Source organism: Phoenix dactylifera, unplaced genomic scaffold (assembly GCF_009389715.1).
Source record: "Phoenix dactylifera cultivar Barhee BC4 unplaced genomic scaffold, palm_55x_up_171113_PBpolish2nd_filt_p 000776F, whole genome shotgun sequence".
NCBI lineage: Eukaryota > Viridiplantae > Streptophyta > Magnoliopsida > Arecales > Arecaceae > Phoenix > Phoenix dactylifera.
In genome coordinates, this window is record NW_024068147.1 from 28,104 (window position 1) to 100,192 (window position 72,089).

At 39.3% G+C, this 72,089-nt stretch overlaps 4 protein-coding genes and 1 long non-coding RNA gene across 9 annotated transcripts; 2 read left to right on the plus strand and 3 right to left on the minus strand.

Annotated features, from left to right (window-relative positions):
* The first annotated feature begins 4,328 nt into the window (after window positions 1-4,328).
* LOC120107153 lies at window positions 4,329-38,511 on the plus strand. Of its 4 annotated transcripts, none has more exons than XM_039120327.1 (7): window positions 4,329-4,620; window positions 15,283-15,381; window positions 15,860-16,226; window positions 23,463-23,597; window positions 33,710-33,792; window positions 37,782-37,839; window positions 37,956-38,511. In XM_039120327.1, exons 1-7 carry the CDS (start codon window positions 4,478-4,480, stop codon window positions 38,061-38,063), a joined length of 993 nt encoding a protein of 330 aa, XP_038976255.1. In that variant the 5' UTR covers window positions 4,329-4,477; the 3' UTR covers window positions 38,064-38,511. The 4 variants fall into 4 exon arrangements, with proteins under 4 accessions (XP_038976255.1, XP_038976256.1, XP_038976257.1 ...); XM_039120326.1 differs by having other exon boundaries at window positions 4,333-4,620; window positions 37,782-37,887; XM_039120328.1 differs by lacking the exon at window positions 23,463-23,597 and having other exon boundaries at window positions 37,782-37,887.
* On the minus strand, window positions 26,089-27,048 carry LOC120107154. Its single transcript, XR_005509081.1, has 2 exons — window positions 26,271-27,048; window positions 26,089-26,186 (listed from the first exon to the last, which is right to left on the minus strand). It is a non-coding gene; the product is annotated as an uncharacterized LOC120107154 (long non-coding RNA).
* A 3,539-nt stretch (window positions 38,512-42,050) lies between the features above and the next one.
* Window positions 42,051-42,894, plus strand: LOC103710563 (probable glutathione S-transferase). The gene is made up of 2 exons (XM_008796339.2): window positions 42,051-42,401; window positions 42,550-42,894. The coding sequence occupies exons 1-2, from the start codon at window positions 42,081-42,083 to the stop codon at window positions 42,892-42,894; spliced, it is 666 nt and encodes a 221-aa protein (XP_008794561.2). The 5' UTR covers window positions 42,051-42,080.
* A 4,514-nt stretch (window positions 42,895-47,408) lies between these two features.
* LOC103710562 (40S ribosomal protein S20-1) lies at window positions 47,409-51,290 on the minus strand. 2 transcript variants are annotated; one of them, XM_008796336.4, is made up of 4 exons: window positions 51,106-51,290; window positions 50,857-51,023; window positions 50,636-50,749; window positions 47,409-47,830 (listed from the first exon to the last, which is right to left on the minus strand). In XM_008796336.4, exons 2-4 carry the CDS (start codon window positions 50,981-50,983, stop codon window positions 47,688-47,690), a joined length of 384 nt encoding a protein of 127 aa, XP_008794558.1. In that variant the 5' UTR covers window positions 50,984-51,023; window positions 51,106-51,290; the 3' UTR covers window positions 47,409-47,687. The 2 variants fall into 2 exon arrangements, with proteins under 2 accessions (XP_008794558.1, XP_008794559.1); XM_008796337.4 differs by having other exon boundaries at window positions 50,857-51,026; window positions 51,106-51,206.
* Window positions 51,291-66,775: 15,485 nt separating this feature from the next.
* Window positions 66,776-69,067, minus strand: LOC103710561 (UDP-glucuronate 4-epimerase 3-like). The gene has a single exon (XM_008796335.4). It carries the CDS (start codon window positions 68,741-68,743, stop codon window positions 67,355-67,357), a length of 1,389 nt encoding a protein of 462 aa, XP_008794557.1. The 5' UTR covers window positions 68,744-69,067; the 3' UTR covers window positions 66,776-67,354.
* Window positions 69,068-72,089: the final 3,022 nt, after the last annotated feature.

Here is a 72,089-nt window from a genome sequence, read left to right on the forward strand (position 1 = left end):
CCATATCTCGCTCTCATGACCTGACACCAGAAACCATGTGGCTCCAAAACAGTCTGCACTGCACGTCGCGCCAGGAGCGCCTCCCGCCTCGCCAATAGAGACTGCACCCCCAAACCACCCTCCCTCAGAGGAAGGCATACTCTCTCCCAGGCCACCAAGTGTACCCCATGGCCCCCCCCAGAGGAGCCCCACAGGAAACTACGCATAAGCCGCTCTATACCCACCAGCACCGTCTTCGGCACACTAGTATGGGCCATAGCACCGTCTTCGGGATATCTTTGTCGGGGTACCTTTTAAACTGTAACAACCTAGGACCTCACCCAAAATGGCTAGCCGGAAGGTATTATTTGGGTTCCTTAATCCTGTATAAGTACCTAAGATCTATCCAGCGAATAACCAATATGGGACTAAACATACGCCCGCACGGGTCCTCACATACTCTCTCCGTTCAAGCCCTGACGTCTTCGTCAGGCTAAGGATTCAAATCCATTCAAATCTAATCACAAACACCACGATCGGCTCATAGTTAGCCTCAATAGATCCGTGCTGCAGTATCCTCTAGTCCACATAAATTATGGGCCGGGTCCGCTTTGATACCATTTATAACAACTCAGGACCTCACCCAAAATGGCTAGCCGGAAGGTATTATTTGGGTTTCTTGATCCTGTATAAGTACCCAAGATCTATCCAACAAATAACCAATGTGGGACTAAACACACGCCCGCATGGGTCCTCACATAGACATATATAACAGCTGATAATAACAATCATTATGCAAGAGTTGTTCCTGTTATGTGGGTGTGGAGTCATTTGAAGTCATAAGAGCGTAAACTAGTGACAACCTAGAAGAGTATGGATAAGAAATCAGATTTCTATACCATTTCTGAGCTCGAATTGCAGAAGTTAAAAAAAAGAGAAGTAATGATTCAAATACTGTTCTTATTCTCGGGGCCATCCATGCTTTTTAAGTTGATGGTCCAGATGTATTCTTTTCAAGCAATGGTTCACCTTAAGTACTGGTTAGATGTACATGCAACTTGTTATTGTTTCAAAATCAAAGCCTTTTGTTAACATGACCTAGACCAATTACTAAACTAGTCTGGTGATGTGGTAACCGAAGTGCTGGCTAGATGCTAAGGGAAATTTGACACACAGGTGGACGGTGGATGGGTCAACTAGATGAGAGTCTGTTTTGTCTACTTTATCCATCCCCCTCTATAAAATTTATCAAAAAGGAAGGTGAGCTTGCTTCTTATTCCAGGTCCTTCTTCTCGTCCCCACTGAAGGAAAGGCTTCTTTCGCTAGTTGACCACTAAACCTGAGATCATCCAAGTCTGACTGAAAAGCCACCTGACTCCTCTTCAACCCGAAGCGAGAAAGAGAATTTGCCTAAGCAGGCTGTCTTAGGAACTTCCTTCTATCACAGTTGGGAGAAAGAAATAAAGGTGAAAAGATTATACTTCTAAGAAGAGAGAATTTGTTGGGATTGTGGACTCGGGCATGAAAAGAAGCGAAATATGGACTCACTCAGGAAGCACTTCATGGGAGGGGGTTCGGGGGAGGGGAAACCTTCCCTTCCCCAGATCTCGACGGTGAATTCATAAATCAAAACTTTAGAAAGCTTCCATATAGCCAGAGGGGACTATAGGATCGGTTAGATATCCTAAATATGCCTTTTTTTACTAGGTTGTAGTGACGAGCACGTGACTGATGTTTATTCCACTTATCGATGGCATGCTAGGATGGATTATATTGAGCAGCCCAATGCATTTGGGGGCCTAAGACGAACTCACTAAAAGGGACCTTTTTTCTTTCTGTTTTATCTTTGAGGCCTTCCCTGCACCAAGCCAGCCTAAGGCAAACTCACTAAGGTGGATCTTTTTTCTTTCTGTTTTGTCTTTGACACATTTTCTGCAGAGGATTTTCTTTGGGCTGGAGCCTTAGGCCTAAGGATTGGGCTGGTCTTGCCTTGATATAATCCAAAGGTGAGCCAAGAATGAAAACTTGAACTTTTTAAATAATCAATCCCGGCCAATATGTAATGGTAAGATGACTGAACTTCTCTATCCTAATAAGAGAGAGCATGCCAACGAACTAGTGAAGTTGGCTCGCTCCAATGTGCATGGTCCACTAAGGGTGGCAGCTAGAGCCTAGAGGTGGATTTGAGATTTCATCTCCTTTGTAGATGATTACTCAAGGTATGGTATAATTCTTTCTACGTTATCTTTCTCTACGAGCCGCGTGACGTGACCCTGCCTTCTCTCTTTCGGACTTCTTTCTATGCAGCTCAATAAGCGAATCTGTCCCGGATTCAATAAGTGCATCGCTTGATGAAAGTCGGATGAAATGGCAGTGATTTGAGAAGAAACTTTCAGACAACAGGGAACCCGATGTCGATGGCATCTGGTCTTGGCCGGATTGGATTTCTTTATGACTGACATGGTCGGATCTTGTCTCCCCACAATCTCTTTCTGGTTGAGGAACCGACCTGACTTCTGTTGCCACAAGTAAAATTACGATAAAAGATGCGATATGCGGATAGGTATATCGGCAAGGAACATTTAAATAAGTTTGATTCTTTACCGGATCGTAAAAACCTACTTTTCTAAGATCTCTTCCTTCTCTTCGGGATCGAACATCAATTGCAACGATTCGGTAGATGGCTCATTGGAATAGATGTCTATTCCAATTTTGAATTCTTTGTAAAGTTCAAGAAATATGGAACCATAGTGGAAAAGAGCCTTGGTAAGTTAATTAAAACTCTGCATTCAGATCAAGGAGGGGAGTATATATCTGTTGAGTTTCTGAGCTATTTAGCAGATAATGGGAGCCCACCATCTGGGCCAATCCAGTGAACTGCTTGGTAGACACCATGTAATCGAATCCTCTTTCAGTTGCTACAGTTATCCCACTTATGGATTCTAAGTGCAGACTAATGACTTATAGGGCTCTTTTTCTCACTTTATGATATCATTATGGTGGGAGACAATGTAGGCTATTGAAATTATTATGTGGCTGCTTTTTGGAAGTTTGGTCAACATTTGAAGTTCCTAACCAAAGGAACCACAGATTTTCTACTTTATCCCTGCAAACAAGTATGCTGATGTTTGTAACTTTTTCTTTGCCTGTCTGCTCATAAGTCATATATTTCCAGTGTGATTGATTTAAGAGGGATGTTACGACGAGTTCGGGTTGTATCTTTCGCACCAAAGAATGATTGATTTGCTTTCGTAGCATCAACTATTGGATCGTATCTTACACATATCTCAAAATATTCCAACCCTTTCTTCCATCTGTTCAAGGGTGAATCATTCTTTCCAGCAAAAACAACCCAAACCTTGTTAAGACATACATGCTCATCCAAGCATCATGCAGATAGTTTTAACTAATTTAGGATAGGGCTCATGCGCAACAATCCACAATATTAAAGGCTACAAATGGGTCGGGTTGACCCGTGATACGACCCATTTTGGAGGACCCGTAGAGCAGATCAGGTTCTAAAATTAGACCCGTTCTATTTTCCGGAGCAGGGCTGAGTTTACTGATTCAAACCCGAACCGATCCGGCCCAACGTATTTGAAATTTGTGTAATTTTGGATTTTCAAGCCTATGACTCGATCCGATCCGAATTTGTAAAATTATTTGGGTCTGCAGGCTGCAGCCCGCGAAAGTGCAAATAAGTTTTGAAGTCATTGATGGGTTGACTCGAATCAGACCAAAATTTTTTGGGCTGGGTCAGGGTTGTACATGGATTCGACCTGATCCGACTCGAATGATCCGTTGGATCAAAAATAGCAGTGGACCCGACCCGACCTAATTCTCTTTTTTATTTGGTTGGGTCTGGGTCCAAAATTAGTACCCGATCAAGGAGCCAGATTGAGTGCCTCCAATCCGACCCGACCTATTTGCACCCTTACATAAATACGAGAGTTTTGCTCAAATGGTTCTTGTAATCTTATTATGATTTTTGGAGGTCTCCTGCAGTGTACCTAATAAGCACCTGCAAAAAAAACTATGTAAATTGTTATTCTAGCATTTCCAATAATAGCTAATAATTCTCGTTATAGTAGTACTTATTTCAACAAGAATTTGACTATGATAAAAAATATTGCATAGTCGTAGGGCATTAGTCAAAAATTAAGTTCTGATCAAATTAAGTTTTTTATGTGCTGCGCGTACTAAATAACTAATAAATTAGTAATAAGATGAATACAAGTTACTTTTTTTGTTTAAAAAAAAAGTTTCAACTTTGGAGCTTCCAACTTTTCGTGCATACTATTTCTCACGAGCCTTTCACGTGCCAGACTCTGGTACCGTTCGGTTTTCCGCGTCCGCCGAGCTCGTTCCGCCCGTAACGCCCCTCGCCTTCAAAACTCTGCTCCCAATAAAGCTCGGAATTCCTCGGGCGACCGGTGGGGAAGCCACAGTCTGCATCATATATTCTGCAGGACCTTCCGTTCTTCGCCGCCGCTCTGCCATGAAATCTCTGAAGAAATCAGCGGTTCTCTACCACTACCCATGCCCGGACGGGGCGTTCGCAGCCCTCGCGGCTCACCTCTACTTTTCCGCCACCTCGCAACCCGTTTTATTCTTCCCCAATACCGTCTACGATCCTATCAGGTACTTCGATACTGTCAAGTCCAGGTTTCATCTAATTAGGAGTTAAGAAATTCTTGTTTTGGTTCCGATCTTACTGTACAGATTAACTTGTAAGTGAAAATCGAGGCCTGGAATGTAAAATTCTAAACCCTAGCTCTTAATATTTCCTCTAATTTGAATTACTTGTCTTTAAGTTGTAACTGTTTATTTGGAAGACAACCCCATCGCTAAATTTGGTTGATGGAAGGAATTAGCACTGTAACATTAAAGAAAAGGTGGTCCAATTGTTCTTACACTTGCTATCCATGCTCCTCTTTTTAATATTCTCTTATTTTTATATAGGGAAACTGGCAAGCAAAATTCATTCCTTCGGTTAGGGAAATTTGAGATCCAAAATGCAATATTAAAAACTAATTCAAACCCTAGAAGAAAAGATATTGCAACCAAGAACTATAAGGATTAAAAATCAGAATGATTAGCAGCGTAGTCATTGTTATCCACTGGGAATGCTCTATCCATGCTAGTTAAATGAACTAAAGGGAAAGAATTTCACTTCAAGTGTTTTTCGTTCTTGTTTTTTTCCTAGCCGGGAGTCTTACCAAAAGCAGGTCAGGTTGGGATAATAACCAGGTTATCTGGTATATACATACATACATTATATGATGGAAGCTCAAATGCAGAGTTCTCCATTCATCACGTTGGGATAAAACCAAGGTAATCTAGTACATATAGACACACACACACACACATATGTAATGGAAGCTTAGATGCAGAGTTCTCCATTCATCATGTGGACACTTGTATTAATGTATGCAGCATTTGCTCGATGGTCATTTAAGCTTATTGCTGTTTAGTCGAACTCCAAGTGGTTGGGAAACTATTAATTGTTAATGATTGGCTGGCTTGGAATTTGAGGAGTAATGCCCTTTTAGTGTCTGAGTTGTGGTTCATTGCATTAAATTCAATACTTCTTGCATTGAATTCATTTCAAGATGAATTCTGTCCTTTTTTCCCTTGTGTCTCTTCGTTTGCTGGTAGATATTCTATTTGGTCTATATCGAAAATATATTTTATTCCAGGTATTTATTGTGATGTGCACAGTTTGTGTTTGATTTAATGGTTGTTCAGAATTTTGCTTATCTTCCTTCTTGTTGGTGTTGAATAATATTTATATCCATAACATGTTGAATAATTAGAAATATAATATAATAGATATCATTAATTTATAGAGAAGAATTATAACAATAATGAATATAAGTTTTCAACTTGCCATGGAAAATTTCGTTAACTCTGTAGATGCTTTGTCAAATCAAATCCGTTAGTTTGTAGATTAAAATTTCAAAAAGCTTTCATAGTAGAATGCTATATTTACTAATTGAGATGCTGCTATATCGTATTTCAAGAATAGTTGGAAAAAAAATTATACCTCTTGTATCGTATGGGTTATATACTAGTTGGTATCTAAATGACTTTTCCAACTCAACTAGTTAGCACTGTCAAGATATGAAATCTCTATAAAATTGCGGGACAGCGCCATCTGGGGCATGGTGGTGGGATGACAAGGAGGAGGGAGTCGAATAGGGTAGAGGGAGATGAGGGCCAATGTCGTGGCGGTTGAGGTATTGCCAATAAAGGGTGCACTAAGGACCATTAGAAGAAGGAATTGAAAAAAGTGAAGTGATAGAAACTTGGCTGGAGTTCTATTTGAGGGCCTAGTTGGATATTCCTATAAGATTGGGCTGAAAATTCTGTAGGATTTGTAGATTGGGCTATCTATTTAAGCATGGCCCTGTATCAACCAAACACCACTCAGCCCAAATCTTATGGGAAGAAGGAAAAAACCTCCATAGGTCTTTCTTTCCTTCCTGCAACTCAAAGGCTAAGATTTAGGCTGGGTTTGGACAAGCTCTTAGAAAATGCTAGCTAAATGGGCAACAGGCTTGATTCCTACAGGTTTTTCAGTCCGATCCTGTAGGAATATTCAAATAGGCTCCAAATTTCCAAAAAAAACCGAATTATTTTACCTTGTATGATTGGTAATCTGGTAATCTAATCTTAACCTTCAATGTGACAAGAGATGGCTGAGATTGTGCATTTGTACGAGCTCATTGGAGTACTGTAGCAAAGCCCTATTTTGTGTAGTGTACTTTTTATGGAACCACAATTCGAGAGCCAATCATTATTCTTTGCTTGAGTTGTTGCTCGGGTTCGTATTATTCTTAGATGGGTATTCTTGGTTGAATGATGATGGCATGAGGCAAAGCACACGTGAATACTATGCCCCCATTCAATAACCTTTGCTTTCTTCTATCCCTTTAGAAAAGAAATGGGGGGAGGAGGAAGGGGATAGGGATTGATGCTTGATCGCTTTGTGGGTAATTGGCCTTTCAATGTCTTCAAGGATTTCTGCATCATATAGTCTATATTATATTTTCTTTTAATAATCTTTGGCTACTAATTATATTTTTTGTCAAAAGAGTAAAATACTATATAGACTTCTTTCTTCGTTAGGGTTTGCTGAACCGGCCCGAACTGCTTGGTTCAGGCCGTACTGAGCCGAACGGATGTGGGACCAGGTTGATTCGACTATGGTTTCGGAACTCATCTCAAATCGTTTTGAACCGATTTGAGCGTGGCGATTCAAAGCGGGAATAGTGCTTGGTTTGCACCAGTTTGAATCGATCAGTTTGCATTGGTTTGAATTGGTTCTCCCCTCCCCCACCCTTTTTAGCATTGGTTTTTTCAGAGCTGTCCTGGAGAAGCCTTCTCAGGCCCTCATGGTTTTTTCAACCTCCTTCCCCCAGACCAAAAAACGTGCTAATTTCGATGGTTCCAGTAGGATCCAACCCAAATAAAGGTATGTTTCCCCTTACCTATCTTATTTCCTCTTTTTTTCTCAATGTCGAACAATTGAAATTTCTAAAATAAGGGGAGGCAAGGTTTGTCGAACCGGTACCAGTACCTGTACCGGTCGGCGGCTAGTTTGGTTAGGTACTAGTTTAGTACGGTACCAGCACACAACACGCAATGGCGTGCCAGTTCTGAACTGGCACACCATTTTTTTAAAATATTTTTTAAGTTTGAGCTAATGGTAATCAAGTTTTTTCAATTTTTTCAATGATTTCAAGTATAATTTTATGTTACTTGATTTTTTTTGATGTTTCTATCCTCCTTCCCCTCCAAGGTACGCCGTACCGGTCCGGATCGGTGTACCGGTGGCCGGCCAGACCGGTACGGTACCGGTCCGGACCGGTACGTACCGGTCCGAACCGGTACCGTACTGGCCGGTACCGCGAGCCAGACATTTTTTTTTTTAAATGTTGTCTCTGTTGGATCTTAAATTAAGTGAAAATTGATGTTTTTTTTGCTTTTTTCATGATTTTTGATGTTTTTATATTTAAATTAAGGGTTGAAATTTGAAACATATATGATGCATGATTGCATGTTATGTTTTCCTCCCGTTCCAAATGATAAAATCATGCACATAAAATATCTTCAAATTAAGATACAATTATTTACATACATTTAAAATACTCTAGGATATCTAAAATCGGGACGAGTGCCGATGGCTCTCGTAGATATCTGGATCATAAGTATAATCAGGAGGAGGCAAATCAACCCAATCAGAAGGAACGCGCGCCAGGTTATAAGAACTGTCGGATCTCTCGCTCACGCTCTGGCTCTGAGAGGTGTCCTCTGATTGTGTAGGGGCCCATCCAAATATGGCGGAAGCAAAATCCAATGCACCATATCCATATTCGCCAGACTGAGGCTGTGGATAATAGAATCCGTATCCGTATGTTGTCGGATCTGCAGTCGTATCCTGTCTTCCTGAACGACCTCGAGGAGCCCGTCTTCTATATCCAATAATATCCTCACGAAATCTATCAGGTAGTCGACCGTGGTCCGTATCCTGTGTAGCACCCATAAATTGGGACTCATCGGTGAAATAAAGACCACTCTCCGGCTGTGTCTCATGAGTATCATACTGTCCTCCGCTCCCTCCATGGCTAGAAGATCCATCACCACCAGAACCTTCATCGCTGCTAGTCCAAGTCTCTTCCTCGACACTCTCCATTGGGATTCTTTGTTTTCCTTTCCTGGCCCTCTCTGTCTGGCTCCCCTGTGCCTTCGGCTGATCAGCTCTGGGAGTGCGTAGAATATTGCGCTCAGCCCATTGCTCTGGATCGACCCCAGCTTCGGTGGCTATGAAGGTAGCTGGTCGTGGAGGCGATCCTGGCTCGTCAAGCTCGGGCTCCTGCTGCTGGCCTACAAGCCAGCCGAGTAGTGGATCATCGTCATCAGCGGTGAAGGACCCGTAAATCGGATCTGTATACTTGAGCTCCACTTCCTTCTGAATGCACTTTAGCCTCAACCGCAAATTGTAATGCACATAAACAAGGTCGTTGAGGCGCTTTTGCGTCAAACGGTTTCTTTGTTTGCTGTGGATAAGGGCAAAGGTGGACCAATTGCGCTCACATCCACTAGAGGAGACTGTTTGGGAGAGGATCCGGATAGCTATCCGCTTTAGATTTCTCGCGGATCCGCCAAAATGCACCCACCATTCAGCTGCAAAAATATTTATGAAAATTACATATATGATAGTTCCATAATAGTAACTAAGTAACACCAGGTGAATGTTTTCCTGATGTGTCACGTACCTGGATTCATATTGTATTTGCTGATGACAGCCGCTCGTTGGCCAAAACTGTAGCTGCCCTCTCTAAATAATTTGCTCTATGAAAAATAAGCATAAGAAAACCATGTTAATAATTGAAGATGCCGATATACTTACGCATGCTGGTAATTACTAAATCATAATTACCTCTTCAAGACATAGGGCCGCTTTTTCTGGATCTGCCTCCATCTTGTAAATCACATTACGCAAAGCATCCAGAAGTGTTTTATCCATACCAATTCCATCTATGCTGTACTCAAACCGGAGGTTTAGGTAGTATGCTGCACATATACGAGACTATCTTAGGCTAATTATATAATTATATCCATCACTATAATTGTCACTATAATTATATCTTAGCTTACCTACTAGATGTAATTCTGTACCCATTTGCGCTCCCCACCGTTGCTCAATGATGTTGATGTATGACCGGCCATGTGCTGGATCTGCCTCCATAATCTGATCCTTTGCCTTGACCATCATGTGATACAAAAATTCCATCTGGGGATAGATCTCGCTATCTACAGCCCGTAGCACTTCATATAATGGTTTGATAGCTTTGACTATTGTAGTAGCCCGCTGCCAGAATGGCTGTCTCGTCACCAAGTCTTCTATCTTGCTCCCTTCAGTGCCGGCATAAGAATATTTACTATCATACCACTCGGAACTGGCAAACATCTGACGTAGGGCTCCTCTCTTCTCGAGTATGCTATCAAGTGCGATGAAGTTGGTAGCAAACCGTGTGACTCCTGGTCTCAGAATCTCTCCCCCTGCATACTTTCTCATCAATGAAAGGACCCAGTTATGGTTATAAATATACCTGGTAATGCGTTGGGCTGTCTCCACCGTTTGTTGCACCCTACGGATCTTTCCAATGTCCATCAACATAAGATCGATACAATGTGCAGCACATGGGGTCCAGAAAATATGTGGCCGCCGGTCCATCAAGACCTGCCCGGCAGCCTTATATTGCGGCCCATTATCAGTGACGACCTGCACGACATTCTCCTCTCCTACCAGATCAATCACATCCTCCATAAGTTTCAGCATGTACGAGGTGTTGTGCACATAAGCCGAAGCATCAATCGACTTGTGGAAGAAGGTCTTAGCATCACAGTATGTCAGGAAGTTGATGATGCTCCGCTTGGTCGGACCGGTCCAACCATCGCACATGATGGTTAGTCCATATATGGGCCACTTGCTCTTGTAGGAGTCAATCCAATTCTCCAGCTCCTCCTTATTGTTGTCAAGAAGCTCACCGTATATGTCCTTCGGGCCTGGAGGAGCTACACCGGGACCGGCAGCTTGTATGGCGGCAATGGCAGACCTGTAGTATGTATTGTCTGCCACATTCGCTGGGATGTGGCTGAAGTGAAACCAGGATCCAATAGCTCGCCACATAGTTTTCTTCTTATCCTTCATCCACATTGTGTCTACCCTCTGCTGCCTTGAATCTCTACTGGGGAGAGCATGCGGATCTACATCATGAATTGTCGCTCCTCGTGGAATTCCTCTAGATGATTTCTTTCGGCTACCAAAACTATCCAGCATAGATGCAATCCGGCCACGTTCTTTGCCGACGCCCTCCCTGACTGAAGTTGTCCTTAAAAACTCTGGATCTTGTCTAGTGCTCCTAGAACCGCCGCCCGACTCGTATGAAGAGGGCCCAAATCGAGCCCTATGCCTAGCCACCTCCTCCTGCTGCCATTGATCATCCAGGCTTGCATGCATTGCCGCCTGAATATCTGCCTCCTCCTCATCTAGATTCTCGACCTCCTCTGGCTCCCTAGAGTGATAAGAAGGTGGCTCTGCCGCTTGGCGATCGACCTCCGCCCTCTTCTTGGAAGCCATCTCCTTCGCTTCTTTAGCCTCAACGAGATTCTGCCTCATCAGCACACGAATCTCGCTAGGACAATTTGAGCACGTAGCAACCTTACCGGAATTTCCGGCTAAGTGTTGCTTCAACCTGGTTACCCCTCCTCCCTTGAAAACCTTGTCGCAAAATTTGCATTGAAACTGGTGTCTTTGCCCCTCACTTCCAAGTCTTCGCCCATAAGACCAGCCAATATCACGCTTTGCAGGGTTCATTTTTCTTGATAGCTCCATTTCTATCATAAAAGGACAACTTATAAAAAAATTAAGCTAATAAAGTAAATTTTTTCATTATCTTATTATTTAAGTAATTTATAAATTATTTTTTAAAATAAATTATTAACAAAATTAATGAAATAACATAGGACAAAAAAACCGCACCTTAAATAGTCTCCGCTGGATTTTTTGGGCAGGACCTCCTCCTCAATTTGTGGGCTATCTCTCAAATCTTCCCGTCTCTGATTATTCTTCAGAGGCTCATTCCTGAATTTTTTATTAACAACGCCTCTCGTTCGGCTTTTATAACCGAACGAGCGAGGGTGCTGTCATCAGAAAAGAAGTGGCCTCTCGGCCACTTCTTGTTTTTTTTTGATGGGAAGGAGTGGCCGGAGGCCACTTCCTTTCCCATCAAAAAAAAAAGCTATGGCCTCGGCCACAGCTTTTTTTTTTATTTCAAAGAAGTGGCCCGTGGGCCACTTCTTCCTTAAAACCACGCGCGGGCGCGTGGTTTTAAAAGCCACGCGCCACGCGGTGGTTTAAAAACCACAGCGCGTGGCGCTGTGGTTCCCCAAAAAAAAAAAACCCTGTTTTTTTTTTATTTGAAAGAAGTGGCCCGTGGGCCACTTCTTCCTTAAAACCACGCGCGGGCGCGTGGTTTTAAAAACCACAGCGCGTGGTGCTGTGGTTCCCCCAAAAAAAAAAACCCTGATTTTTTTTTTATTTGAAAGAAGTGGCCCGTGGGCCACTTCTTCCTTAAACCACCGCGTGGCGCTGTAGTTCCCACAAAAAAAAAAGGCTTTTTTTTTTTTTTGAAAGAAGTGGCCCGTGGGCCACTTCTTCCTTGAAACCACGCGTGGCGCGTGGTTTTTGAAACCACGCGCCACGCGGTGGTTTTAAAAACCACAGCGCGAGGCGCTGTGGTTCCCCCCCCCCAAAAAAAACACCGTACCGGTGCGAACCGGCCACCGACCCGAGGCCGGTACGGGCTTCGTACCGGCCGGTTCACAGAAGAAAACCGAAAAATACCGGTTTTCATCTGTTTCCGGTACCGGTCAAGGACCGGACCGGTACGTACCGGCCGGTACGGGCCGGTACGGCATTCCTTGCTCCCCTCCTTCTTCTCCTCCTCCTCCTTCTCTTCCTTCTCCTTCTTCTTCTTTTGTTGCTGCTGCTTCTGTTTCTTTTCCTTCTCCTCCTTCTTCTTCTCCTTCTCCTTCTTCTTCTTCTCCTTCTTCTCCTTCTTCTTCTTCTTCTTCTTCTCCTCCTTCCTTTTCTTCTTCTTCTCTTCCTCTCCTCCTCCCCCTTCTTGTTCTTTTTCTCCTCCTCCTCCTCCTCCTCCTGCTCCTCCTCCTCCTCCTCTTTCTTCTTCTTCTTCTTCTTCTTCTTCTTCTTCTTCTTTTTCTTCTCCTTCTGTTATAAATCAGTCTTCACAGCCAAACCGACCTAGTTCCATACCGGCTTAGCTTGGCACAGCCCGAACCGGACAGTTCAGGCCGGTTCAGTGGACCATGAGGGGAGGCCATGCCAATTTTTTTTATTTTGGCATGATTTCATGATATATTGTAGATTGTTAGATGATCCATAGATATACACAATTCCACAAAAATATTTATTTTTTAGATTATATATTATTTTTTAAATTAAAAAATATAATTTTCAATTAAAACTTAAAAAATTTCAAAAATAATTGTAAAACTAGAAGCTTATTTAGAGACATGTAAGCTAATCTCTGGCTAAATTTGGTGTCTGGTTATTCAGATTTTGATGCGATCATGTGCAAGCTACTCTGCAGATGACCTTACATGTAGAGTAGGATCCATAGATGTATGAGATTTCGAGTTGTGCTGGAATTTATTATCCATAGCCATAGACAACCCATGGCCTATATGGATATGGATATGGTGCATCTGAGGCATCTTCCGGTGGCTACTATCCTACGTATCTCGGAGCATCTTGCAGATCGAATTTTGCTGCTGGCATATTTGGATGGATCCTTTTACAGCCTTATTATCAGCCAGAGGACACCTCTCAGAGTCAAAGCTTTAGTAAGAGATCCAAGGCTGGTTATAAGCTAGAGTGTGTTCCTTATTGAATGAGCGTACAGGACTACAATACCGTTTGGTTAGAGGGGTGGGCTGATTTGCCTCTTGATTATGCTAATAATTTGGATATCTATGAGAGACAATGCCACTCAATGAGATTTTAGATATCGGTATGTATGTTGTATTTTAAATATATGTAATTGATTGTATCATTTTATATTTTATATCTCATTAATTGATTTTAGAAAATTTCATGTTTCTTCTTTTTGCATGCAACATCTCACTAATCATTTTATATTTTGCATTACTCTAAAATATCAAGAGGCATTATTTAGGATGTATTGAGATCACAGAAACATCAAAAAATTCAAGAAACATCAAGTTATATTTAAAATTTTTGAAAAAAATTGATTCTCATTAATTCAAACTTAAAAAAATATTGAAAAAAATGGCATGCCTGGCACACCATTGCGTACCATGTGTTGGTACAGGACCGAACTAGTACCGTACCAAGCCGGCTGCTGATCGGTACGGGTCCCAATACCAGTTTGGCAGACCTTAGTTAGGAGAATAGGAACCTATGCCCAAGTTGTTGCTTGAGTTCCTACATTCCTTAGATGAGAATTCTTGGTAGAATGACGAATGAGTGAGGCAAAGCACAAGTGAAGACCATTCCACATTCGACAGCCTTTGCTTCCTTCAAATCATCCATTTAGAAAAGAAAGGGGGTAAAAAGGTGGGAGGTGATTGGGATTGATCACTTAGTGGGTAATTGGCCTTTTAATCTCTTCAAGGATTTCTACAGCATATATGTTGGATTATATTTCCTTTTAATAATCTTTAGCAAGCTGTTACATTTTCTGTCAAAAGAGTAACCAATTACTTTATAGAGTTCTTTCTACATAGAAAAATATGAAGCCATAACACTAAGTAAGCCCAAAATCAAGGTTCACCATGCCGGTACTGGAGCCCATACCGTTCGGCCAGTGGCATGGTTCGGTACGCCCCCATGTCATTTCATGTCGGGCCCGTACTGACACAGTAGAGAGGGCGAGGGAGAGGGAGAACATGAGAGAGAAAAAGAGGAGGGAGGGGGAGGGGGAAGGGAAGAGGGAAGAGGGGCTCCGAAGGCTACTGGAGGGCACCAAAGGGCCCCAGAGAGCCGGAGGGGCTTCACCCTCCGGAATCCTGTTTCATTTGAAATAGAGGTCTATCGGGGCTTCTTTTTTTATTTTGAAAATTTTAAGTCAAGTCGGTAAGGGGGTTACCGACTTTACTTAAAATTTGGGCTCTTTTTTATTTTGAAAATTTTAAGTGAATCCGACAAGGGGGTTACCAATTTCACTTAAAATTTCTAAAATAAAAAAGAGGCTCCGACGGACCCTTATTTTGAAAGAAATAGGGGTTTGGAGGTGGAGCCCCTACTCCGGCCTTCTGCAGCCCTTCGGCAGCCTCTAGCAGCCCTCCCTTCCTCTCTCTCTTTTCCTCTTTTTCCTTCTCCCTCTCCCCCTCCTGCTGGTTTCTCATGAATGGCGGAACCATCCTAGTTCGCCGCTAGCATGGCTCAGTATGCCCCGAACCGGATGGTTCGGGACGGTTCACATTCCTTGTCTAAAGGTGACCCACGTGAGACCCAAAATAGTCACTAGAATTGCTAACGTATCAAACAAATGTCAACAAAATGTGGAGGAAAAAAAATGATGTAAGTGCTTTTCATTTTGTGGTGGAGGTCAAAAATTCATTTAAGTATGCTTCATGCAATTGTAAATTTCCCTTGCAAATATTTATATAATTTGGGCTCAGACATAAAACTGAGAGAATCAAAACTAGGGCCATGCATAACTAATACTATGTGAGTGTTTTTGTTTCCAGGGTGGACACTCTTCCTTTAGAAAAGCTCGGCAATGTTTACCTCCTGGATTTTGTGGGACCCTCTGGATTTGTAGCTGAAATATCTTCAAAAGTTGAGAGGTCAGTCTCTTTGTTTTTATGTCAGTCTCCCCTTATTTGTTGATATTGTTTCTTGCCTATTCTAATATATGTTATGATTTAAATCACAAGTTTAGATGCATTACTTACAGTTGTTAGCATGAATCAAATTTAAAAAAGATCATAAGAGTCACTATTGCGTCATGATGTTTGGTAGATATACCCTACTTAAGACTAAAAATGGGTTTATTTGTTGCTTATAATTGCTAAAATAGATCTTATTAAAATATTGTAAAGGTGACTAGCATGTAGGTGTTTGATACAAAACCCTACACAAAAGAAAAAAAATCAGGTTAGTTGGTTTTACATTTTATGATGGTAGGGTTTTCTGCCTGCATCATTTTGGTTGTACTTTTTGACCATGATGTAGTCACTTTACATCACCTTTTGGTAGTTAGTAGTGCTGACTTCCAAATTTAATAATTCTTATTGTCTATTATTTTGTCTTCTTGTTTTCCAGCGTGACAATCTTGGATCATCATAAGACTGCATTTGAAACTTTGTGTGGAAATGCTTCCATTGGAAATAATGTGGCCAAGGTCATAGATATGAAACGAAGTGGTGCTACAATTGCATTTGACTTCTTTAGGGAAAAGCTTTTAGCAAGAAGTAACAATTCAGAAAATCATGCGGTGGGCAATAATGCTGTGGCTGGGGCAAAATTTTTGCCTGACAGCAAGTTTGAAAGGGTTGGTAGGCTTTTCAGATATATTGAAGATGCAGATCTGTGGAGGTGGGCTCTTCCATATAGCAAAGCTTTCAGCAGTGGCTTAAAAGATATGGATATAGAGTACAATATCAATGTGAACTCAGCTTTATTTGATCAGGTAATGACTTACTTTGAACATTTGCATGTCATTGTTGTGTGATTAATGACTATAGACATGAGGTGGACTTCTATGATTGTCTTACCATTGTTATCAGCTGATTAACACTAATTGTTAAAAATGCTTCACTTGTTTGCTTATTTATTTATGTATTTTGGTTTTGATTTGGCTAGAAGCCTAGAACCCATCCTGTTATTTATAAAGGAAATAACGTTTGATCTGGTTTGCTTGATAACTATTATCTAATTGCTACACAGATGTAACATCTATAAATTATGCATAGGAAAATTTAGAAACATAAAAACGGAAATGGAACCTCTATTATTAGCCCAAGAAGTGAAATGGGTCACAACTCACAACAAATAATTCTGGGATCCATCTGGTTGAGTATAAGAGAGAACAATTGCAAAGGGTGGCATCATATTATGTTGTCTTTTTATGGAGTGGGATATGAGATAGCTAATTCAATTATATCAGAAGTTTTGTTTTTTGTAATTGGTATTTTGTAGGAATTGGCAAGAAATCAGTAATAAGATTCAAAGTCTATAGTGGACCCCTAGCAGTAGTGGAGCCAGGATTTTGGTGTTAGGGGCAATTTATTGGTGGATTGAATGAAAATCATTTCCGTCCATTGTACGATCCGCTGTTTTCTATCTCATCGTTCCTCATTATGTCCAGAAACCCATTAACTTATTAAATAACCTATCGAACAAATTTGGTTAGAGAAAAAGATTTAACATCAAAATCTCATTGAAACAGATATTAGTACTTGAATAAAAGATTGTGTCTACACTCTACACTGAGCAAAAGCAGATCTTCTTCTACCATATATCTGTCAGAGGACAATGATACAACCACATCCATGATCAGGATCAAATACAAAATCAAGAACATAACATAAATAAACTAGCAAAAAAACATGGAGAGTTATCTTAAAAAGAAAAGTAAGGAAATGGTTTTGGGGAAACAAGGTTGATACTTGATATCTTGTTAGGTTTGATTATCATTTTTAAGCATAAACTATATTATGGCTGTTGACTTTGTTTTTTCCCCCTCATTGTGAAGCTAACAACAAAATACTGACTATCCTTTTGTTATTTCTTTCGTCCTTGCCTTTTGTAACCTCTTCTTTCATCTCTTTTTCTTCTTTAATCTCTTGAACACAAACCAAGAACAACCCCCTACATGATCTCTCTTAAATCCAATCAGATAGGAATTGCAGATGCGACAAGATCAGGGCAGTTTTAATGGGGTCATGATCACTAACTACATGCCTGTATAGGGGGTCCTGCAAGCTATATATAATTCAGATATTAAATGATTTCCATCAAAATTCATTCCTAGATCTGATATTATGTCTCTGATGAACATAACATTTTATGCATCTGTGCATCCAACCCAAGGTCCACCGAATCGGTACCGGGATCCGTACCGATCGGCTGGCGGGTCGATATGGTACTAGTTCGGTATCATACCGACATACGGTGCGGAACCGATATGCTTAATTTTTTTTAAGTTTTTCAATTTTAATTAGTTAGTAATCAATTTTTTCAACTTTTTCAATGATTTTAAATATAATTTGATATTTTTGATATTTCTATGATCCTAGTATAACCTAAATGATGCATCTTGTTGTTTTAAAGTGATACAAAATATAGAATGATTAGTGAGATATTGCATGTTACAAGAAACAACATGAAATATTCTAAAATCAACTAGTGAGTGGAAAATATAAAATAATACATATATATATTTTAATTACAATATATATATTGATATCTAAAATTTTGTCGAGTGGCGATGTCTCTCGTAAATATTCAGATCATTAGCATAGTCAGAAGGCACATCAGCCCACTCCTTTAATCAAGAGTTGTTGTAGTCTTGTGTCTTCATCCCATAAGGAACACATTCTAGGTTATAAACACATTTAGGTCTCTCGCTGAAGCTGACTCTAAGAGGTATCCTCTAGCTGATAATACAACTGTGAAAGGACCATCCGAATATGCCGGTAGCAAAATCTAACCCATAAGATGCTTCCGGCTGCGTAGCATAATAGCTACAGAAAGACGATGCCTCAGACTCGCCATATCCATATCCATATTCGTATGGATCATAAGTTGCCTATAGCTGCGGGTGATAAGATCCCGTATACGACTTGGAACCTGAGACATCTATGGATCCTACCACGCGCGAGGTCATCTACAGTTGCATTGTATTCTTTTAAATGATCTCGAATAGCCCATATTCTATATGCAATCTTATCATCGCAGGCTCTACCAGATTATGCATTGTGGACTGGTCCCTATCTTGTATAGCATGCGTAAACTGAGGCTCACCGGAGAATCAAAGACCACTTTGCAGCTATCTTATAAACGGTAGTCTCATGTCCTCCACTCTCTTCATGGCCAGGAGATCCATGACTGCCATAACTGTCATTGTTGCTGCTCCTGGTCTCTAAATGTAATGAACTGGCTCCTTCACATCTCCATGGGGACTAAACCTGCCTTTTCTTATCCTTTTTTGGTGCGCCGAGCAACTGTCTACTTATCCCTTGTGCCTCTCTTTGCCTAGCTATGCTAGAAGGATGGATGTCATCTTTTTGACTAAGTCGATTGGGTACTGTGGTGGCCTTGTCTAAGCATCTCTCGATCATATTTCTGAAAGAATGTCTCGGACAAGGAGTCGTGATAATTGGCTCCTTAGTGACCCTTGTGGCTATGACTAATCAATTGGAAGGATGCGTGGAATGTTGCGATCTGCCCATTGCCCTGCATCGATCCTAGCCTCGCTAGCTATGAAACTGGCCGGTTGTGGAGGCGATCTTCGCTTATCAAGCTTTGGCTCTTACTGCTGGCCCACAAGCCATCCGATCGTAGGATCATCCTTATCGTCAACGAAAGTATTATGGATTGAATCTGTTACTTTAGCTCAACTTCTTTTTGAATGCACTTCAGCCTTAATCTCTGATTGTAGTGAACATATACAAGGTCGTTGAGGCGCTTCTGTGTTAGGATTTCTCTGCTTGCTGTGGATGAGGGCGAAGGTGAATCAGTTGCTCTTACAATTACTCGAGGAGACCATCTGGAAGAGTATGTAGATATCTAGCCGCTTAAGATTTCTCGCGGACAAACCAAAATGAATCCACCATTCAACCGCAGAAAAATTTACATATAAGATAGTATCATATTAGTAACCATTTAACGCCCAATAATAGTTATCGTTGATGTGTAATATACTTGGATTTATATTTTTTTTACTTACGACAACTCTCGAGACTCCAAAGCTGTCAATGCCCTCCCTAAATATTTTGATCTATAAAAAAGAATCGTGTTGTAATATGCTAATAATTGAAGATACCAGTTAACTTATACATATTACATAAGTTAACTTACACATATTACTTAAGTTAACTTACCTCTTCTAGACATAAAGCCGCGACTTCTTGATCATGCTCCATCTTGTAAATCATATTACGCAGAGCAGCCAGAAGTTCGTCATCCATATCGATTCTAAGTACGATATACTGAAACTTTGGGTTTAGGTAGTATACTACAGATATAGTTCGTAATTATTTTAGTAAAATTGTACAAGTATAGGAGGAGTCTAATTTTCAATGTTCTTGCTTACTTGCTAGATGCAAGTCCCTATCCATCTGGTAGTCCCACTGCCGCTCACTGATATCGATGTACTCCTAGGCATACATCGAATTTGCCTTCTTGATCTGAATCTTTGCCCTCTCCATCATATAATACAAGAAGCCCATCTAAGGATACTTTTCACTGTCCACGGCCTGAAGCATTTGTACAATTGTTTGATAGCCTTCATTATCTTTTTGGTCCGCTGCCAGAAGTCTACCTCGTCACCAAGTCCTCCATAGTGCTTCGTTTAGTGCCGGCCCTCGCAAATCTACTTTTTTACTACTCGGAATTGACAAATATCTAACATAGGGATGGTTTGCTGTGCTGATACTAGGCACCGTACCAGTTGTCGGGCAGCACGAGTCATACGGAGAAGGCATGTGGATCTAAATTGCGGATGGTGACTCCTACTGGAATCTTTCTAGAGAACTTCTTTCTAGTACCAAAAGTGTCTAGCATAGATACAATACGACCATCGCCTTTGCTGACGGCCTTCCTAACTGAGGAGGTTCTTCTAGACTTTAGATCTACCTTGTTGCTCGCAGAACCAGAGCCCGACTCGTAGGATAAGGGCCTAAATCGAGCCATATGCCTGGCCACCTTATCCTGCTGCTACTGATCATCCAGGCTTGTCTGAATGACAGCCTGCATCTGTGTCTCGTTTTCTAAAGTGGTCGTCTCCTTTGACTTCTTGGAGTGATAGGAAGGTGGCTCTGCCGCTTGGCAGTCCACTTTCGCTTTTTTCTTGACAACCTTCTCCTTCGTTGCTTTGAAATCAGTAAAGTACTTCTTTATTAGCTGTCGAAACTCCTGTGGATATTTCTAACACATAGATATGTTGGGGTAACCACTAGCTAAGTTTCTGAACTTGTTTGATAGAACCATAATTCAAACCAATATTACGCTATTGCTCTTTTTTTTTTAATGGTTTCATCCAGTTCGTCAGTTTATCAATTATTTAAAAATAGTAAAATTTTGTTACAATTAAAATAATATTTTTTAATTCAGAAAATATATCTGATTTATCTAATACATAGTACTAATTTTTAAAATTTTATTTATTTATTTTTATATTTTTAATAATTTTTAAATTAAAAAATATGTTTAAATATTATAAATTAAGAAAAACATATTTTTTACTTTAGAAAATATTTCTAAATATGTATTACATACAACTAATTTTTCATAATTTTTGGTATTAATTATATATATTAAAGTATTTTTTAAATTAAAAAAATAATTTTAAAATATAAATATTTTAAAAAATTAATTTGAGCTTAGATCCGTATAGAATCCTAGCATGGATGCTACATATATTTTTCTAGATCCATAGCTATGGGTCAAAGTTTACTTTTTTTAAAAAAAAATTTAAAAATTTACTTCTAGGCCTCTATGCGCATGATCGGATCAAAACTTGAATAAATAGACACCAAATTTATAGTTTTTTAATTTTATTTAATTTTAATCTAAAATTATATTTTTAATATTTAAAAATTTTATATATTCTAAAAATTTAAAATTTAAGGTGATTGTGTGGATTATCCATAGATCTACAACATATGATAAAATCATGCCAAAATCAAAATATTGAGCATAATCTTTCCTTATTTTGTAAATTTCAAGATATTTTTGGGTGTCCAAAAAAAAGGAGAGAAAATGAGATAGGAAAGAGGAAGGATACCTTATTTAGGGTTGGATTCTTCTTCAATCGTGCTGAATCAACATAATTTTCGCCGTGGGGAAAGGGGGTTATTCGAATAGGTTGAAAAGGCCTGAGATTTTTTGCCATGGAGGAGAGGTTATTCGAATAGGTTGGGAAAGTTTGAGAAACTTCTCTGGCCTTCCCAACTTATCTTTAAAACAAAAGAAAGAGAGAGACGAGGGGGGCTGGTTCGGAACTGGTTCGACTCGGTGCGAACTGGACTGTTCGCACCGGTTCTGCATGGAACTGGCTGGTTCGGACCGAGTCCATGTGGTTTGCGGCCGGTTTCGGCCGGTTTCTATTGGTTTGAGACCGGTTCCAATTCGGAGCTGGTTCCAAGAGCAAATAGGTGAACCGACCCGGTCTCCCACCGGGTTGGTCGATACAGGCTGAACTGGGCGGTTCGACTCAGTTTGGCAAACTTTGGTCCAACCTATATTTTGTTAGGATTATACACATGAGAGATGTCAGAGAAAAATGAGTGGGAGGAAATTGTCTTTCCCCTGGCTGCTGATGCAACAATTAATTTTTTTTTGTTGTAGTTACAAAATTTTACTAAATCCACTTTGTTTCGGAAGGTATTTATCCACAGTCTATATTGGTGAAACCAGTATCGTCTGTGCCACAAAGATGAAACTCATGCTGTACTTTATATCATCAGTAAGAATCTTCTGGCTCATTGATTTGTTTTATCTTCACTTTGTACTTCTTAAGGCTCACTTTTCATACTCATTTATATACATGTGCGCTGTCTGTAGTGTATATTTGCTGCATGTCCATCTGGAACTCCTTCTAAATTCTAAAAGAATGTACCGTCATAAACCCATTTGACCTGGAAAGGTTGAAGAGAATGATGGATCATATGGGTTGAAGATTTGGGAGAATGAAGAATCACAATCATGCAACATTTAATTTGATTGCACTCTAATACCTTGTTGGGGCTTTATGGCTCTGACATTAATATATGACTTCAGCACACGCAATTGTCACTTGTAGATCAATTCATTGTATATATGCAAACAAGAGTATAAGATAGAAAAATAAGGGAGAAAAATATGAGTGAAATAGTAAATTGGAGAAAGAAAAGGAACAGAATGAAAAAAAGCAGCTGCACCAAGGTACATCATACTGGACCGACTAGGCAGTATGGGGCGTACCGAGACTCAGTATAGTTGGCGTACCAACACTTGGTACGTTAAAAAAATTTTGTACTGTACCGTACCAATACTGTGCTAGTGTAGCACCAGTACGGAATCTGGTACCGAGATGGTGAACTTTGAGCTGCACTGTCTATTGTTACAACATGTGCCCGTGGCCAACCTTCCCCTGGACAGAGACATTAGGGCATCAATTCTTATGTGGATAACTACCCAAGTCCTCTAAAAGTGCTGTAAGTGGGACCCACTTAGTGCAATTCTATGCAAAGCTAGACCCATGAAATTTTGTGGGTTGAGACCTGTACTTTGTGAAACCTATTTAATATCACATATTTTCTGTAAGACAGTCTCCATATTTTCTTTGTATTATTTTCCTTGAAGTGGATCTTGAAACTTTAGCTGACTTGTAGTGTTGCCATAGAAATAGGTAATTTTCATGCTAATGGTGTCTAGAATGTTTCTTAATGTTACTGGATGTTGACATGCAAACATTTTCATGTGGTCTGGCATATGAAGTGGTTACCGACTAGCTTAGCATCTTTGCTCCTGCACTTTCACAACCATGTTCTTTGTTTGTTATTGCACTTAGTTGTTCATCCTGTCGACGTGATTTGCATACTTTTTCACCATTCTAGTAGAGTCATTGTGTTTACTGATTGACATAAAGTTAATATATACTTTGTTTCAAAGCCTTCATTTTGTATTTTTGGCTCTAAGAAGATTTGGAAAGTTGTGACAGTTATTGGAATTGGATCCCGAGCATGTCATTGCTCATGGACAAGTGACTTTGTCGCATAAGCAAAGGCTAATAGATGAAGTTTTGGAGCAATCATATGAAATTGCACTAGGAAGTGGATTGTTTGGACATTGCTTGGTAAGAGTATAACCCTGCTCTTTTTCTATTTACTTTTCAAGATAATCTTCCAAATTGTTCTTACTTCTTAGAATATTTTTTGTGTAAATATTTTGCTTGTTTATTTGATCTTACTGCTCATGTGAACTTGGTTGAAGTCATTTTCAACATGGGAATGAGGACTAATGAGATATTGATGTAACTTCCTAGATATTTGTGAACAATTATTTCTCTTTCTCTCTTGACCACCATATCTATGGTATCATTCAAGATTTAAGAAACTATTTCATTGCTATCTCTTGAGGTTAAAAAAGGGTGGCCTTGTGCATGAGGCTCTTGACACTATGGGGTCTCAGGAAGGTCAAATTTATGCAGCCTTACCCCACTTGTGGTGAGCCTATTTCCGTTTTTTGAACCCGTGACACCTAGGTTACAATGGAGCAACCTTAACAATGTGCCAAGGTTCACCCTCGGTTTGATCCCTTTAGGTAGAGTTTCAATTTTTTCATAGTTGTGGTAGTTCCAGAGGTTTTGCTCTAAGACTCATAGTTTCGATCAAATATGTTAGAAATAAGATCCAAAAATTTTTAAAAATAATAGAAAATAAAATAAATTAGGGAAAGTGATTTGAAATTTTTTATAATATTTTGCTCCTTTAGGATTATAACTTGTTACAGTTGGGTAGTTTTAGGCTGCAACTAGTTTATATCGAAGCTAAATGCATGAAATATATCATAGAAATGTTACGGTATATTGAGGTTCTACATCACCTAAGCACCATTTGTTTAAGAGGATGTATCAAAACTTTTGGATGCTTGGACATGGTAGGACACAAGGTTCGCCGTACCGGTCCGGGTCGGCGTACCGGCGGCCGGCCAGACCAGTACGGTACCGGTCCGGACCGGTACGTACCGGTCACTACCGGTACCGTACCGGCCGGTTCGTAGAGCCAGGCATTTTTTTTTTTAAAATGTGTCTCTGTTCGATCTTAAATTAAGTGAAAATTGATGTTTTTTTATTGCTTTTTTCATGATTTTTGATGTTTTTATATTTAAATTTAGGGTTGAAATTTGAAACATATATAATGCATGATTGCATGTTATGTTTTCTTCCCGTTCCAAATGATAAAATCATACACATAAAATATCTTCAAATTAAGATAAAATCATTTACATACATTTAAAGTACTCTAAGATATCTAAAATCGGGACGAGTGTCGATGGCTCTCGTAGATATCTGGATCATAAGTATAATCAGGAGGCAAATCAATCCAATCAGAAGAAACGCGCGGCAGATTATAAGAACTGTCGGATCTCTCGCTCACGCTCTGGCTCTGAGAGGTGTCCTCTGATTGTGTAGGGGCCCATCCAAATATGGCGGAAGCAAAATCCAATGCACGATATCCATATTCGCCAGGCTGAGGCTGTGGATAATAGAATCCGTATCCGTATGTTGTCGGATCTGCAGTCGTATCCTGTCTTCCTGAACGACCTCGAGGAGCCCGTCTTCTATATCCAATGATATCCTCACGAAATCTATCAGGTGGTCGACCGTGGTCCGTATTTTGTGTAGCACCCATAAATTGAGACTCACCGGTGAAATAAAGACCACCCTCCGGCTGTGTCTCATGAGTACCATACTGTCCTCCGCTCCTTCCATGGCTAGAAGATCCATCACCACCAGAACCTTCATCGCTGCTAGTCCAAGTCTCTTCCTCGACACTCTCCATTGGGATTCTTTGTTTTCCTTTCCTGGCCCTCTCTGTCTGGCTCCCCTGTGCCTGCGATTGATCAGCTCTGGAAGTGCGTGGAATATTGCGCTCAGCCCATTGCTCTGGATCGACCCCAGCTTCGGTGGCTATGAAGGTAGCTGGTCGTGGAGGCGATCCTAGCTCGTCAAGCTCGGGCTCCTGCTGCTGGCCTACAAGCCAGCCGAGTAGTGGATCATCGTCATTAGCGGTGAAGGACCCGTAAATGGGATCTGTATACTTGACCTCCACTTCCTCCTGGATGCATTTTAGCCTCAACTGCAAATTGTAATGCACATAAACAAGGTCGTTGAGGCGCTTTTGCGTCAAACGGTTTCTTTGTTTGCTGTGGATAAGGGCGAAGGTGGACCAATTGCGCTCACATCCACTAGAGAAGACTGTTTGGGAGAGGATCCGGATAGCTATCCACTTTAAATTTCTCGCGGATCCGCCAAAATGCACCCACCAGTCAGCTGCAAAAATATTTATGAAAATTACATATATGCTAGTTCCATAATAGTAACTAAGTAACACCAGGTGAATGTTTTCCTGATGTGTCACGTACCTGGATTCATATTGTGTTTGTTGACGACAGCTGCTCGTTGGCCAAAACTTTAGCTGTCCTTTCTAAATAATTTGCTCTGTGAAAAATAAGCATAAGAAAACCATGTTAATAATTGAAGATGCCGATATACTTACACATGCTGGTAATTACTAAATCATAATTACCTCTTCAAGGCATAGGGCCGCTTTTTCTAGATCTGCCTCCATCTTGTAAATTACATTACGCAAAGCATCCAGAAGTGTTTCATCCATACCAATTCCATCTATGCTGTACTGAAACCGGGGGTTTAGATAGTATGCTGCACATATACGAGACTATCTTAGCATAATTATATAATTATATCCATCACTATAATTGTCACTATAATTATATCTTAGCTTACCTGCTAGATGTAATTCCGTACCCATTTGCGCTCCCCACCGTTGCTCAATGATGTTGATGTATAACCGGCCATGTGCTGGATCTGCCTTCATAATCTGATCCTTTGCCTTGACCATCATGTGATACAAAAATTCCATCTGGGGGTAGATCTCGCTATCTACGGCCCGCAGCACTTCATATAATGGTTTGATAGCTTTGACTATTGTAGTAGCCCGCTGCCAGAATGGCTGTCTCGTCACTAAGTCTTCTATCTTGCTCCCTTCAGTGCCGGCATAAGAATATCTACTATCATACGGTCATACCACTCGGAACTGGCAAACATCTGACGTAGGGCTCCTCTCTTCTCGAGTATGCTATCAAGTGCAATGAAGTTGGTAGCAAACCGTGTGACTCCTGATCTCAGAATCTCTCTCCCTGCATACTTTCTCATCAATGAAAGGACCCAGTTATGGTTATAAATATACCTGGTAATGCGTTGGGCTGTCTCCACCGTTTGTTGCACCCTACGGATCTTTTCAATGTCCATCAACATAAGATCGATACAATGTGCAGCACATGGGGTCCAGAAAATATGTGGCCGCCGCTCTATCAAGACCTGCCCGGCAGCCTTATATTGCGGCCCATTATCAGTGACGACCTGCACGATATTCTCCTCTCCTACCAGATCAATCACATCCTCCATAAGTTTCAGCATGTACGAGGTGTTGTGCACATAAGCTGAAGCATCAATCGACTTGTGGAAGAAGGTCTTAGCATCACAGTATGTCAGGAAGTTGATGATGCTCTTAGTCCATATATGGGCCACTTGCTCTTGTAGGAGTCAATCCAATTCTCCAGGTCCTCCTTATTGTTGTCAAGAAGCTCACCGTATATGTCCTTCGGGCCTGGAGGAGCTACATCGGGACCGGCAGCTTGTATGGCGGCAATGGCAGACCTGTAGTATGTATTGTCTGCCACATTCGCTGGGATGTGGCTGAAGTGAAATCAGGATCCAATAGCTCGCCACATTGTTTTCTTCTTATCCTTCATCCACATTGTGTCTACCCTCTGCTGCCTTGAATCTCTACTGGGGAGAGCATGCGGATCTACATCATGAATTGTCGCTCCTTGTGGAATTCCTCTAGATGACTTCTTTCGGCTACCAAAACTACCCAGCATAGATGAAATCCGGCCACGTTCTTTGCCGACGCCCTTCCTGACTGAAGTTGTCCTCAAGAACTCTGGATCTTGTCTAGTGCTCCCAGAACCGCCGCCCGACTCGTATGCAGAGGGCCCAAATCGAGCCCTTTGCCTGGCCACCTCCTCCTGCTGCTACTGATCATCCAGGCTTGCATGCATGGCCGCCTGAATATCTGCCTCCTCATCTAGATCCTCGACCTCCTCTGGTTCTCTAGAGTGATAAGAAGGTGGCTCTACCGCTTGGCGATCGACCTCCGCCCTCTTCTTGGAAGCCATCTTCTTCGCTTCTTTGGCCTCAGTGAGATTCTGCCTCATCAGCACATGAATCTCGCTAGGTCAATTTGGGCACGTAGCAACCTCACCGGAATTTCCGGCTAAGTGTTGCTTCAACCTGGTTACCCCTCTCTTGAAAATCTTGTCGCAAAACTTGCATTGAAACTGGTGTCGTTGCCTCTCACTTCCAAGTCTTCGCCCATTAGACCGGCCAATATCATGATTTGCAGGGTTCGTTTTTCTTGATGGCTCCATTTTTATCATAAAAGGACAACTTATCAAAAAATTAAGCTAATAAAGTAAATTTTTGCATTATCTTATTATTTAAGTAATTTATAAACTATTTTTTTAAATAAATTATTAACAAAATTAATGAAATAACATATGACAAAAAAACCGCACCTTAAATAGTCTCCGCTGGATTTTTTGGGCAGGACCTCCTCCTCAATTTGTGGGCTATCTCTCAAATCTTCCCGTCCCTGATTACTCTTCAGAGGCTCATTCCTGAATTTTAGTTATTCTGGAGTTATTAACAGAGCCTCTCGTTTGATTTTTATAACCGAATGAGCGAGGAAAGAAGTGGCCGAGAGGCCACTTCTTTCGTGCTGTCAACTCAAAAAAATAAGTGGCCGAGAGCCACTTCTTTTTTTAAAACAAAAGTATCAGAAAAGAAGTGGCCGAGAGGCCACTTCTTTATATTTTTGATGGGAAGGAGTGGCCGGAGGCCACTTCCTTTTCCATCAAAAAAAAAAGCTGTGGCCGACAGGCCACAGCTTTTTTTTTATTGCTTTTTTTTTATTATTATTTGAAAGAAGTGGCCCGTGGGCCACTTCTTCCTTAAAACCACACGCCACGCGGTGGTTTTAAAAACCACAGCGCGTGGCGCTGTGGTTCCCAAAAAAAAACCCGGCTTTTTTTTTTTGGAAAGAAGTGGCCTGTGGGCCACTTTTTCCTTAAAACCACGCGCGGTGCGTGGTTTTAAAAAAGCTGGGTTTTCTTTTAAAAAAAAGCCAGGTATTTTTTTTTTGGGAACAACAGCGCCACGCGCTGTGGTTTTTAAAACCACGGCATGGCGCGTGGTTTTAAAAACCATGCGCCCGCGTGTGGTTTTAAGGAAGAAGTGGCCCAAAAAAATAAGTGGCCGAGAGCCACTTCTTTTTTTAAAACAAAAGTATCAGAAAAGAAGTGGCCGAGAGGCCACTTCCTTGTATTTTTGATGGGAAGGAGTGGCCGGAGGCCACTTCCTTTCCCATCAAAAAAAAAAGCTGTGGGCCACAGCTTTTTTTTTTTATTATTTGAAAGAAGTGGCCCGTGGGCCACTTCTTTCCAAAAAAAAAACCCGGCTTTTTTTAAGGAAGACTTTCAAAAAAAAAGCCGGGTTTTTTTTTTGGGAACCACAGCGTCCTTCCCATCAAAAATACAAAGAAGTGGCCTCTCGGCCACTTATTTTCTGATACTTTTGTTTTAAAAAAAGAAGTGGCTCTCAGCCACTTATTTTTTTGAGTTGACAGCACGAAAGAAGTGGCCTCTCGGCCACTTCTTTCCTCGCTCGTTCGGTTATAAAAAACGAACGAGAGGCTCTGTTAATAACTCCAGAATAACTAAAATCCAGGAATGAGCCTCTGAAGAGTAATCAGAAACGGGAAGATTTGAGAGATAGCCCACAAATTGAGGAGGAGGTCCTGCCCAAAAAATCCAGTGGAGACTATTTAAGTTGCGGTTTTTTTGTCCTATGTTATTTCATTAATTTTGTTAATAATTTATTTAAAAAAATAGTTTATAAATTACTTAAATAATAAGATAGTGCAAAAATTTACGTTATTAGCTTAATTTTTTGATAAGTTGTCCTTCTATGATAGAAATGGAGCCATCAAGAAAAACGAACCCTGCAAAGCGTGATATTGGCTGGTCTTATGGGCGAAGACTTGGAAGTGAGGGGCAACGACACCAGTTTCAATGCAAGTTTTGCGACAAGGTTTTCAAGGGAGGAGGGGTAACCAGGTTGAAGCAACACTTAGCCGGAAATTCCGGTGAGGTTGCTACGTGCCCAAATTGTCCTAGCGAGATTCGTGTGCTGATGAGGCAGAATCTCGCTGAGGCCAAAGAAGCGAAGGAGATGGCTTCCAAGAAGAGGGCGGAGGTCGATCGCCAAGCGGCAGAGCCACCTTCTTATCACTCTAGGGAGCCAGAGGAGGTCGAGGATCTAGATGAGGAGGAGGCGGATATTCAGGCGGCCATGCATGCAAGCCTGGATGACAGTGGCAGCAGGAGGAGGTGGCCAGGCATAGGGCTCGATTTGGGCCCTCTTCATACGAGTCGGGCGGCGGTTCTGGGAGCACTAGAAAAGATCCAGAGTTCTTGAGGATAACTTCAGTCAGGGAGGGCGTCAGCAAAGAATGTGGCCGGATTTCATCTATGCTGGGTAGTTTTGGTAGCCGAAAGAAATCATCTAGAGGAATTCCACAAGGAGCGACAATTCATGATGTAGATCCGCATGCTCTCCCCAGTAGAGATTCAAAGCAGCAGAGGGTAGACACAATGTGGATGAAGGATAAGAAGAAAACTATGTGGCGAGCTATTGGATCCTGGTTTCACTTCAGCCACATCCCAGCGAATGTGGCAGACAATACATACTACAGGTCTGCCATTGCCGCCATACAAGCTGCCGGTCCCGGTGTAGCTCCTCCAGGCCCGAAGGACATATACGGTGAGCTTCTTGACAACAATAAGGAGGAGCTGGAGAATTGGATTGACTCCTACAAGAGCAAGTGGCCCATATATGGACTAACCATCATGTGCGATGGTTGGACCGGTCCGACCAAGCGGAGCATCATCAACTTTCTGACATACTGTGATGCTAAGACCTTCTTCCACAAGTCGATTGATGCTTCGGCTTATGTGCACAACACCTCGTACATGCTGAAACTTATGAAGGATGTGATTGATTTGGTAGGAGAGGAGAATGTCGTGCAGGTCGTCACTGATAATGGGCCGCAATATAAGGCTGCCGGGCAGGTCTTGATGGAGCGGCGGCCACATATTTGCTAGACCCCATGTGCTGCACATTGTATCGATCTTATGTTGATGGACATTGGAAAGATCTGTTGGGTGCAACAAACGGTGGAGACAGCCCAACGCATTACCAGGTATATTTATAACCATAACTGGGTTTTTTCATTGATGAGAAAGTATGCAGGGGGAGAGATTCTGAGACCAGGAGTCACACGGTTTGCTACCAACTTCATCGCACTTGATAGCATACTCGAGAAGAGAGGAGCCCTACATCAGATGTTTACCAGTTCCGAGTGGTATGATAGTAGATATTCTTATGCCGGCACTGAAGGGAGCAAGATAGAAGACTTGGTGACGAAACAGCCATTCTGGCAGCGGGCTACTACAATAGTCAAAGCTATCAAACCATTATATGAAGTGCTGCGGGCCGTAGATAGCGAGATCTACCCCCAAATGGAATTTTTGTATCACATGATGGTCAAGGCAAAGGATCAGATTATGGAGGCAGATCCAGCACATGGCCGATCATACATCAACATCATTGAGCAACGGTGGGGAGCGCAAATGGGTACGGAATTACATCTAGCAGGTAAGCTAAGATATAATTATAGTGACAATTATAGTGATGGATATAATTATATAATTATGCTAAGATAGTCTTGTATATGTGCAGCATACTACCTAAACCCCCGGTTTCAGTACAGCATAGATGGAATTGGTATGGATGAAACACTTCTGGATGCTTTGCGTAATGTGATTTACAAGATGGAGGCAGATCCAGAAAAAGCGGCCCTATGTCTTGAAGAGGTAATTATGATTTAGTAATTACCAGCATGTGTAAGTATATCGGCATCTTCAATTATTAACATGGTTTTCTTATGCTTATTTTTCATAGAGCAAATTATTTAGAGAGGCAGCTATAGTTTTGGCCAACGAGCGGCTGTCGTCAGCAAACACAATATGAATCCAGGTACGTGACACATCAGGAAAACATTTACTTGGTGTTACTTAGTTACTATTATGGAACTAGCATATATGTAATTTTCATAAATATTTTTGCAGCTGAATGGTGGGTGCATTTTGGCGGATCCGCGAGAAATCTAAAGCGGATAGCTATCCGGATCCTCTCCCAAACAGTCTCCTCTAGTGGATGTGAGCGCAATTGGTCCACCTTCGCCCCTATCCACAGCAAACAAAGAAACCGTTTGACGCAAAAGCGCCTCAACGACCTTGTTTATGTGCATTATAATTTGCGGTTGAGGCTAAAGTGCATCCAGGAGGAAGTGGAGCTCAAGTATACAGATCCCATTTACGGGTCCTTCACCGCTGATGACGATGATCCACTACTCGGCTGGCTTGTAGGCCAGCAGCAGGAGCCCGAGCTTGACGAGCCAGGATCGCCTCCACGACCAGCTACCTTCATAGCCACCGAAGCTGGGGTCGATCCAGAGCAATGGGCTGAGCGCAATATTCCACGCACTCCCAGAGCTGATCTGCCGCAGGCACAGGGGAGCCAGACAAAGAGGGCCAGGAAAGGAAAACAAAGAATCCCAATGGAGAGTGTCGAGGAAGAGACTTGGACTAGCAGCGATGAAGGTTCTGGTGGTGATGGATCTTCTAGCCATGGAGGGAGCGGAGGACAGTATGGTACTCATGAGACACAGCCGGAGGGTGGTCTTTATTTCACCGGTGAGTCCCAATTTATGGGTGCTACACAGGATACGGACCACGGTCGACCACCTGATAGATTTCGTGAGGATATCATTGGATATAGAAGACGGGCTCCTCGAGGTCGTTCAGGAAGACAGGATACGACTGCAGATCCGACAACATATGGATACGGATTCTATTATCCACAGCCTCAGCCTGACGAATATGGATATGGTGCATTGGATTTTGCTTCCGCCATATTTGGATGGGCCCCTACATAATCAGAGGACACCTCTCAGAGCCAAAGCGTGAGCGAGAGATCCGACAGTTCTTATAAGCTGGCGCGCGTTCCTTCTGATTGGGTTGATTTGCCTCCTCCTGATTATACTTACGATCCAGATATCTACGAGAGCCATCGGCACTCGTCCCGATTTTAGATATCCTAAAGTACTTTAAATGTATGTAAATGATTGTATCTTAATTTGAAGATATTTTATGTGTATGATTTTATCATTTGGAACGGGAGGAAAACATAACATGCAATCATGCATCATATATGTTTCAAATTTCAACCCTAAATTTAAATATAAAAACATCAAAAATCATGAAAAAAGCAATAAAAAAACATCAATTTTCACTTAATTTAAGATCCAACAGAGACAACATTTTTAAAAAAAAATGTCTGGCTCTGCGAACCGGCCGGTATGTACCGGTCCGGACGGCCACCGGTACGTCGACCCGGACCGGTACGGCGAACCTTGGGCGGTACGCTTCGGTATGGATGGTACGGAGCTTGTACCGACTAGAAGGTGTGTTTTGTATCGGTTTTTTACCGGTACGGGGCGGTATGGCCTGTACAAGGTGGTATGGGGCGGTATGGCAGACCATGGTTAGTTGAGTTTTCCAACCAGTACTTTGAGGCTTCACAGATTCTAGTTAATAAGGTTAGAAATGACTGAAATTCATGCTTGAGGCATGATATTTATTGTCATGGTAAGATTGCCAACTTTTGTGTTGAAGTGTCCAAACTTTGAGGATTTAATTTGGCATTTATCCATTTTTATTTATTGTATTTTCACTTTCTTTGAACTGTATAGAAGCCTTCAGAGTCTGAACTGCAATGGATATGTCTGTCAGTTATGCATTATAGCTAGCTTTTGGCTAGTTTTTGTTCGGTTGACTTATTGGTTGAATGCTTGAACTTGCTCTTATGTAGATTTGCACATTTTTGTATATGCAATCAGATATGTACATACAAGTTGCTGATTCAGTACTTTGGAAATTAGAATGATTATAATTTTTCCTTGCTGGCTTTTGCTATGTTAGGCTGTTGATGCTGATTCCATTTCGAACCTGAGGAGCGAGCTTGGACACCAGCTAGCTATTAAGAGCCACAATCTAAAACTAAGGTAAGCTTCTATTCTTTGATTCATTATCGTTTTCCAAGTCAAATTAAGCTTGTCCCAGATCAAATTAGTCTTCTCCAAGACCTTTTTGTTTGTTTCTTTCTTTCATTCTTTGTTTCTTTTAAATAAAAAATTGCACTCAACTCAGAGAGCAGGTTAGCATCTTTGAGCTTCCAGCATCCTTAATTTCCTCAGCACTCTAATAGAACTCAGACTCCAACATTATTGGATCCTTAATTTTAGCATCCACATTATTTGATAAGCCCTGAATGCTAATGATTTGCCATGCGGTACGTGCATTAGTTTAATAAATCATGCTTGTTAGTTTAGTTATGAGTGAGGTGTAGGGAGAGACCCATTTTTTTTAATCTTCATTGGCTGATTGACATGATACCAAATAATTGGGTCTTTGTAGTGTGCGTACAGCTTTATAGAAGGCTAAAAAAATTGAAAGAAGTGTTATACAAAGTGTTTCTCATTTAGATTTTGGCAAATATATGTTAGTGGATGTATGCCTGAAATACAGTAAAGAAACCAAGGTGATCCAAATCCACTGAACAATTGTGAGGGAGTTATTTGGCTTGGATTACTTGGTGGAGATCAGTTATGCTACCCTAAGGTTCTAGTTGGATTGATTTGATAGGGTGCAAAAATAGAGTGATTTGCTTAGGAGAGGAAGAGAGACATTACTCTCTTAGAGAGAGAAGAGGAAAATTTAAGAGGGTCCCTAGACGTTATGAAATAAATAATATTAGAACACTTGTAAAATCAAAATTTGAAAATCCATAAAATTTAAAATAATCTTAGAAATCAAGAAAAATGAACTAACGAGAAAAAGCCAAAAAATAGTGAACCGGTACCTAACTGTATATGCATACTGAGTGTTGGTGAGGTTCAGTTCGCTACTATACTGTACCGGCACCTAACCAGCATGGTTCTTAGTTTGAAGATTACGGACCTTTGTCCTACCTATTACCTAGGCTTATTTTTTAACTAAATTTAGGCCTTAACCAACTGCCGGTGACACTAACAATGTAAGGAGGGACTATGGTTCAAAATGGATAAATACAATAATTAGATAAATGTAATTTCTAATTAATACAACCAATTCTAGTCATTTTCATCATTTGTATTCCTCTATCTTGAGGTTGTAAAATATAAAAAAGGTGCATAGGATGCCGACTAACATTGATGAGAATGATTTCTAAATTAAAAGAGCACTATTACAATAACAGAATGAGATCGAATAAGAAGTTCCTTGTTATATCATATGATGATGAACTACCAAATGAGGTCATAAAAGTACCATGAAGAAACTTATTTGGAGCTTAAATGAAAGATCACTATTTACATATTATTTGGGGTGACGGAGATTGTCATTGGTGTGAGAAAGGTTCGCAATCTTGGTACTGGATATTATATCGGTACCTTATCTGTTCGGTTTGGTACGGTACGGTACACCTATGCCGAAATAGCTTTTTTACCCAATTGCTTAATTTTTATCTCGATATGCCTCGATATGGACCGATACGCACCTCAGTATGCCTTGGTATGGGGGCAGTATGCCTCGGTACGAGCGGTACGGGGCTTGTACCGACTTGAAGTGGTGTTTCGTACCAGTTCTCTTCTGGTATTGTACGGTATGTCCCGTACTAGGTGGTATAGGGCGGTAGGGCAGTCCTTGGATGTGAGTATTGGTTAAGTAATTAAAATTTGATGCTGATGGTTTGTCAAAAGAGTTTTGATAAATTTAAATTTTATTTAAAAATAAAATTAAAGAATATTTCTCTTTTGCAAATGATTTATTGGATAAAGTGTTCTAATGATGTCTCATCGAACTTGAAAACCTAAAGGATGGGCAATCCGGTTATGAATTGGACACTAATTGAAAATTTTATAATACAGATTAAGGTACAAGTGGCTGAATCATTGCAAGAAGGGAAACCTAACAATGTTTGTAATATTGTTTTCTCATATCACTTAAAACATAAGAGTAAGGGTTACATGAGATTTGATGAGTCCAATTCATTAAGAGTTAATTAATTTTACATTTAATGACCGCAATTATGATCCCAATCCTGGCCTACATGTGCAGTCTCATGAACTTGTATTGTGATTTAGCTTATTCTGAAACTCATATTCCTACTTAAGCTTGACATTGGGTCCTAGGTGTAGGCTTTGACTTGATGCATTAGCTCATAGTTTATTGTAGGGCACTTATGCTAGGTTAATTGTCCCTTAAACCCAAGAGAGAAATCCTCAAGACATATGTGCTATACTAGATTGAGTAGCATTGGGGGGAGGGGGCGCCTAGCTCTCTTTTCTTAGGGCAAAGAGGGGGCCAACCATAGTCCATTGTATTGCCCCGTAACATCAAATATGTAGCATACCATACTGTACTAAGTGGAAACCGGTATGAAACTCAAGTTTGGATCAATACAAGCCTTATACTGTCCTGTACCGAGGTATACCGCCCCATACCGAGACGTATTGAGATGTGTACCAACCCAAACTTAGGCATGCTAATCTGTATGGAGACGTACTGAGATAAAGTGAGAAAAAATGGTTAGAAGTTGTATTCGTACCGTACCAACCATATTGACTGTATTGTATCGAACCGGTAAGGTACTGGTAGGTTTCCTGGTTCTGCGGGACCTGGGGGCCAACCCTTAGAGCTCTCTCTCTCACACTCTCACTCCCAATCCTCTTCTTTTTATAGTTCTTTTGGGCATTTACTAAACAAGGATTCAATGCCAATACCCGAGTTGAAGATCATGCCCCATTTCCTGTGCGTGTTGATTTTGGAGGTTCCCTCAAATTGCATTGATGGGATCAACACAATGAATTAAATTTACAATCACTTGAACTATTGTATATCTTTTGGGAATTTTTTGCATGCTACTCTTCAGTCATGTGCACATAATAGTCTTGTTATCTGCTGCATTATACTGCTACCATACTATCAGATCTAGCATCTAGTGTCACCAAGTCTTTGTTGTTGCAAGATGAAGTTAACTGGGAAATAAAAGAGAGCAACAAGCCTACAGCTTGTTAGCATCACCAAGTTTTGTAGTCAGTACTGTGAGACAAGGCAATCAAATTTATGTCTCAGCTAACTGTAAAATTTATGGGAATAGAAGAAAAGGGAGAAGAAAGAAAAGAGAGGGAAAATTGAAAAAAAGAGTTGATGTGCAGTCCACTCTATCCATGTGTCTCCTCAGAACTGTATTAATAATTGTCATCATCAAGAGGGGGATGAAAAGGGTAAAATGCCATCAGAAGTGCAATTTCTCATTGCTGGTATAAAGTGAATAACAAAGGGAATATAGTTTGTTCATGTTGATTGATTGCATAGACATAAGGACCCTCTAGTTCTGACTGAAGCAACTTTTATGTTGAGGGATTTTTTCACTAATGAGAAGGGAGATTGTTCTTTTCAAGGGGGACATTTATCAGGGCCTAATGTGGTATATATGGTAGAATCTCTCAAGGTCTTTGGATGATGAATGTTGTTGGGGTTGAGACAAGTTCAGTTCTTCAACATGATGTTACTGGTTTCTTTAATCAGATTTGGAAGAATTATCTTTATGATAATCATCAGAAGGTATCAGACTAAACGTTGGAAGCATGACACCTTTTACAGTGACAGAGTTTTCTTCTAAAGGAATTGGGAGTCATGCTCGTTTCCTTTAAAGCCTAAACTGTCATCACTTGTCACTCATTTTCAAGACTTATTCATAACTATTGCTTACAAATTCTGGAGTCTTAACATTTTCTTTTAATATTCCGGTACCTAGAAAGTGTTACTATTGCACATATGCTGTGGTTTTTTTGTAGTGACTTTGCATCCTCAAATATCTAATCCTAAAGCTTAATTTCCATGAAAACTACTTTTTCAGTTTGGCCTCTGCAACTTGTGTCCTTCATGCATTTCAGGTCATGGGCCTCAGTATACTTTTAAGGCCTTGTTATTACTCGACTTTTATTTCCAGGGGTATTGGAGCTGTAGTGTACAAAGTTCCAGAGATTGGAGATGATCAAATGCTAAAAGTAAGCATCAGAAGTGTGGATACCGAGGACACAACACCCATCTCTCAGGTTGTACATTGTGTAGCTTAAGATACATGATCTGGAAGCAAATTCATATTAGTTACTTTTATATCCAGGAATATGGAGGTGGTGGTCACCGGAATGCAAGTTCCTTCATGCTAAGAGCTGTAGAATTCGAGACATGGAAAGTGCAAACTGAACCTCCTATTCAGGCAAATGATTGAATGCTTGTCCTTTGGTTCAGTCATTCCACAATCCAGTATGCAAGCAGGGGTGATTTATGCATTTGGCTTACATGGTGGCTCGCAGCACTCTGTTGTAAATTGTTCCATTTCATAAAAGGATATTTATCATTTTTATGTTCAAGCATGGCTGACAAATTGGCAGATGCTTCCTTGCAGTCCCACATACAAGTGATTGTAGTTGTGCTTATGTAAGACGAGCAATGTAATATCAGTTCACGATAGACTAGATTTGCTCCATGGTAATCTAGTCTAGGACTGCCTGATGGGGTCGCTTGTAGACCCAGATGCAGGTTGGGAATTTAGACATGTTAATGGGTGTTTGGGCTGAATTTTTAGATTTGGTAAGTTATTTGTTCTCAGATTTAATTGTATTGAACCAAATACCACTGGATATTTATACTATGGATTCAAATTATTTTAAGCCTTCGCTTATGGTCCCTTAGCCTCTGCCTGTGTAGGGCATTGCCTTTTGTGATAAAAGTACCCTCAAATCTCCCAAGTGAGCAAAAGGAGAAGCCACTGTGGGAGTGCATTGATTAGATGGTATATGGCAGACATCAATGCCCCCTATTATGATAATAGCCATCCATGTTTCCTCTTATGTATACTGCAAGATTGTAACTCTAATGTTTTACAGTTGCTTAAGATTTAATGGTTGCCTTTTCCTTGCATTTTAGCTTCCTAAGCATTTTATTGAGGCATCCATATCCGGAATAATTTTACCATTATTTTTTTTTCAATTATAGTCATTACCTAATATCAGACACTAGGGTTCAACTCCGGCCTTCATCGGCCAGGGGAATTTGGAGCCTCAGCCTTTGTTACCTTGAAAAGGATTTGGGGGAGGGGAATAAATCTCATATTAGGTAATGAATTTGACATACAGTTCCAATGTAAATATCAAGCTTACTGTGCAGCGGTATTTTGGAATTTCTGCCTTGTGGTTGATGCATATTTATTTTACGCTCTAGCATGGGAAATTCTATGATACATTTGACTTCAATGATTCTAGTGACGGAAAACAAAGAGAAGCTGCAATGTGTCCCATTATGAGAGAAGAAATACGAGACATGGAGAATTGTCAGAGTACTTGTTTGTGTTTGTTTTAGTTCTTGGAGTCTTAGAAGTTTGGTAACAATGCTTGCACTTATTTGACTCTATGGGTGATTGTCACGCCCCGACGTGGGTTCACGAACTGAGGGTCGTGACAATTATTGCATACTCATAAGAAACTCTGCCCACAAGCATAAAGGACATCTCAACGTAATTTCATAAATATGCAGCAAAACAATATAAATAATAATATACAAATTTTATTTTAATAATTAGCTCAACATTGAAATGTATCACGATTCTAACAATATCCTAGGATAGTACATTAATTTAAATAAATTCTATTTTAAAATAACTTGTGTCAAAGTTATGCTAGCTCTCCCATATTGAAAAATCTCAATAGGCTAGTTCTTCGAATCTGTGAAAAAAAAATAAAAAATTGTATAATGAGTTAAACAACCCAGTGAGCAATAGCAACTTTAGTTAAATAAATCAGGCAATCAAATAGATAATAATTTACAGAAAATAAGTATATATGTAGTATTAATATACGAATCAAATCTTTCTAAAAATATTAAATTCTATTCATGGATTCAAATTCTTTCAAATATTCAATTTATCTTATCGATCCTGAGCTATGACCATATCATCCTATGACAGAGTCATAACACCGACTAATCTTCTTCCAATGAGTTGTGCATCATGTTGCAGCAAAGTCATTTAGGATCACTGGTCTACTGGCGGTATGTCATTGATTATCTTGGACACAATCTTTAAGATAATTCATATGCCAACATATTAGTCCCCATTAGCAGAGTCCTCAACATAGCCAATCGAAATTCAAATAGTTTTTGATTTCATATTTCAGTTCTACAATCTTGAGGGTCAAAATCAATCAATTAGGTCCATAATAAAATCATATATCATCATAATATTTTATAATAATATATTACATAATAAGATACTATCCATCAAATTCATGCATCATGAATAATACCACAATGTACCAAAAAAAATACCACTCAAAATCATGAATATAATAATTTAATGATTGCTAATAAATTTTAAAAAAAATAAAATATTATTTATCTTGCGAACGCAATCCAGCTAACATATCTAATTAATCTCAAAAAAAATTTTATAGCCTAATATCAAAAAATTATATTTTTTATTAAAATTTCATCATATTTAATTTTTTTTACTAAAAATATTAAATTATAACACTCTCACAAGGCTAACCAAGTGGGAATGCCCAACACCCGGTCGAAACGATCAAAGTGAAATTCATCAAATCATGCCATGACTAGAACACAAATAGTTCAACAAAGATAGAGGCAATCAAATCTAATAGTGTGTGATAGAAGCTAGGATGGGTGCTGACACACCGCTCGACGATCCTAGATCAGAACCTTTCACCTAGGTTGTTCCATAAATCACTAAGACTCATACTTATAGGGTCCAATCAAAGTGGAGTTCATCATATCATACTTGCATTAGAATATAGAGATTTCAGTAGAGATCAAGGTGACCAATTCTAACAATATCCAAAAAGAGCTAAGGTGGGGGCTGGCGTGCCACCCACCAGTCATAGATTAGGGCCCTTCACCAGAGTGGATCCATAATCATGAAGAGAGGTGCTATGCTAGACTTAATATCTCTATAGAGAGAGTAGACAGACAGTCCAAGTAGAGAGAGAAAGTCCAATAAAGAGAGAATCAAAAGAGAGAGAAAATGGAGAAGAGAAAAAAAAAGAGAGAAGAAGCTTCTCTCTCCAACCAAGGAAGAGGAAGGGAAGAAGGTGGCTGCAAGTGGTGCCTGGGATCAGGCACCCACGACTAGCCAACAAGTGGCCAGCGGTCGGCAGTGACTGGCAGCCAATACTGCCTATGACTATAAAAAATAGGGGTTCTGACCCCCTTAACCCATGGAACAGAGGCATCCCGACGGTAGAAACTCCGGCCATGGCTTCCGTCCACTATGAGGAACTGGACGAAGGCCTCGGTGACAAGCGTCGTCAGCAAAACCAATTGAAAACAAGCGAAACATGGGTTTGTTTACCAAAATAGGGGAAATAGGGCATTGCTCTTTTCCCACCAAAAATTTAGCAATCACCGGCCGGAATTCCTGATCCATAAACTCGAAAAGAAGTGGAGAAATGATTAATCAAAGAATTTTGGCTCTCACCTGGCCTCCCGCAATACTTAGCCATGACAATAGTGCTGATAATGATTGATGATTGCGGAAGGAATTGGAGAAGAATTTGGTGATTAAACTTCGATTGGGGTTGGTTCTCCGGTGAGGGAGGATGGGGAGGATAGGAGGAGCTCTAAATAGAGCTTGGTTGCGACCGGAATTCGACTTGGAGTGGAATTCCATCCGACGAACTTAGGAGAAAGAAGACTCTCATCAGGAGTCCTCTTTCCTCCTTCGCACGTGCTGTGCTATGCTATGCAGGTGCGTCTCTTTTTTTTTTGGGCGGTCAAATGGATCTGGCCAGTACATAATTAGGCCCTAAAACGGCCTGGGTATCACAATGATTCTTTTCCTTCTTTCTCTGTAATCTGTAGTCTGGTGCACCTAGACTTGCAGTCTACTCCTAATGCAGGACTCATTTATGTCCATCGGGATTAATTCAGATGACGAGCTTATCTAACTTCTGGCTTCAAAAATTGCTTTTATACAAGTGCTTTACCTCAAGTAATTTTCTTTTTTCGCGAATATTTTACTCCAGACGATCAAAGACTCCCAACTTCCAAAGGGACAAGAAGATGCGTTCAAAAACCTTTGGCTTGGGATGATTCCAAGGGGAACGGAACAGCAGGGCTTTGAAGTTGTCGTCCATGCATTGATCTTATCATTGGGTTGACAACGGCACATTTTCCTATAAAAGCATCGATCCATATTCCTGCACTCACCAACATAGAGAAGAAAAGAGATAGAAAGATGTCGAAGAAGGACGAGGTCGTAGTCCTGGACTTCTGGGTGAGCCCTTTTGCAATGAGGGTGAAGATAGCATTAGAGGAGAAAGGCATCAAGTTTGAGGCACGCGAAGAGGACTTGCTTGGAAACAAAAGTGAGCTACTACTGCAATCAAATCCAATCTACAAGAAGGTGCCCGTCTTGCTACACAATGGCAAGCCACTCTGCGAATCCCTGGTCATCCTCAACTACGTCGATGAGACGTGGCCTTCACCACCCTTACTTCCCACGAGCCCTTATGAGCGATCGGTGGCCAAGTTTTGGGCAGACTTTGTGGACAAGAAGGTTAGCCTCTAGTTTCTAATTTACAAGATTTACACTCTCATCACCCTATACTATAACTTTTAGTCCTAGTTGACTAAAAATCAAATACTAATGGTTAAGAAACTACGTGCTAAGTTCCGGTCATATTAACTTTGGTCAAAATCTGCAGATATTTGAGGGGGGAAGCAAGATATGGAAAAGCAAAGGCGAGGCGTTAGAGGTGGCAAAGAAAGAGTTTGAAGAGTGTTTAAAGCTGTTGGAGGGAGCCCTTGGGGAGAAAGAATACTTTGCAGGGAACGGATTTGGGTTTGTGGACATCGTCCTCATTCCTCACATCTCTTGGTTTTATGGCTATGAGCAATTCGGGGGCTTCAAAGTAGAGGAACAGTGCCCCAAACTCGGTGCCTGGATGAAGAGATGCTTGGGAAGGGAATCTGTTGCCAAAGTGCTTCCTGACCCGGCAAAGGTTCATGAGTTCATCTGCAAGTTGAGGAAGATGCATGGGATTGAGTAGATAACCTGCCACGATAGGCTCATTTGTTTTCTGCTCGGTTGGTGGTGTTTCTTTTAATTTGCTTCCTCTCTTTCCTCCTTTTCTTCTCTCCTGCATGAGAAGAAAAGAGAATAAAAGGTGTACCATTTTCCTATAAATGATAATCTCATATGTCTTGCTTCCGTACTTTTTTTTATAAATTTTACGGCTGCAATTAGCTTTCTCCACGGGTTCTCTTTTCCAGATTCCACAACACCATCGTCTTCTCCGCTGACTACTGCTCACAAGGATTGCAAGCCCACAGAGTGCTGCTGTCAATTAGGTGAGGCTATTGTCCACTATTTGGTAGCACAAATTTTGTGAGGATCCACACAGACGTGTGTACATCAGCTATACATTAGATAGATTTTGGATATTTATATAGGATCAAAAAATCTGAAACAACCATCTTCTGGTTAGCTTTTTTAGGTGACACACTAAGATGTTAGAAATGATATATAAGAGCAAGCTCAAGTTGTGGCCTATATGGACTAGAGAATACGGTAGCATAGGCCTATTTTGGTTGTAGTAGTTATGATTAGATTTCAATAAAAGGTGTCACAGAGCCTTGCGCAAGTCATTGAATATAAGGTCATGGGAATCCAACTTTCTAAGGACTTATGCGGATAAACAAAAGTTTGTTTTCTAAAGTCCCATTTACCCTTTCCTGGCTTAATTATTCTAAATTCCCGTTAGAATATTTAATTAATCCTTCCTCCCACTACAATTGATTCGTATAGCTGGGCTGGGATCTCGGCCATTGCTTGATATATAACTTGAGAGCATCAAAGTGGATGAGTTCCACAAGGTTAAAACAAAGCAGGAAAGCAAGAGGTTTGATAGAACAAGGAATCATGGCTGGGAGCTAATTAGGACTCTCAGGAAGAAGTCAAGGTTTTCTGAGGTTTATAACCGGTTGATACATCAAATACCAATTTCATCATCTAAAGCAATGGCCAAAATCAAGTCTTCATAAAAAACATGCCATAAATAAAAACATGGCTGAAGTAAAATTCTATCTTATTTACTCTCCCTTGGTAAAACAGATGGTAGCACTTGCCATATGATAGTAATATCATCTATTACTAATGGAATATCTACATTTACCCTTATAATGTCCATTCATCTCTATTATTATAACAGAAACCTCGCCGAGGCTTTGTTGGAATTTCGGCGCAAATATTTAGTCCACCGACAAAATCTATATAATATAATAAAAAAATTAGTCTTTCCAATAGGAGTTGCATATTATGTTGCTATGTGTACATAGGGGTATCAGATAATGTTGCCAAGTATACCTGGCTTAACCTCAAACAATACTAATTTAAGTATAAATAAAAAGTACTCATAATCACAAACAGTTTGGAAAAAGTTAAGAGAATATAGGGATGATATAGGATCTTCATAAGTTTATTACCACGACACTCAACCTAAAACAATGCTCATTTAAGGGTTATAGAAGGTACTCAGGATCACGAAGAATTAGGAAAGAGGTCAGAGAATGTAACCACATTCAAAGCCTTTGAAAATCAATTTCAATCATACACTGCCACACCAGCAAGTAGATAGGAGTGTGTATAAGCTATGCATGAGTATATTAGCAATTAAACGTGTACGAGAATAATCATCAATCATTAATATACAATGCTCATTGTAGGGTTAATAAAAGGTACTCAGGACCATGAAGAGTTACGAAAGAGTTAAAAGAGAACATAGGGATTATATACGATCTTCATAAGTTTACCCCCCTGACACTCAACTTCAAACAATGCTCATTTAAGGGTTAATACAAGGTACTCAGGACCATGAAGAGTCAGGAAAGAGGTGCATATAGCCTGTGCATGAGCACATTAGTGAGTCGAGGCGTACATACCAAATCCTATGCATTTGTGCAAGTCTACAGCTAGTTAAGATTAAAAGCCCAATCAGAACTTCAAACATGTGCAGGTTATGAATGACAATTGGCGCAGCCTGCCATCTTATTCTTCCTTGTGACTACATGCCATCCTTTACCCTAAAGGCAACTCCATCCCCTCTCCTCCAATCTCAACTTTTATTACAGCTTAGAATCATGCACAATCTCACTTATTATACTATATATGATATTGAATATCACAGCTACCACATATTGCATGCACAATCTTGGTATATCAACTTATATCAATCTCCAAAAATCATGGGATCTAATTATCATATTCAAATTTAGTATTTATACCAAATTATAGGATTTTGCTATAGTATTATACTATATCTGGTCCCTAGTATCTTTCCTATAATTATAGAATTTTATTATTGTATTCTACTATATCTGGGGGCTTAACTTGTACATAAAGCACACCAGTGTTATGAATAGTATAAGCAATTCAAATCATATTTTTAATACAAATTTCTCATAATATTAGAATGGATTTTTTCTTGATCGATCAACCCCTTTTTCTTGTTCTCCTATCATATTTCTAATACAAATTTCTCATGCTATCAAAGTGGATTTTTTTCTTGATCAATCAATCCCTCTTTCTTGTTCTCCTATCATCCTCCCGATATTTGTTTTCTTTGGCCCTCTATTCTCCATTTGATAATCATGGCTACTTCTACAGTTCTACTGTTATTTCTAATCCTAGTGTTGATATAACACCACCGTTCTTTCTCCACCACTCAAATAACCCAGGCATGGTCCTAGTCTTTTAAGTCCTCACTGGTGACAATTATCCTCTATGGAGGTATGCCATGAAGACTACTTTCTTAGCCAAGAATAAAATTAGTTTTATTGATGGCTCGCTTGAGAAGCCTGACAAAAGTTCAGCAATACTATATGCATGGTAATGTTGCAACACCATGGTGCTTTTCTAGATTTGGAATACAATGTAAAAAGATCTGTGAGCAGCATAGTCTATTTTGAAACTTCAAAAGAAGCATGGAAAGATCTGGAGGAACACTTTTCTTATAATAAGGCTGCCCAAATTTATCATATCAGGCGAGATATCTTAATGCATTTTTAAGATCAATCTTCTGTTGCTTCTTATTTTACCATACTTAAAACATACCATGATGAAATCAATGATCTATGTCCACTTTCTACTTACACCTATGGTACAATGAACGAGTTGAACTAGATCTCTCAAGATAAAAAGGTTTTTCAATTTCTTATGCGGTTCAATGACTCCTTTTCCATCGTTCAGAACTAAATACTCACCATGAAGACACTACCTACATTAAGTAAAAATTTCTCTTATTTTGTAAAAGGAGAAACAAAAAATACCCCAAGTCAAATTGATGTGATCTCTTAAAGGCATGAAGTTTTAATAAACATAATTCTAGTCACTTCGATAACCAATGAAGAGGTCGTGGTTGTAGAGGTCGTGGCGTTCATGGCAATACAAAATGATCACGCTATGATTACTGCAATAATCTTGATCACACATGTGATATTTGTTACAAATTATATGGCTGCCCGAACCATCGTGGAGAAACTAAAACTCCTACTCATGCTGCAAATCATGTTGCTAATGGTGAAAATCTTCTTGGCCCATCTATTATGCCCCAACGCATGCTAAAGTTGTATGTCCAATTGCTATCCATATTAAATATTGACAAAACCACCACTTTCATCAACATGACATATATTCTTTCCAACTCACTAACATATGACATGGGTAATTGATACAAGTGCTTCTAACCACATGGTCTCCGACTCTAATAATTTTTTTATTACTTGAATCTTTATCAACTCATCAATCCATTAAACTACCTATTGAAGATACAGTTCAAATAGCACAAAAAACTATTAAAATATTTCCTTTTCTTGAGTTAAAAAATATTCTTTGCATATTCACTTTTAATTTAAATTTATCATCCATTAGTAAGGTTACTAAAACATATAATTGTGTTGCCACATTTTTTTTCCTAACTTCTGTATTTTGTAAAACGAGAAAATTGATTGATCTACGTAAAAAAAAAGTCCAGTTTCTCCTACTTCTATAGCTTGTCCTAGATTCAATTAGTTCAATAACAATAACTAAACTACCGTATTATGGTTGAAATTTTTTAGTGGAAATAGGATGGAGCTTAGTACAGGCGTTTTTTTATCCTTTCTCCCTGGGAAGTCTTGTAGCGTCGTCCACAAGAACAATATTTGAGTACACATACCTTTTAGGTATAACATAAACATGAATTGTCCCATTCTCCTGAAATACCGAGAGATATAGATGTATCCAAACAAGCCCTAAAAGGGCTATCGCATTCCTACCCGATTATTCATCAAGCAGACCCAAATTGAATCAGTAATCGATTGCAGATATCTGGAATGAGATAAGATGCAATGCTAATACTGAAAACAGATTCCTGCAAAGGTACAAACTGATGTTTTAGCAAAATTCTCATATTAAACAGAAACAAGGATTAAGATTTCCTAAGGAAAATGTAATTAAAAAGAGTGTAAAGCCCTAAAAGGGTCAATTGCATTCCTATCCAATTATTAATCAAGCAGACCCAATAACTCAGTTCAATCACCACTAAATTGAATCAGTAATCAATTGCAAACATTAGGAATGAGATAAAGATGCAATGGAAATACTGAAAACAGATTCCTCCACGGGCACAAACTGATGTTTTAGCAAAATTCTCATATTAAAAAGAAACAAGGATCAAGTTTTCCTAAGGAAGATATAATGAAAAAGAGTGCCATTATCTTTAGACTAAATGCTTCTTGTGCTCATTCCAGATGGCAGACAAAACACTCCAACTACCTATATAATTGCATCAAAGTTTTGGCTGAATCATGGATCAGCAATTGTCACTTCAACCTCCACACCAGGCTCAATGGTGATTGAGGTGATCTGCTTCACCACTTCAGGTGAGCTAATAAGATCAATCACCCTCTTGTGTACGCGAAGCTCAAACCGATCCCATGTGTTGGTTCCTGGAAAAAATAAGACAACCATTATAAGCCCGAGGATTCATTAGCAAATTGCATGGTAGCTTGCATCTTTATCAGGTTTTTTTACAATTGTGATTATAGGAAACCGATATCCTAAAATCGGGTTCTCCAGCAATAGAGACAATACTAAACGACCTTTGCGTCCAACTATCCCCCCTTGGGAAAAAAAAGGGTCTTGGTGTCCATGTCATGTATTTGCTCATTTCTTAAGGAGTAAAAAAAATACCTCATTCTCCATTAAACAATAAAAACAACCAGGATGAAAATACCAAAAGAACCAAGGTACCAACTTATCTTGCTCGCAAATGAAAGAGAAAAATATTACAATAAAAAAGAAAACGGCTCTCTACCATTTTTAGGACCAAGTTAAGATATTGAGGGATTACATAATTGCAGCTAGTTTAAGAGTGGTTGAGAGAAAATTCACAGAGCAGAAACTCTAAGGTTAATACTAATAGTTATTATAACTTTAATTCCGAACAAAATGAAAATTTATGTTAAATAAGAAAAATGAAAAACAAGAAGGCATAACAATGAAAATGAGAGAGAGAGAGAGAGAGAGCAGAACTATACGGTTCTGCAATGATAATTGAATGGTGAAAAACAAAAGATATTATTTCCTTGAATCTAATAAATATATATTTATCCTTGTGATATTTGTTTTAACAGTTTTTGACAAGTACCGTAGATAAATAATCAATATGTAATTTCAATTGAGTTAAATATACACATCTTCCCAATGTTAAGTTCCCCAATGTTAAGTTCCTTCTCAAGAGTAGAATGTTCTCCATGGACTCCGAACCTTAATCCCATCTATAAAGTTCCTCTGGTAAGAATTAGGTTTTCTCCCAACAGTACAAAATTTAAACCTTGCTCTACACACAAACCTCCTCCTCAATTCAGAGTGTAATATCTTACAACTTGCATTGAGTTACTCCCAGCTTAGTTGATAGTTATTTGTTTAGGCATTTAAGATTATACAGTTGCATGGACTCTGAACCTTAATTCCATTTATCAAGTTCCTCTGGTAAGAATTAGATTTTCTCCCAACAGTGCAAAATTTAAACCTTGCTTTACACACAAACCTCCTCAATTCAGAATGTAATATCTTACAACTTGCATTAAGCTACTCTCAGCTTAGTTGATAGTTATCTGTTTAGGCTTTTAAGATTATACAGTTGCATGGAGAAAGCATGTTTTGCACATTGCAACAAACAGACATATGATGGAAATCACAATAATGAAAGATTGCTTAGCACCAACATTACAATAGGTCAAAATTTGAGAAAAATTCTAGATTTTTGTTTAGCAGAAATTGCAAAATTGCAATCATGATAGACAAGTAGTAAATTGAAAAAGAAGAAAGCTTGGAAGCATCTGGAAGCAAGATTTGGAAAAAAAACAGAACTATTGAGGCAGACTTGTTGGTCCAATTGGACTAAATCTAGTAAGTTGTTTTCTAAAATCTTACAGAAAGCTTTATCTAGATCAATATACATGCATATCATTTATTTATTCTTCCATAGAAATCAGGTCCTCGCTAAAAAGTACTTTCCTGAACAATTCAACAACTGCCTTTGAAATTCAAACATAATGCATTTCCCAAACTATAATTTATAATTTTTAAGGAATTGCAGGTTGCAAAGCATAACTACTTTGGCATTGGTGCTCATTATTTTTAGAAATTGCTTGAATAATACGAAAACATGGAAAGTTTCTTAAATTTTGAGGCACATATATCAAGTACCTAGCTTTCTAAAAACTGTATGATATCAAAATTGTTTCTGAAGCTGCTTGTTTCATAAGAAACAAAATGCATTGTTATCTTAGCAATACCATGTAGTATGAATCCCACAGCTTCAGGGCATACCATCAGGCAACGGCGATATGCTTTGTCCAATTAGTGCATTGAACAACATTTTCATATACCACTCATGTGAAACCAGTAATATAGAAGAGTACAAACAATAATATCACAACAGTTTATGCTGCATGTTTGCTATTTTTAATATCCTAATTTACTTGCTTTTAAACATAGCTATATAAATTTAACCTTGAATACAAAAACAAGGGGGCTAGAACATGAATCAAAAGGAAGCTCCCAAATGATAACTCATGCAGAGTCAACATGTTAAAGTAAAAAAAAAATAGCAGCAAGAATAATTCCCTTTCCAAGAACAAGTTCTTTGCTATAAAAAGTTTTTGATCCATAATCTCATGTTTACAGACAACAATTGTACTTAATTGCTGTTCATTCTGATTGTTTCAAGAAAAGAAAAATATTACTTGCACGAAAGATATTTTGGTCTTACTTGCATTGGATCATCAAAGAACCCTCTAGTGCATCCCACTATGTACACTTTGCTTTAACCTATCTGGAAGCATCCACTCTATTTGATTCAACATCCAAATAATGTTTTGTTACTATCAACTACTTTCTATTGCATTTCCAAGTTGAGATTTACCATCATATTTTTATGCATAGTCCAGCATGTACTTAGTCCAGTTTGGTTAGCAAAATCTATCTAAAGTTTGGATCCCTCATTTGCTCTGCATGGTCTGCAAGGTCAAGGGGAACATGATAAAGAATCATTCCAGTATCCAATACCATTCCAAGTTCAAGGGTCCCAGTTATTTCAGAAGCTCAATACATGGACTCCAACATGATATAAAATTAATTCTTTAACATAGATCCAACCAATAATAACAATAACAATAACAACAGCAATTCCCTAGTTCGTGTAAAGAGAGAGAGAGAGAGGGCGATTCGTTCGGATTGGGTGATACCTTCGCCACAAGGGGACTTGCGGGTGGTGATGTGCAGGACCTTAGTGGGCATCCTCACCGGTCCCTTGACCTTCAGCCTCTTGTCCTTGGCTCCCCTCACCAGATCCGAACAAACTGGACCGGTACTCATTTGATTTTATAAGAAAAGATCAGAACGAACAAAAGAACTAAAGACCCGCAAACGAGAAGGAAGAGAGGGATATATCTATCTATATGTATACCTTTCTCGAGATTCTTGACGTTCTTCGAGGAGAGGGTGATCCGGATGCGGTGGAGCTGCTCCTGGGACTCCTCCATCCCCAGCTTCCCGGCCGCCTTCATCGGAGGTGGAGCATACGCCGCCGCCATGCCTCTTTTCCCTTCACCAACACCACCAACTACGACGATTCTGCTACAATCCAAGGATCTGATGAGCAACGAAGAGATGATAGATAGATAAAGAAGATAAACCCTAACCCTAACCCGCTAACCTGATACTTGCCGAGGGTTTCAAAGCGCGGCGCCGCTGCAGCTCCTCTCTGGGGATCGATATGCGGGGTGGGATTAGGGTTTTATTCGGTTGGTAGAGTCGCGATGAGTGGACCCCACAGCATCATGCGCTTTCCAGATGAGGAGGAGATCTGATGATTCTGATCCAAGGGCTAACCGGACCTCAACCATCTCAATTGAGCCAAATGGGTAGTGGTCGTATCAAGATTACTATTGTTTTTCCAATTTAGAAATTAGAAAATCGAGATAGGTTTATATAATTATAGAATATATATACGTATATATATATATATATATATATATATATATATATATATATATATATATATATATATATATACATATATATACATATATATACACACACATATATATATATATATATATATATATATATGCATACAAATATACGGATATATATATATATATGTATGTACGTACATATATATATATATATATGTACGTATGCATATATATGTACATACGTGTGTGTGTATATATATGTACACGTACGTATGTGTGTATATATATGTACACCTACGTATGTGTGTGTATGTACACGTACGTACATATATATATGTACACGTACGTGTATATATGTATACGTACGTGTGTGTACACACGTACATATATATGATAAATAATCAAATTTACAACATTTTGCATGCTTTAGAAACAAAATTTCAAATGTTTTCCATACTGTTTTTGCATTAATAGCATGCTTTAAATACTAAGAGTTTTTGCATTAATAACATGCTTTAAATCACATAGACTTGCATTTTAAACTACTCTCTAATTGTAGCATAAATAGAAATGAACATGTTATCTAATTTTTCAGAAAACTTATGAGAAAGTTATATGTAATGTTGGAATATTTTGAAGTCATTGATATTTTTAATTACTTCAAAATAGTTATCATAAAGAATAACATAATGCATTTTTTTTTAATTTTCCACTGGAAAAGTTTTGGTTTTTATAAAAGTAGTTAATTATTTAAATATCACGGCATACTTATTCAATTTACGGACATGAATGAATTTTAGATAAGTATATTGAATCATCGCATAGCATTAGTGTAGTGGCTAGGAAGCCATGAAGCAAATGATAAACCAGGTGTCAGAATCCAGCTGCTATCTAGTTTAGATCTGGTTTAATACAGATATCTGGATCAAGAAAAAATATCCTAATATCTGGATCCAAATCCAAATGATAATTTAACTGAGGTTCTGATACGCCCGGTTTATTTTTTTTTTTTTTGGCTGAAAACGGATTTTCATACAATACGTGTACGAATACACCCAATAAAGTCAAAAAATACAAACTCGCGGAGAGCCAGTGGCAGCTCCCCCTCCTCCACCCAACAGGTATACCCTGAATGATGAGCTGCGAAGGCAGCCACCCAGTCGGCTGCCTCATTAGCTTCTCGGAATACATATTTGGCCTGAATGGCCGTCCCAACCCCACACATCATCCCTATATCCCGAACCAAGGGGTGGTCTGTGCCCTCACCCCTCAGCCCCACCTGGATCCAACTGATAACTGTGGCCGAGTCGCCCTTCAAGACAATCGAGCTAGCCTGCAATACCTGCCTCGCATATCGGAGACCCGTCCAGGTAGCTCGTAACTCTGCCCCGGGAACCGACGTACCGAACAACTGACAGCCACCTGCTGCCACCACTCTGGAGTGCGGGTCTCGTATCACAAAGCCCGCACCACCTCGCGCGCCTCGATCCAGAACTGATCCGTTGAAGTTGACCTTGAGAAAGCTCGGGGGTGGGGCTCCTAGGTGAAGAACACCGTCTGAGGAGCTGTCGGAGCAAAGAGGGAACCCCAGGTGTCCTGAGCTATCATAGGTCCAACTGAGAAAGGTCTGATCTCCAAAGCCTGAACTCGTGCGAACTCCGCAACAAACCTCGGTGACACTCTGCGCTCCGCGAGGGTACGGGCGTTCCTTGCCAGCCAGATTTGGTATGCTGTGCAGGTCGCTCGAATAGCCTCCTGACATGTCCGAGGGCGAGCCAACCACTGCTGCATCATCTATAAAAACTGAGGCCTCCCACACCAGACCCCCTGCGGGAACCTTGCCCACAGCCATGCCGACCTCGCCCAGAACCCTCCGCTGGTATCCCCCAGCCTCTCCTGCTCAGCACTGCTCTCGATACGCCCGGTTTCAGCCCTAGGAACTAGTAACATGAAACACTTAGGACATATTCCTTGGCAACCTATTTTAAATCTTCTTGCCCCTAAATCTTTTGGCACAATTTAATTTGAAGTGGAAAGTCTCCAACTCCAACTGAATGTAATTAAACCGCAACTGAATGTAACTAAACCGAATCTAACCTATTCCAAGATGTAGTTGGACAGAAAAGTGTATGATTTGTCCTGCATCAGGGTGGGTTTGGCTCTGTGCTTTAATAATCTCCTTAGGCTTGTGTTTTCTCATAACTTTACCTAACTTGCCCACATTTGCATCTCATTCTCCGTTGGGAGAATGGAGAATTGAAGCTTTTAGAAATATAAAGTTATTGCTCCAAAAAAATAAAAGGTTTTTTTTGTCGAGGAAGGGGACTGTAGAAGCAAGAGTATAAGAGATACCTAGACATGTATAATCCCACATAGAAAATTTTGGCCATTAAAAATCCAGTTAAGTCAGCAAAAAAAAAAAAAAAAATGGTGATTCTACAACACTCAGCTGGTCCATCACGGCCTCTCAATGACTACTATTATTTATTCTTAAAATTGTACTTAGCATCCAAAAAGTTAAAAATGCTTTGAAGATGTCAAAATTTCCAAGTAAAAGTTTGACCCATAAGAACTATAAATCCGAGAGATTTAGCAACACAACAAACGAGAACAAAAAGGAGAATAAATGCGAGGAAGCCTTCACAATGTTCTTGTCGTGTCCATTTTGAGATCATGCTTTTTGTCAATTCCTTAACCTGTACATGTAAGAGAATAAAGAGTTGAAAGTTTAAATAAATATCATTATATTGATGCAGAGAATATAATAATTGTATCTAAAGAATACTAAAAGCCTGGATAATATTTCCATTTTTAATTTCTTACAACGTCTCATGTTGCTCCAAATGTTTTTTTAAACATGTCATCACATATTAAAAAGAAGTGGGCCGACCTAGCTGCAACAGTCTTAAATACTCATATGCCCATTGCACCAAAGAAAGAACAAAAAAAAAAAAACATGCCCAAATATGATAGCCTAGTGAAGCACTTTAACAGCACCTGTATGAGCCCTAATAACACTTCAGGGCGCCTTGAGCGATTCATAAAGCAGCCAATGGGAAGAGACACAACTATGCACACTTTTTCTAATTACCAAAGGAGCCCCAACTAAATAAACGGGATAGTTTCCACTGGCCACAATACTTATGGTTATGTTCATGGCAAAAGACGAGCTTAGGATTTTCTGAGGGGATGAATGGAAAAGAAAAGCAGCATGCTAGAAAACAAGCTATTAAAGTTGGTGTTTCTCATTACAGGGCCCTTCATTGCCCACCTAACCAAATTAAATGTTTCATACGACCATGGTTGCCCATTTAGAGATTAAGGAAGAGCACATCATCCTGACTTCAATACCATAAACATGGCTGGTTGCTGAAATTATCAATACATGCTAGTAATGGATGGTCAGAAAGATCATTGATCCAACATCCCTGTAGGTCATTGTCCACATTATTTCACTGAAATGGTAGAATAACAATGCTTCAGGAACCTCCATAAGTATTTGTTTTCATACCACATTAGTATGGTGACTCCGCCAATCTTCTTACAAAAAATCATTTGCTCCACCTTCAGCAGGGTGGGATCCTAATGCATCATTCTGGCCTTTCCAAAGTCCAAGAAAATAAGAATGAACAAATATTGATCCTAAAGCAACAAAGTACAAGCATACTAATGTTTCTTCATTCATGCTATCCCTCTGAATTATTACAATTTCTTTATTCTCATTTTATTCTCTGAGTTAACCATTTCTTTACAATTTTTCATAATAAAAGTCCATCTATTAAGTTTGAGTTTTCATCAAAATCAGGCATTGCTATACTACCCTAATCTTTTTGACCAATTCAAGGTCTGTAACCGAAGAAACTCAAATATTGACTAAACTTTCATGCTTGAACAATGAAGAATCATTAGCAAACAAATTAATAAATACTTAATTGGAGCAGGGTGATAGGAAAATCAAGTTTCCATTCCAATTCCATCCGGAGCAAAGATGTTTTACTTGTCAACCATGTAAAATTATAGTCTATTCTCTGGTCTTATCATCTAAGTGTAAAAGAAGATTCCTCTTGCCAACCATGTACAGTATCCACATTCCACAAGCTAGTGAAATTTATAATCCTTACCTAAGAACATAAGTTTTCCCATCTACATGTCAAGCCTCCGCATCTTCCACAAAAGCATTCAGTTAATTTAGAGGGATGACAACAAATAAAAAAGACACTGTAAACAGTCTCTGCCTGAAACATGGTCCTTACAAGTCATTCCAGGACTCACTTCAAATGAAACTTCAAATGCAAATAGCTGACAAATAACTTCACTGACAGATCCTTAAGGACATACCAGACACCATAACAACTGGCAATTATTATGATCAAAAGCTTCTGAAAAGGGCATCACTACTTGATTTTTGACAATCATCAACTGATCTTGCTCTTCGAAACAGTGATAAAATTACACAGGCTGCTAAAAGCTAAATCTCTGAAAAAGCTACAAGATCTGCTATCAACCCCAAAATAGAAACCACAGAACATTAATAAAGGCACACATCTTTCACCACGAATTAAAGTAACTTAGATATGGATCAAAGTGATAGGAAGTACAGAAGTACAATGGAGAGAAGAGTAGGAGCTACTCTTTCTTACTCATTACCAACTGCTCAAAGACTGCACTGCACCTAAGACAGTATATAGCCGGACGCAAAACGCATATTTGTATGGATACCGAAAATACAAAAGAATTCGGTCTACAAGTAACACATCTTTGGGTTTTAACTGGCCTCTCCATTTTCATAATCAAGATACCTTCAGTATCAGCCTTTTTTTTTCTTTGGCAAAGGCATATTTATTATTTTAATCATGTAAAAATATGAGGAAACCCCAGAGAAACCTTCAGCAAGGGAATGAATAAAGCTAAAACCCAAAGAAAGAAGAAAAGAACAAAGCAAAAATGATTCCCAAATGATACCCAAGGGAGCACATGGTACAGTTGTGCACTGAGCAAGAACATTTCAATGTCAATCATGATCATCATAATAAGATCACTGACCATCAAACTAATACCCATTGTGATGATTTATAACCACTTATCCAAACATCTGCACTGCTGTAATACATTATAGAACCTTGCATACTCAGATTCTAAAAGCATTAACTTTACCATGTTTGAGATGAAAATCAATGTAAAAAGCTGATCTATAAATGAAACTTAAAATTTTGAACAACTTAGGTTTGACTTGTGACAATCATTTAACTCATCCATGAACATGGAGGCAAGAATTCACAGCCTTAAAATATCTGCACTCAAGCATTCCCTGTGGTTATCTGATAAATAAGAGATACTATCTTCAAAGTCCAAGTGAACGTAAAGCATATTTGTGAATTATTGAATTTCTGTGTTAAACAAAACATTAAAGGTAACTTCTCAAATGTCTAAATTGAGAGAATGAAGAGAGACAGGATAGAAGAGATTGTTTCAATCAGGAAGAAGCCCCTGGGTCTCAATACTTTTAAAAAGTAATGTCTGGCATCCCTTTTTCTTTTTCAGATCAGATGACCGAAGGTTCCCTGTTTGAAATAATTCCTCTCTCTGCACCTGCAAACACTTTCTCACGTCTAGCCTCGCAGGGATATCTAATAGACAAGCCGTACAGGCATCCAATGAACCTTAGGTAATGGGTAACCATCAGGAAACAGAATTCCACTCAAGGCTCCTCCATGAATTGCATGGTCGTACGAGACAGCTATTACCAATTAATGCAAATAAAATATAGTTTCAGTACTTTTTTTTCTTAGCATGCCAAATAATTGAGCTGGCAAAGGATACAGTAAATTGAATAATTTTGAGACATTAAATAAAAGAATCTAACAAAGAAAAGAAAAATGAAATCGTAGATTCTGCGGCCCATCGACAAAAAGGCAATCAACAAATTGGCAGATGATATCTCATACTCATAATATGTATGACACTAAAGGATTTTGCTCAGAGATCCACTATATAAAACTTAGTCGCTAGAATCTTCTATCTAGGATAATAAACCTGCTTTAGAATCTTCTTGAAATCTCAAACCTGCACTTGCTTCCTAAGCACTTCCTTAAAGTGTTTCTAAAATATCCACCTCTCCCAGCCTGCACCACCTCTTGATTTTAGCAACTAACATACAAATCCAGGTCCCTATAGCTTGGTATAGCAAATAAGAGATGGTGTACGAAAAAATAGGTGAAACAACTGACTTCATGCCAATTCGGTCTCAAAAGCACAATGGACTCCTTTCATGAGATTGCCATATGACCCATGTCAGCATGGGCTTATGAAGAAGCATGTGTCGTTCAAGGATTTCACTTCTTGAAAATAGATGGAAAATATAGAATCATGCAGTTACATACATAGTATCCATGAATCAAGATCCTTTTCCGTAATAGAAAGTAAAAGAAACAGGCTTGGCCACGGTGCCTCTACAGAGTCATTTCTTGTGATATTTAGATGTAAAATTTTAAAAGAAAGTTCTAATTTCATTTGGTAAAACATGACTCAATGTGATTAACATCGTCTCAACTTTTAATGAAACCAAAACCTTTATCCTTTCTCTTTATCATTTTCCTTTTTTCATTCAACCCAAAAAACTAGATCATATATCTATGCAAATCTTATCCTAGAACTGCTTCATAGTAGCTGGTACCAGGCAAGCTGATTGGACACCAAAAAAGACTTGTTTTACAGCATTTGGGAAGAAGATGCAAGATGCCATATTTAATTTCATGGAGAAGAAGATGGACAATACCATCCAAAGAATTTTATTTATGTTAGCAATTTTATAAAGGAAACAATATGACCCTTTGGAAGTTCTAGTGAAGCCTTGAAAATTAGAGATTCCAATATATTTAATCCCTAAAAATTCTCATGATTCCTGAAAAAATAAGAGCAGCAACAACATCCCTCAGAGAAGGATGAGAAGACGAATGAAAATCATTCATCATATGAGATGATCATTTAAATAGCTAATGAATGCCTATGTCATGTGTTTATTTTACAACTATTGAACTTCAAACATCTAAACTATGATAGACCCATTATCCTGCTTCATTAAATGTCCAATCAAACCCAAACAACATTAGAATGAGCTCACAGGAGACCAAGATCCAATGATTCAATTGCTCACGAGCTCAATAAATTCTTCATCATTGAATCACAAGGATTCAGCATTGAAGCATAAAATTTATGTTCATCAGCATGATGCAAGGGTCATATCACGCCCATGTTAGTTACAAGATCATCTGATGCATGCCATGCTCACCATGTGCCCAAGGAGCAGAACAAAGAAAATTGGGTTTGTGTTAGTCTATGGATGCCTGCTGATATGAGTGGCAAACTGGTGATCTTGAGACAAATCCACATGGCAAAACTGAATTGGTGTCACCTATCATTTCCTGTTGCACAAACAAATCATTATGTTCAATCAAGACAATCTGATTTGGATACAATTCCTTTACTTTGATCCTATAAGAACCCTAGAGATCTTTCTCCTCAGACTTGACCTCCTTCGCCGACTAGATTCATGAACTTGCATTATAATATTATTTTCTTACCTATAGTTCAACATCGATTCAACACTAAACCCTCACTAAAATCCCCAAAATGTCTATGTTAATCTTCCCAAGTTTTCATACCCATTCTCTAAATCCTAATGCAGACTTAAAAAGCTTCTCTGTTTCATTTGAATCACAAAATTTCTCACTTCTCATTCTCTGATAGCGGACAGAAATGGTTAAAACCTACAGGATATCATAGCTCTTAGATATCATAGCTCTTAGGATCTATCACCGTATGCACATAAAAATTCCTATTGATCCTGCGTCACTACAATGCCTAGATAACTTAAGGATGCCTCTTACTAGTGTCCTGAAGATAGGTAATCTTTACCACAAAACAACAGTTTCAATATCAGAAAGTCATTAATTTCATGGATTGAAATTAAGCAAAAACCAAAAATCTGAAATATGATGTAAAAATGTAAAATCTGCATTGAATATCCTCGAATCCAGACAATCAGTGCCCAAGAGAGAACTTAGAGCCTCACAATCATTAATCTAATGCTGACAACCAACAAAACAGATATTAGGCTAAGTTTTGAGATAGAGAAGAAATTCAAATTTAATTCGAAATCTGAATTATCTTTATTCCTCTCTTGTCCTAGACCTTGTATCTAAAGCAATACATTGAATATATCATAGGTTTCTCCCATATCCTGTGGCAACCATGCCTGATGCTTCCATAACCAAATCGACAGTACAAAAGTAAAACATTAGCAAATGCTAATAACTTGTACTAAATTACAAGATGGTGACCTCCAAGAAAATTGAAAAGACAAAAATGTGGTCTCAAAGATAAAACAGATCTGCATTATCCTTCATGTTTAGCTAGGCTTGGCCCTTTGGGGTGCACTTCCTTTAGGAATGACATGTTAGGCACTTGGATACAGCAACCCAACATGGAAGGAAATTCTAATTGGAATATCCTACTTAGGTATCTCAGGTTGGACCTTTGGTGCACTCTGGCAGTGTTACTGCTTTTAACTATAAAGGTCTACGCTTAGGGGATTTAAAAGTGCCTGAACTTTTGGGATTTAGTCACTTGGATACAGCATGACATGGAAGGAAACTCTAATTGGAATATCCTACTTATGCCAAAACAAAATAAAGTATCATCATTTGGCACAGGATTATGGAGTGCCCAATTAAAGGACACTTCAACCAGTGTGTTTTAACTCTCAACTATTTCATGTGCCAGATATGATTGACCTAAGGTGTCTAAATTCTTCTAGTAAACTGCTGCACTTTTTCTCCTCTTCCTTTCACTGATAACAGTAATATATAACTAATTGTTAAGCAAAAATAATAAACAGCAATCAACTTATTCTACTTGACAACCATATACTACACAGAGGTATACTTATTTATATATTTAAATTGAATACAAGTGGTCCATGTAATGCTTTTAAAAATTGCAATTCTAGACCCTTTGGAACATCTAAACACTTGGAACAAGGGCCAAATGTCTAGCTAAAACTACTCCAAGTACCACAAAGAAAGGTGTCACAGAAAGCAGTACAAAATTGTCACAACATATGACTAATATAGGTGTCATAGAAAGCAGCACAAATTTGTCACAACATATGTAGGCATTCTTGTGAACACATTCATCAAACTAGTGCATGTGCATTCAACAAAAGAAAAATTTACATTGCAATGACCTTCCTGTTAAGGCAATCAAGTGGATTAGAAATTGATGGTAAACATATGCCACTTTTGAGCATCATTGTAGCACAATTTGAAAACCATGTGGCTTCATGAAAAATGGAAATTCTTTATTTGACTGATTGTTTGTCTGTCAATAGTGCAAACCAACAGTTATGACACAAATGCGGACAAATAAAATTATGACAGAATAATTAGAGTGGCCAATTGGCACAATCATTATGTTTTTATTTTCTTTTTCTGTATAATATATTATTGTAAGTATAACAAAGCAGTTATTTTGAGATGTGATAGTTTTTTTTCTTCTTCAATATGTAAAATGTTTTCACAGAAAATAATTGCACTTCAAACCCCCCCCCCCACCTCCTCTTCCTCAAACACATAATTCTTCTGCCTCTTCCTTGTATTTGCATCTTCTTATTCTCATCTTATTTCTCGTGTAACTGTGCCTGTCCACAAACTCATGCAAAGAAATGAATAATCTTTTTTCCAATTAATGAAACATGAATTCTGACTTTTAATAACCCAACCGAGAAGCATCTAGTTTCTCTCACCCTTCCTTGAATAATATTCAGTCACATACTTTAGTTCTGTGAACAGATTTGATCTCATCTTTTGCAATAAGCAACAATTCTTCCCTAATGAGACCCCCATTCACCTTGTTATCTCATATTTCCTTTTAAATCCTTGATCCCCAACTCATAGAAGTCCTACGTCTCTTACAATCCTAATTTCCATCTTTAATTTTTGCTTTGACTTTTTGTCAGACTTCTTCAGATGTTGGCTAAATGCAAATTCACTTTTCCTCTAATCAAAAATGCTCCATATTTTATCCTTCTAGAGCCCTATATGCGAAGCACTAAGTTAAGGAAATGCAGAAATAGGTATCTGAACTTATTCTCATTTCCATTAAGATCACTAACTTTTAATTTCTGGTTCAGGACTATTTGAAATATCAATCAAATGCTTATGGAATTGGGGTGAAAAATTACAGTTACCAAGGAGAAAATTGATGACTGTTTTGAGCAGACTAGAGGCTGAAAACTGGCTGATTTTTTTGGTGAAAACTGTTTTCTGGAAACAGTGCAAGCCTTCAGAAGTTGCATGAGAAAAAGAAGCATCATAAGCAAGGGCTAGATCTGCTAAAGATGAAGATTCAATTCTATTTATCCAATTATGATAAATGAAATAGATTCACATCACAAATAAATAATGAGATTATTCTAAGGTGGAGAAGAGCCTTCCGCAGAACCCAGCAACCCCCCAACCCCCACCACCAGCACCAAAATGGAAAAAATAATTAACACTCATACTCCACGTGAAAGAACAAAAAGAAGCATCATAAGCAAGGGCTAGATCTGCTAAGGATGAAGATTCGATTCTATTTATCCAATTATGATAAATGAAATAGATTCACATCACAAATAAATAATGAGATTATTCCAAGGCAGAGAAGAGCCTTCCGCAGAACCCAGCAACCCCCCCCCCCAACCCCCACCACCAGCACCAAAATGGAAAAAATAAGTAACACTCATGCTCCTTGTGAAAGAACAAAAAGAAAGTACAATAACATCATACTGGAAAGGCTGAGGGCAGAAAATATCAAAGGGTCTTCAAAGTGATAATTACAAATAAATCATTTGTAAGCTCATGATTGATGATAGTTGAAATATTGTTTACTAATCGTTGAAATATCAAAGGGTCTCAAGTAATTCAACAATGCAATCTACATGACAAGTATGCTTCTGCCTAACCCAAAACGTGGGGTCTTACTTGAGTCTACGCTGTAGCCTATTTAGCCTTCAAAAGAGTAGTTTTTTTTTTGCTTCTTCTTAATACAGAAAATGCACTACTGCAACACATAATAAAGGTTATTGGTGTCTTGAGTGAAACAGAACCAGGGAAATCATTAATGGTGAGTATCTTTTTCCTTCGTTTCTCTAATTAGAGATACTTTAAGATTTATAAAAAAAAATGAGTTGCAAACGAAAAGGAAATTGGAAGGCTTAAAGGTGGCTGGACTCTCAATGTAAACATAGGAATGGCCAACTGCAAAAGTATATAAACATTAACATTGTAGTTTCGTTGCTAGCAGCTCCTTTCCTACATTATCTTATCCTCTTCTTTTCTTCTGATTTCCCTCTTCTTTCTTCTTATTTACACTCTTTCATTTTATTTATTACAACATTAGGTTTTGTAACTGATAATTAAAGTAGTATCAAACAAGTTCAGGTGTTTTGGTTCAGCTTCGACGTATATAGTTTAATATGACCAATTATATCTCATAAGGAACAAGCAAAACATTATATTTCAAAATAGCAACCAATTTTTGCTCAATTGTTCATAATGTCGTTAAGCATTATTCTATTACTTCTTAAATAAAGGTGGCACATAATCTGGTAAATGGAAAAAATCTTGGCAACAGAATATAAGAATACAGTAATCGGCTGATGATTACTGGGTCTCCCTTGGTGTTGTTTTCCCTTTCTGATACCATACTAAATAACATACTTACATTTAACCAAATGCCACAAATAAGAGTCCATGCCCAGCAAAAAAAATAAAGGGTCTGTTACTACTTGTCATTCTAAATTAGAGAAAGATGATGGCATTAGTATTAACAACTAGCTAACATGGAAGCATTGGTCTATAGTGAAGAACCAAGTTTATATGCCAAGTTAGTGTAGGAAAGTATGTCTAGTGCTTGATAAGGATTTAGGAGAACAGAAGAAATGAATATGAGTTGCTAAAATTTTAAGCTGGATCTGAATTTGGTTACCACTTTTAGACCATCAAAGTTGGAAAGCGATGAAAAATATAAAAGGGATGAGAGAATCCACGTAGGATTGGTGAACTTAAAAGAATTGCATTAGATTATGATGGAAGTTGTTACAAGAAAAGGAAAAGTTACATAGCAGATTTGCTAAAATCTGCCAGAAAACCTGAAAATTTACGGTTTATAAGAAGTTACGTAAGATGATGCATTTGGATTTGGAGCTTATGAATCCAATTCAATATTTGATAATTTATGTAAGAAAATAAAGCAATTTGAGCATGTTGACTCAGATGTTGGACCAAGTAGCAATAAAGAGGATAAGCACAAATGGACGGTCAGCAACATATGATGTCCATGAATCAACATGTAGTCAGAAAGAAACATCATTGTCTAAAATGGATCAACAAAAACAAAGAAGACAAACTTTATTAGTGAAACAAAAAAAAAAAACTATTAAGGACCACATATTCTATAGGCAACTGCTAGTTCTCTGAAGCTTTATCAACACAAAAGAGTGGATGCAAAAGAAGCTTTGCTGAAGAAAGATAAAAAGAAAGAAAAGAAAAGAGAAACTTCACTAAAATCTCATAGGAAGAAAGCAAAATTCGATCCTAATGATTTCAGAACTTCATCAAAATGTTGCTAAAAGGAGCCTTCTACATACTGAATTCTTCAAGATAAATCTCTACAATCTCTACAGCTAACCCTACAAATTAACCTACAACAATTTCTAAACAATAATTGAAACTTTAACGGCCTCTTGGCTGGAAAAATTAATTGATAGCTCGAAAATCAACCTAATTTAGAAAAGGAACCACCCTCCACGCCCCCCCCGCCCCCCCCCCCCAACCCAAAAAAAGGAACTCTCCACTAAAAGGACTTCAAAATCTTCGTTTAACAATTATCAATTCACCAAGAAATATTAATTTAAGTAGCATTCCTTTTTTACCCATCACAATCTTATTTTATGTAAAAAATCCTCCCTTGAGTAGAAAAACTAACTTGATTCATTAAACTTCAAGATGATCGATAAAATGCTTTGTGTGAATCAACCTTCCCATATTCTTGCTTCTCTTTGTTTTCTAGCATCTATAGAAGCATTTCTTTGTTTTATTCCCCCTTTATCTCTGTTTTATCTGAAAGATTTGAAACTGACCCTACCAATCAGCTAAATTGATTAAAAAATCTGTCTTGCTTCATATCATCATGATACAGTGGTTAACACATGTTTTTAGATGTTTGCTTCAACTATTTTACCTACTGTCACCTGTATTTTTTGTCAACCTCACCATGGATAAAGAAAAAATCAAGGTCCATTGCTGAGTGTTGTAAATTAAGGAGCGTGAAAAGTTGAAACTTTTAATTACTGCAGCCATAGTGGACTAAATCTGTAAGTTGGAACACATAATGCATCAAGAACAGTAATTACCAACCAACTTATGGCCTATCAGCTGAATAACCTGAGATAATTTTGAAACATGATGAGAACGCAACCACTTGACAACTTAGATTATTAGGCATTAAGCCCTAAAGGCATAATTGAACTGCTAGATAACAAATCATTGATTAATGGATATTGAATTATATCTTTCACATTTTGCATCAATGATATCTTTGTCTTCACCCCAACCAGGATTCAACATTCTTCTTAGGCACTGTTTCCATATTCATTGAATTCAAGGTGATCTTTTAGGATTAGAAAGGAAGGGATCACCTACCTAGCAAGGAAAAACCTCCTAACAAATTTATACAACAATGGGTCATTCAGAAAAATGTATGTGACATTACTGAGATGACGGCACAGCATAAGGAGTGCCTGTACTTGTCAGTCTTAAAGATAAATAGGCATGGCTCTGTGATCTTTATAAGGCACTGTTCACCAACCCTGACTTGTAAGCATGAAGTTTCTAACATAATAAGCTTCACCTTGCTGAGGCTATGTTCATGGTACACAGACTGTTAATAATAAGACTGAATATCCATTATCACCTAAATAGGTACACAAGATGTTGGCATGCAACAAATCCTCAACCTTGAGGTTGTCAACATCCCCTGCACAATGAAAAGAACCATCTTTTTAATTATTGATAGTTTATTCACCTCCTCTATCATGCTTGTGCTCATTCTCATTCTTACGATATTCTTCCATATATTCGCCATCATATTAGCAACATATAAAGAACTCTAGAAGCCATAGACATATAAGACCCATTGATGCTGCATCTACAGCAATCCATGCCCTTGTTTTCCAATGGAGAGAGCTCAGAACAACAATCGTGCCCTTGTTTCCACTAGCTGGAATCAAATAATCATGAGAAAAATAAAAATGAAGATGTAATTTATATTTCCACTCTCTATTAGTTCAAGGGATGTTCGTGTTGACATGGAATTGTATTCAGTAGAAATCCTTTCATATTTAAAGGTCTAGATTTTGTTTCTCTACTATGCATTCTAATTACAAAAAATGCTACCCGAAATTCATGCTTTTAAGAAAACAACACCCTCATTTTTATGTTCCTTACTTCTACTTATTCTTTTTCTCATACCTTATACTTTCCAAATTATTTTCCTTCATCTATTTCTTTAGAAAAATTGAAATTACCAATTGGAAGAAAGTAAACTTTGGCAAAGGAGGTAATGTGCTGGAAAAAAGGAATTAAAAAAGCAGATTCAGAAGGACAATTGAGAAATTATATGTTTGGCAAGAGAAAGATATTTTGGATGATGGATAGTAAATGCCCCAACACTAATATACTTATGATAGTGATGTTTATAGATCTACATCAACATTGACCAAACAAAAATTATTAAAATCTATTATCAAAGAAAGTATACTGTACATCATCTTTTTAACTGAAAAAGGATTATTAGATAATAGACATAGCCATGCAATAAAGTATTTAACGTCATCAGCGATCAGTACTACATTCTAAGAATGGATTTCTAGTTTCATCCAATATGCCTCTTCCACTAAAATATCATCCAATACACTGAATGGGTATATGCTTGCAACCAATACAAATAGAAAAGTCAAATGCAAACAATCTTCCCGCTCCCTCCCTTCACTCCCATTGCATATGCCACTTTGACCTATAAGCAACTTAAACCTTGTTCTCCCCTTCATAAAATATTTTCTTTCATGCCCATAGCAAAGCCTCGTTACTAAGCTTAGGTTATCAAAACCACATACAAAAACTTACAAAATTGATAACTTTACAACTCAATTCAGCAAAAGTGAAGCACAGCCAGATTACATTAAGCATAAATGTTTCATTTCAGCTTCCTCAGTTGTCACAATATCAAAATAAGAGGCAGAATCAAGAATGACACAACCAAAGGAGGCAGAGATGGCAAAACAATCTTTCAATTATCCTCTGCAGAAGAGCTAATAACAAACCCAGGGTCATGGGTTCTGTTCTTTTATTAAAATTGTGTCATGACAAGTAAGGTCTACATCAATTAGCATATGCCCTAATAAATTCATCAGTCATGTACAGAACACAATGCTAAAAGTACATCTGACTGCCAGAGAGAAATGCATCAATGCAGTACGTGGAGAATGAGAGATGAAGAAAACAATTATAAAGAACAAAAGAAAGAAATTGCGTGCTTCCTTTTCTTTAGTAGTACAGATCATGAGAGCATCCTGCAAACACTAAACACCACCACTGAAGTAAAGCCCCTTGCCACAGGACTCCCATTGATCGATCCCCTTCATTCCCTCTTCTTCTAGCAATTATAACAAGAGGACATAGAAGAAGTCCAAGCAGAGGTGCCGAGGAGAAGAAAAGGACACTGACTGAAAATTCGAACAAGACGAAGAAAGAGGGAAGGAAATCCCGTACGAGCGTCAATGAGAAGAGGATGAACTCGAAGAAGTGAACAATCCTGACCGCCTCAAGAAGCATGCAAGGAGAAGACCCGACACCACGGCCACTGCTACCGCTGATCTTATCATCCTCATCAGCTATTGCTGCTGCCGCTTTTGCTGCCCCTCTTCTTGACCAAGTTAGGGCGATAGTACTGGAGATACCACCTGACAAAGCGCTTGAGCCCAGTGTGGAGGTTGGTGGTGGGGTGGTAGCCGAGCTCTCGCTGGGCGAGGCTGATGTTGGCGTGGGTGAACTGCACGTCCCCGTTGCGGGGCATCTTGACGGCCTTGCGGACGGCCTTGACACCAAGGAGATTCTCGAGGATGGAGACGAGGTCGGCGACGGGGACAGGAGAGGTGTTGCCGAGGTTGTAGACACGGAGCGGGGCAGGGCCGCGCTTCTTGCCCCCGCTGCCGGTGCTCTTCCCCGCGGTGTCAAGGGCGGCGACGCAGCCCCGGACGATGTCGTCGATGTAGGTGAAGTCACGGGCGACGGTGGCGTGCCCGGGGCCCTCGAAGATGGAGATGGGCTTGCCGCGGAGGATGTTGCGGGTGAAGAAGAAATAGGCCATGTCGGGGCGTCCCCAGGGGCCATAGACGGTGAAGAAGCGGAGGCCAGTGATGGAAAGGCCGTAGATGTGGTTGTAGACGTGGGCGATCTCCTCGCCGGCCTTCTTGGTGGCAGCGTAGAGGGAGGCGGGGCGATCGGTGCGGTCGGACTCGGAGAAGGGGACCTTGGAGTTGAGTCCATAGACGGAGGAGGAGGAGGCCCAGACGAGGGCAGGCTGGGGGTCGGCGGACTTGGCGACCTCGAGGAGGGAGACGAGGCCGGCGACATTGGAGTGGACGTAGGAGGCCGGGTTGGTCATGGCGTAACGGACGCCGGCCTGGGCGGCAAGGTGCATGACGTGGGTGAAGGGAACGACGTCGAACAGCTTGCGGAGGAGGAGGGCGTCGTTGATGTCGCCCTCGACGACGAAGACCCCCGCGCGCTCGAGGAGAGCCTGGCGGGCGCGCTTGAGGGAGGGTTCATAGTAGTCGTTGAAACAGTCGAGGCCGAGGACGCCGTCGCCGCGTTTCTTGAGAGCGGCGGAGACATGGGTGCCGACGAAGCCGGCCGCGCCGGTGACGAGAACGGAGAATCCGCCGGGCCGGCGGCGGATGCGGGCGGAGGAGCGGACGCGCTTCTCCCAGGCGGGGCCGCCCCAGGAGGCGGTGCGGAGGGAGCGGCGGTGCTGGCCAAGGTTGGATGAAGGGGGGGAGTCGGCTTCAGCGGAAGGGGGGCCGGGGGAGAGGAGGAAGAGGGCGGCGAAGACTGCGACGGCGAGGAAGGCCCAGAAGGCGAACTTGGAGAGGGGGGAGGAGTGGTGCCAGCGGAAGAGGAGGCGGGCGGTGGAGGGGTGATGGTGGAAATGGTGGTTGTGGTGGGGTGGCTTCTCCATCTTGGACTTGCCCGGCGTGGAGGGAGAGCCGTCCATCATCAAATAATTACTTCCAGGCTTTCTGATTACTACTTTCAAGAAGAAGAAACTGGACAACAGAATCCTTGCTTGACTCCACCCCCTCCCCTTTTTTTATTTGTGGTTCGGCCCTTCCCTCACTCTCCTTCACGCGCCTTATTTAGTCTTCCATCCCTCTTCTTGGAGTTTCCGTTGTGTTTCTAATTAGGGATTTGGAAAGGGAGGGGATGGTTCCTTGTTCTTTGAAGAGAGGGGAGGGAAAGGTACTATTATTCTAGGCTCCGTTGAACGGCTAGCTTGTGTTCAGATTGAAAACCGAGAAGCGAAGGAAAGGAACGAAAATTTTTTTTTAAAAAAAAAAAAAAAAAACTTTCTTTGGGCAGTAGATGGGGAGGAAATCTGGGGGTGAAATGAGAGTACGGTGGAAAAGGGCTGAAGAGGGGGTCAAAGTTGCGGGCTGGTAAAAAAATAGGGATGCGGGCCCTCTCTCTTTCCAGGGACACGGGGAAAACCAGACAAATGCGATGCGGGAGGGGAGAGAGAGAGAGAGAGAGAGAGAGAGAGAGAGGAAGGTAGGTGAATGCTTCCGCTCGTTTGGTTGGCGGAGGAAGATGGAAAAAAAAAATAGTCAGATTCTCATATTTTATAAAAAAAAAATTTATATGAAAATATGAAAAAATTATTTTTTCATGAGGCGAAAATTATTTCAATTTTATTTTTTTTTCAAAAAGATCATTCAGCATTAAAAAAGTATTAAAGATGTATTAAAGATAAAATTGTTATTAAAGGCATAATAAGAATTATACATAACTTTTTCAGAAAAGTGGATGGTCAACCAAACATAAGCATTTTGGAACTTTGTCACTTTTCCATGATCAACTAAATATGGCAAAAATACTTTTCTAGGCATTCTCTTCATATGAATATGTTTTCTAGGAATTTCTAGAAGAAAAATGCTTTCCGCGAACCAAACGAGTCTTTCGTGTTTTAGCTAGCGGGGTTGGATGGAACTATAGAAGTCGAGGGAAAATAAGACGTGTGCATGAATTAGGTGGAAGTCCTATGAATGTCTCGGCTTCTTCTTCCCAACGGATTCCTATTTCTGCTTCTATTTGTGAAGATTTTGTGGGAGGATTTCAGCTCGAAATAGCCAATTCGCATCTTGTCGCTGTACAAATCAAATCAAAGTGTTAAGAAGGTTTTGTGTATGACAATTGAGGGGTTGCAACCTTTTGAGAGGAGTGCAGATCTTGGGGTCAAGCAAAGAGAGAGATTGAAGCCTTGCTTTATACTTAAACATCTAGGGTCATTTGGTTCGCGGGAAGCATTTTTTTTCTAGAAATATAATTTTTGAAGAGCAGTTTTCTGAGAAGATGATGCCTGAAAAAGTATTTTTTGCATGTTTGGTTAACTATGGAAAAGTGACAAATTTATAGAGTGCTTATGTTTGGTTGACCATCCACTTTCCTGAAAAAGTTATGTGTAATTCCTATTATACCCTTAATAAAAATTAGATCTTTAATGCCTCTTTAATGTTGAAAGGTTTTTTTGGAAAAAAAATGGAATGATTTTCGGCTCACGGAAAAATAATTTTTCCATGTTTCTTTAGGTCTTTAATGCCTATTATACCCTTAATGAAAATTAGGTCTTTAATGCCTCTTTAATGGAAAAGACTTTTACATGAAACGTGAGAATCATATTTCCATGAGAATACAACTTTCTCTCCTTTGAAAACTCCAACCAAATAAAAAGCATTTCGTTACTTTTTCGTTGACCACACTTTCCCCACTTCTTTTTCCGTGAACCAAATGAGTCCTTAGTAAAATTATCCTAGCAATTTATTCTTTTAAGCTGTAATAAGTTAAGATTTAGGTGAGAATAGAGGAACCCTAGGGCTAGAGTTGCAAATTCTGGGATTAGCAATTTTATTGCGAATGGCAAGTGATTGATTATGTTGTGCTTATTGGGGTTGTTATTTCTATTAATTTTAGGCATTTGCCGGTCTATATATTTTATGAAAGCATTCGAATTTCATAATATTGCAAGATATTACGATTAAATTAATAGGAAAGAGTTCTTTTCAGCTTTGCCCCTTTTGTACCCAAAAAGAAAAAAAACAAAATAATAGGAAGGGTTTAGATGCATTGTTGGATTAACTGGCACATCTAGATTGGACGGGTGTTACATATTAGAGGCAAGAGGCTCCCTTGCATGCCTTTCTTTATTATAAATATGAGTCCTTTTGTTAATCCATTGTAAATATTATAAGGAATAAGATTGACCATGGCCCTTCTTGAATGTGAATATTTATGAATGATCCCGATTTGGTTTTATTATGGTACAATTGAAATGCCCAACTTGGGATTCATAATTTGGAAAACCATGAAATAAATCTTGTAATACATGAAAAATAGTTGAAGCATTATCTTGTGAATGACATGGATAAATGGGATGGTTCTAAAGTTCTTCGAATGGTAATGGTATGATGTGAGCATCTGATTGGGTAAGAGTTCGGGAGTAGCTATATTAATATTGATGCCCCATGACAATCCGAAAATGTGGTATTATTGCCCTGTGGCCTAGAAATATACATTATTATTGCCTCATTACAAGTTGAAATATGACATTATTATTATCTCATTATAAGAGAGAAATTTCGCACATTGCCATGTCATAAGGTAGAAATATAATAATATCATTGCCCTATCACTATCACGGGTTAGAACTTCACCATCATAGGCTGAAAAAAAGGGAACATTTTACCTCTTATTGTTTAAATTTGGGAACATTTTATTTGAACTGTATCCATGTAAAATAATTGTGAAATAGTATTGAATCATCCCGTTAAATAAAATAATTAGTCTAGTTATCTGTTTTCTTTTTGTTGTGAAATATGTGTTGAAACATGTTGAGTGGTTGATGCTGAGAGCAAATAATTCTTACTGTGAATGACATCTGGGGCTCGTTTGGTTCGCGGGAAGTATTTTTCCTCCTAGGAATATGATTCCTGGGAATCAGATTCCTAGGAAGAGGATGCCTAGGAAAGTACTTTTGGCATGTTTGGTTAACCATGGGAAAGTGACAAATTTCCAAAGTGCTTATGTTTGGTTGACCATCCACTTTCCTAGAAAAGTTATGTATAATTCCTATTATGCCCTTAATAAAAATTAGGTCTTTAATGCCTCTTTAATGCTTCTTTAATGCTGAAGGGTCTTTTTGGGAAAAAAATAAAAAAGGAGTGATTCCCACCTCATGGGAAAGTAACTTTCCCATGTTTCTCATGGGAAAGACTTTCCCATGAAATGTGGGAATCATATTCCCATGGGAATACAACTTTCCCATCTCTCTCCTTTAAAAACTCCAACCA

Bases quoted from the DNA above. Each gene is read 5' to 3' on its own strand.
- LOC103710562 (XM_008796336.4), bottom strand. From the start codon at position 50,983: ATGGCGGCGGCGTATGCTCCACCTCCGATGAAGGCGGCCGGGAAGCTG. The intron at 50,750-50,856 runs GTATACATATAG...GTACCGGTCCAG, and splicing joins CGTCAAGAATCTCGAGAAAG to TTTGTTCGGATCTGGTGAGG. The intron at 47,831-50,635 runs GTATCACCCAAT...TATTTTTTCCAG, and splicing joins CAAGTCCCCTTGTGGCGAAG to GAACCAACACATGGGATCGG.
- LOC103710561 (XM_008796335.4), bottom strand. From the start codon at position 68,743: ATGATGGACGGCTCTCCCTCCACGCCGGGCAAGTCCAAGATGGAGAAG.
- LOC120107153 (XM_039120326.1), top strand. From the start codon at position 4,478: ATGAAATCTCTGAAGAAATCAGCGGTTCTCTACCACTACCCATGCCCG. The intron at 4,621-15,282 runs GTACTTCGATAC...TTTTGTTTCCAG, and splicing joins ACCGTCTACGATCCTATCAG to GGTGGACACTCTTCCTTTAG. The intron at 15,382-15,859 runs GTCAGTCTCTTT...CTTGTTTTCCAG, and splicing joins ATATCTTCAAAAGTTGAGAG to CGTGACAATCTTGGATCATC.
- LOC103710563 (XM_008796339.2), top strand. From the start codon at position 42,081: ATGTCGAAGAAGGACGAGGTCGTAGTCCTGGACTTCTGGGTGAGCCCT. The intron at 42,402-42,549 runs GTTAGCCTCTAG...CAAAATCTGCAG, and splicing joins CAGACTTTGTGGACAAGAAG to ATATTTGAGGGGGGAAGCAA.